This window comes from Stegodyphus dumicola, chromosome 5, assembly GCF_044657685.1.
Source record: "Stegodyphus dumicola isolate Sdum_Otavi_A_Nest chromosome 5, ASM4465768v1".
NCBI lineage: Eukaryota > Metazoa > Arthropoda > Arachnida > Araneae > Eresidae > Stegodyphus > Stegodyphus dumicola.
In genome coordinates this window covers 147,497,824-147,569,912 of record NC_140772.1, presented here as the reverse complement: position 1 = coordinate 147,569,912, position 72,089 = coordinate 147,497,824, and the positions used below count along the sequence as shown (strand labels likewise).

The following is a 72,089-nucleotide window of genomic DNA, read 5'->3' as shown; positions in this document are numbered from 1 at the left end:
TGCTATTCTCAATCTCAGCTTTAAATCTGCCAATCGTTCATCTAAATTGATTTCGAAGCACTTTTAAACAAAGTTTAGAATTAGCCAGACAAATTATGAAGCTGTCATTGATAAGCCACTGTTGTTTGAACAGTTTTACCAAGATTCAGATAAATCAAGTTTTGTGGCGGTGTGAATAGATTGTTCTAACAGGAAAGAAATTAAAATTAGGACAAATAGTTTTGTTATAGTTAAATTAGTTTGCAGTATTTTGTACCAGATTTTGGAGTAAAAGTTAAAATTTCAGATTTTCGATCTGTTTATAGTGCAACTGCAGATACACTGGCAACCCCTTTAATATCAATAATAAAAACTAATAATATAACAACAATATATATAGATTAGATTTTGTGGAGATAACGTAATACTGTTCACTATGGTTGTGGTGCTTCCATCGTAAATAACAGCCTTCAAGGTATCAGGTTCAATGTTTCTTCTAACCTTCTTCGGAAACATACAATGACCTGACTAGAACAGAGAGCTTACTAAAGCTATGTTCACTAATTGTAGTAAGTAGACAGGATACAGACGAAGGGTATACAAAACCCTTTATTTTTTCTTTATATACAATGACTTCCGTACTTCGGAATACAATGACCCTCCACTCGGGGTCTAACTTAAAAGATATCAAAATAAAACTAAACTCTAATTTAACTTTAGAATAAGATTGGCCTTATAATAACAGGAAGCGTATGTAGCACAGAGACTGTGAACACTACAATACGTTTAATTTATCAAGAGGATTAAAACCTCTGGCCTGGAAGGCAAAGTAGCAACTGCGTAACTTCTAAGGTAAGCGGCCTGCTTCGAACTCACGGCTTCCTCTCTTCTGCTTGGCAAAAAGGCCACACTTAAATACTTGGCGTTCGCCAGACAACTTTGCATAAACTCCTTCACGCTTATAATTCTGGCCGGAAGTAGAAAATAAGAAGTGATAGTAAAGATTTAAAATAAAATAAACGTTAGTAAAACTTAAGATCCTTACATACTTCCCGCCAGAGTTAATTAGTTTGAAACTGAGGTCTAAAACGACCTTGTTGAAAACTTTTAGCTCTAGAAACTAACGCGAGGCCAAACTTTTACAAACATAACTTAGCTAGAAACTAGAAAATTTTAAAAGAAAGAAATTTGTTACAATAGCAGCTCCCGGAATATACAACAACCTTTTTTCTTTTTCATCTGTACTGCATCAAAACAGGAGCTTTATTCAATTCTGGTTCCTTCCAGAGATCTGGAAGGAAAACTAGTTTAATGAAATGTTACAGAATGACATTGCAAATAACATATAGAATATACTTTTCTTAACATTCTTATTTCATTCATGACTATTTTAATTATCTCTCCCCGTGCTCTCTGACATGTGTTGTAAAAGAACACCAAACACGAATGTGTTTCTGTCTACGTATTCCACACTTCCGCCTACAATCAAAACACTAACGTGTTAAAATTCAACATAACAAGACCTCTTAACACACCCTAATTTCAACTCTAAACCCTGAGGTACTATTCTAAAAGTGGCTAACTCTAAAGTGTAGCGTCAGAGAGCCTAACTACATCGTTCAACCTTTAAATCATATTCGCCATGCTTTAGTCTTTTTACAGTCACACGAATAAAAAAAAATTTAACATTCACTTTTACAATATCACGGTATTTCTTAACATTTAAAATAACAGTTCACATTGTATATAAGAACATATCAACATGCCGTTAATTTTACACATTTGAAAACATACATTAGTAGTACATTGTTAACTTCTATTCTTTTCAAAGCAAGTGCCAATTCTTTCTACATTGAAATACTACATTTCAAAAAGTCTTTCAGACTAAAACTTCTCTCTTGCTAGAATGTTTTAAATAAAATTTATACAATAACATTTTACAATATTTAAGTCTTTACACAACGCTATTATACATCAACTTTAGTTTTACGCGCGAGTAATTGAAAAACACAATATCAAAATCGGTAACAACTGATTTCTCGCCCTTTTGGCGATAAAGGTAGACCTCGCATGAGGTAAAAACTTCTTGAAATCTGCCACTTGCAGTAAGAATGAAAGATTAACTTAAGTTTGCAAAGTAACATAAAATTTTACTTATCTTTGTGATATTCGGACATCCTTTTCTGGGCCCAGTCTTTAAAGGTATTGCAGATAGTAGTTTGATTTATCCTCCTTCTTGTACGGGCTCGCCCTTCAGTGCTTTCCTCTGGAAGCTTCCGTTTTTCACCACTACGGCCGCCCTTGAACATCTTCCTTCTGTCCTCTGCTTGTGGTCTTGGCCGTTTGAAGGCAGCTGGTCTTGGTGGAACCGGGAAACTTCTGTCGTGATCCTGCTTGGACCTCGTTGTTGGCCGTTCAAATTTTTCTTGTACTTTTTCCTCCGCCGCTGATGGCCCTTCCGCAGTTCGGCGACTTTTGCTGCGGAGAGTTCTGTCGGATGAGTCAATCTTCCGTTTCACAGCCGGGTTATAGTTGCCGTCCTTTCTCCCGGTCTTTTCCACATACGTCGTCCTTCTCCCTTCTTCATTCTGGGGGTGTTCGTGAACTCTGTTTTTTGGACGGTGGAACGGCTTCTTTTTCTTTGTACCTTCAATTTTTCCGCGGGGCAATTTTCTTTTCACTTGCTTCTGTCTCTCATTGGCTTGCCCTTGTACTTGTCGTTTTCCCACCTCTGGAACTTGTACCTGCGGTGTCTGCCGTACCGGATCCTGCAAAAGATCTGAAAAGATTTGCATTTTATTACGGTCATAGAATGGTTTTATCTGGTCAATGTTTGCGGAACAGGTTTCACCATTTCTTGCCTTTAATACTACAACAGCGTGAGTTATTTTTTCTATAACATATGGTCCTTCAAAGCGTGGGAAAAATTTGGCAGTTTTATCTTCTGGTGCTGAAGAAAGTGAATGCTTAATTTTTAGTACTTCATCCCCTACTTTATAAGTTACTCCCCGTCGTTTCAAGTCATAATACAATTTTTGTTTTCTTTGTGCTACTTCTGTATTCTTTTTTGCTTCTTTTATTAGTTTTTCTATATCACCCATTTTAAATTCTGGGGCTCTTTGTTGCACATAAAATAGTTTATCTAACGGTGTTATAATCTTTCTGCCTAGAAATAACTCAGCAGGAGTTTTTCCCGTTGTATCATGTTTTGCGGTCCTAAGGGCGAAAGCAAATTCATTGACATAGTTATCCCAGCTTTTATGAAAATTTTTAACATAACTACGGATAATTTTCACTATATTTCTGTTGACCCGTTCCGCTATATTTGATTGCGGCCGATACGGGACCATTTTTAAATGACGTATGCCCAGTTTTTGGCACATGTCTTCAAATATATTACTTACAAATTGAGGACCATTATCCGATATAACTTTTAGGGGCGCCCCGTATTTTAAAATATATTTATTTAAAATAGAATCGGTAACTAATTTCGCGGAGGCTCGTTTTAAGGGAACAATTTCGGTCCATTTACTAAAATGATCAACTATAACAAGGAGATAGCGACTTTTGTTTAACTGACTTTTTGGGAAAGGGCCCAATAAATCGATACCGATTATTTCATTTGGAAATTCGGATTTAATACTATTTAGAAACCCGGCCGGGCGGAAATTAATATAATTAACGGCTTGACATGTTGGGTAGGACTGGACATACGCCCTTGTTAACTTTTGCAGTTCAGGAAAGTAGACTGCCTCGCGTACGCGTTGAGTAGTTTTTCGAATACCAGCATGAGAAGCTAAAGGGCTGTCATGGAGCTCTTGCAGGATATTTAATCTAAGACTAGCTGGGATAACAGGTCGAAATTCGTTGTTGGAATTCGTAGTTTTTGTATAAAATAATAGACCATCTATTAGTTCGTAATGGGCCGCCCTATTTCTTATCGCCACAATATCTTGGTGGCTAAAATTTTCAGGATCCTTCAAATACTCATAAATACTTCCAAACTCAGGATCCTTACCCAGTTCGGTTATTACAGTTTCTCGGGAATTTATTGTACACGCTGTCAGCATTGCAACTTTTACGGTATTACCCTGTTCATCTAATTTAATTCGTGACAGGGCATCTGCTACGATATTTTCCTTTCCGGGGGTATGCTTGATTACCAGATTATATTCTTGCAGCTTGAGTGCCCATCTTATTAACCTTGGGGATAAATTTTTTCCAGAGTACAATCTAGTTACCGCCGCATGATCAGAATATACTGTTATCGGCGCCTTTCCAAAATAGACTCGGAACTTTTGCACTGCTAACAGAACTGCAAGTGCCTCTCTCTCGGTCGCGGAATAGTTTCTTTGTGTTTGATTTAAAGTTCGGCTAAAAAATGCTACTGGCTGCTGATTTTGCGAAAGTACCGCTCCTACCGCATAATCCGAAGCATCCGCTGAAATTTCTAAATTTTCATCCTTTTCAGGAAATTTCAACACAGGGGCTTGCGTTAATGCTTGTTTTAATTTTTCGAAAGCACTATTGGCTTCGGCCGTCCACGAGAATCTTGCCTTTTTCCTTTTTAATTTTAACAATGGCTCAGCGATAGCCGCAAAATCTTTTATAAAGGACCTATAATATGAACAAAGTCCTAGAAAAGAAGAGAGCTTCTTTGCCGTGTTTGGAGTCGGATACTTTTGTACAGCGATTATTTTTGATTCATCTGTCTCGATCCCTTTTTGCGATATTTTGTAACCTAAATATTTTAATTCAGGGGCTGCAAATTTGCATTTTTCGACATTAACTTTTAGACCGGCCTCATTTAATAAAGAAAACACCTGTCTTAAATCCTGTACATGTTGGTCTAGATTATCACTAGTAATAATGATATCGTCTAAATAGATAAATGTGGACTTTCCGAGAACAGGTCTTAACACAATGTCCATGCATCGCTGAAATGTTGCTGGGGCGCCTGAAAGGCCAAACGGCATTCGCAAAAATGCATAAGTGCCAGACTTGGTTATAAAAGCAGTCTTAGGCACGTCCTCAGGCCTGATCCCTATTTGAAAATAACCATTCGTTAAGTCTAAAGTTGTCATAAATTTGGTTGATTTTATGTTCCTTAAAATTTCTTCTATAATCGGTAACGGATATACCGGATATTTCGTTATGGAATTTAATTTACGGTAATCAATAGCGAATCTCCACCTTTTTGGATGCTCCAAAGGATAATCATTATTTTTCTTACATAAAACCACCGGACTAGCATAACTACTTGAGATAGGCGTTACGATCTTTTTACGTAGCATATCGGTAATATGCCATTCTATAATTTTTTCCTTATTCTTATCATACCGGTATGGTTTTTGACGAACCGGCAATGCATCTCCGGTGTCAATACTATGGTTAGTAACCTGGGTAAATCCTGGAATATCACTAAATAAGGAAGCAAATTCACTTACCACTTGTCGGATTCTATCTTGCTCGTCATTAGGCAGGTGGTCGAGATTTACCCTTGGCGGTTCAACCTTTTCTACACGCACTGGCTTCATCGTCAGCTTAAGAGACGCTTCATTAAAATCCAGTGTAGCTTGTGCGTCTGAAAGAAAGTCTATTCCTAGTATTAAGTGTGCTTGCAAATTCTTTACTATAAAAAACATCACCTTTACTTGTTCGTCCTTGATACGGATGTACAAAGGTACTTTACCTACGCACTTACATTGTTCTCCTTGCGCCGCTAATACTGTTGTATTATCCGCATTATATATGCGGTATTTGCGAAAATACTTTCTAAAAAAGACTTCTGCCACACAGGAACACTGCGCGCCGGTATCCAGGAGTGCGGTGGCCGGGATATTATTTACCAAGACTTCAATCTTCGGAAGAGTTAAATTTTTCACCATTACTGTATTTAACTTGTAGGAAGAGGGGTTTTCGTGGCCTTCGGATTTCCGCACCCTCTCGTCAGCAGAAATCCGTTTTAGTTTAAATTATTTTTTCTTTCGGTGCTTTCCTTCTTTCTCCACTGGCCTTGAGACTTTTTTCCTGGGTTGCTATTGAACTGTCGACGTTCGCCGGCTGTTTTTGAATGCTCGGGTTTCCTTGCCCACTGATTCGCTTTTTCTCCGTAGCCATGTGCTTGAGTTTGCTGTAGTCTTGGCGTACCAAATTGGTTTCGCTGTTGATATTGGCGTCTTCTTTCGACGTCCGCCGTTCTTCTACTTTCAAACTGGATTGCTAGCTCAAATAATTTTTCCAGTGTAGTCGGATTTCTCAATTCAATAAAGTCTTGCACTTGGGGTAGTAACCTCGGCAAAATCACTTGAATTATTTCAGGATCCGGACGGTTTCCATACAAGAGCTTGAAAACGTGAATTTTTCTTAAAATAAAGCTCGAGAGGTTTTCGATTCTTTGTTGATATATACTGAAAAGTTCTGTTTCTAATTTCGCACGATCCCTTACAACAGGGAAGGCTTTTAGTAGGGCAGTCTTGAAATTTTCGTAGGTATAGGTGGGACTTCCTGCTTGACCCAAGAGACTTCTGCCGATACATTTGAACCAGTTAAGCGCTTGGCCCCTCAAAGCGCTGGTAGCTAAGGTAACTTTTTGAAACTCGTGCACGGGGTAGAGCATGAAGTGGTCATCCAATTTTTCCAAAAAACTGGTTACCTGTGAGTTTCCATTAAACGTTGCTTCTGGTTTCATCGAAGCGCGCATGGTCTGGACAATATACCCAAATCCTTCCAGGGCGGCAGCTGGCATTTCTGGATTCTGAGCTGTTTCTGCAGGCAGCACAGGTTCTTCTTGAAACTCGGCCATGGTTATTCTTCGTCGGGCGCCACTATCAGGTTCAATGTTTCTTCTAACCTTCTTCGGAAACATACAATGACCTGACTAGAACAGAGAGCTTACTAAAGCTATGTTCACTAATTGTAGTAAGTAGACAGGATACAGACGAAGGGTATACAAAACCCTTTATTTTTTCTTTATATACAATGACTTCCGTACTTCGGAATACAATGACCCTCCACTCGGGGTCTAACTTAAAAGATATCAAAATAAAACTAAACTCTAATTTAACTTTAGAATAAGATTGGCCTTATAATAACAGGAAGCGTATGTAGCACAGAGACTGTGAACACTACAATACGTTTAATTTATCAAGAGGATTAAAACCTCTGGCCTGGAAGGCAAAGTAGCAACTGCGTAACTTCTAAGGTAAGCGGCCTGCTTCGAACTCACGGCTTCCTCTCTTCTGCTTGGCAAAAAGGCCACACTTAAATACTTGGCGTTCGCCAGACAACTTTGCATAAACTCCTTCACGCTTATAATTCTGGCCGGAAGTAGAAAATAAGAAGTGATAGTAAAGATTTAAAATAAAATAAACGTTAGTAAAACTTAAGATCCTTACAAAGGTATCTACTGAAACAGAAATGTTACTGTAGAAAATTTCAAGAATTCTAATTATTCCCATACTTATACGATTCGAATCACTAAACGAATTCTGCGAATTTGTATTTGTAGAGAATAAAATGTATACTTAACTTGGCAACAGCGGTTTTCTTTCTGAACTTCTAGCTATTGAGAGTAATTGAAATCTGTGAACGACTGAAATCTTATTTCATTTCACAAGAATAGTGTACAGTGATAATAAAAAGGTTTTATTATAATGATAATAATGGAATATATTTGCGGTTTGTGCAAGAACAAAGCTATTTTGTTTATGCAAAGTACAAAAGTGAGTGTAACTGATATCGTTAGTGAAATTGGAAAATTAAAAACAAACCTTCAGGAAAGGCATGATAATACATTTTTACTTCAAGAAGCAAAGAAAAAAAAACTTTAGAATATTAGAAAATAATGGAACTGTAAATATCAGTACAATCCTACAAGAGTATACGGCATTTCACATACACGTTGCGTTTTTACGTTGCTCTATGAAAAAAATAGTTTTGGTGAAGCAAAATCATTTATATGGATAAACAACAACGAATTAACTTGAAAGTGAACTAACAAAATTAACGAAACTGTCTCAAATAATCCAATAAACATGGATTAACTTTTTAGATGAGGTGGTGACTGCAAAAGCTTTTAGGTTAGCTAATTATGAAATCTGGAAAAATAAAAGTTGTGAAGAAAAACAAGCACATCAATCATTTCAAATAGATTTTTTTCAACAATAATCCATCTTTTCATATTTTCATTCATTTCAAAGAACAAAGCATTTCATTGTCCAGTCTTAATTAAATAACGGAATACATTTTCAGCATGCTGGGCAGGTCGGCCCCAGTCGAAAGAGTATCCTGAATAATGAATGCCTTACGTTTTGAAAAGAGAAATAAAAGCTTTACTAAGCTATAGAATTAAGAGTATCGTTGTGAATTAACACCAGTACCAATGTGAATTTTTCGATGCCGTTAAAAATAACTAATGTTTTAAGGAAGTTCACACTAGTGATATATTATAATAACTTCTTTATAATAAAACATGTTCAGTTGAGTTACTGAAATTTTGGTTTAATTGGTTGTTTTTTGTATTAATTTCTTTATTTAGCCTTTTCAATCATAGGAAGTTATGATTGGAAGTTTTATTTCTCAGAATTGTTACGGTAAGTCTAACTGTATAAACAGCCATGCTGAAGTCAGATTTAGTAAAGACAATTAAATATCAATGATGAGAAGTGAGCTGAAAGTTCAATTTCAAATGTGAAATGTAAGGCTGGATCTGTAGAATTTATGCATTAATGTTGATGAAATATTTACAATAACCTGTCATCAAAAAATGCGATAGTGTAATCAATATGTTGAACCCAGAGCGGGAAGGTAGATTTTTTTTAAACAATTTGCCCTTAAAGTAGTGTTTATAATTATTTGAAAAAAAGGACATTAAACAGCTCAGTAATTAAACGAGGTTAATTCTTCAACTTCACTGCGAATGAAACAAAGTTCTTTAGGCAATTTGGCTCTCTTTTAGCTGGGACATTAGTAAAATATGATTTAACGTCAAAAAATATGATAACTAATTTCTCCACAGTAATGTTCTGAAGTTTATTGCTCGATATTTAAATGAGTTTTTTTTTTTCAAACTGGAACGTAATGCAGAAAATTTTGCAATCAAATGATTGCTAAAGGTTATGACACAGTTTTAAAGTGCAGAACTGTAAAGCGAAAAAGAATACCAATTCTTCGAATTTTGCGAAGAGCGTAAAATGTAGCGGAGATAACGCCAATTGAAACTAGCAATATTTTATGTTGGACAAGAGATATGTGCAATGCTTTAACAGCAACTTCAGTTATGGAAAATTCAGAACCTGAAAGATTTTTAAAGAATTAGCAGAGTAGGCTTTCATTTGTAAGTTTATGACTTCATTAGTATAGCGACAAAGATTTGCCTGTCCTTATCTTTCGAAATAATATTATTTGGATTAAAATTAATTTTGCATAAAGCTTCTTTTCTTTTTGTTTGAGATTAGAATCAAATGATTTATTAAAGTTAATGCTGCGAATAATTAAGTGGAAAATTGCTTCTTTCTGTGCTGGATTTAAACACATTCTAGACAGGAGCAATGATTAGGAAAATAGGACTGGAAGTTTTGAAAAATTAAAGTAATATTTTAATAAATTATTTTTTCTCTGAGAGAACAAACATTATAAATATTAACTAAGGGATTAGAATTGAATGTCTAAGAATTTTCAAACTGAGTAGTATGATGACGAAGGAATGAGTTTTTGGAATTTCGGATAATGAATGAATCTTTTTTTTCCGGTGACAAGCAGTTTTATAGACCAAGATTTATAGTCAATAGATGAAAACTTAGCAACTCCTAATGGTATAATTCATACTCATTTTTAAGTAAGTGTCTGCATGTATATCTAATTTTAATGAAAAAATAAAAGTTTGAATTTCATCCTAATTTTGGAAGTATAAACGGAATTTAACACAAATTTGGGAATAGAATTCCGTAGATTGTATTTCAGCAAACATTGATGACAGGTGAAAGATTTCTTGCGTTAAAGATACAAATCTTAAAAGCGGCTGATTTCAGATGGCGTGTTAAACAAAACAGTGGAAAAACTAAAAGCATGAAATAATAGGGAAATTTTAAAGTTTCAGTTAGCCCTCCCCCTATTAAATCTGATATCTAATTTCGAATTTTTATAGTGCTTTAATTATAATACTTTTCTTTTTTATTTATTGCAATGTATTAGAAATCCATATCTGTCTAGATAAAACTATATTATAATTATGTCATTACTATGTAATTATGTTCTTCCTATTTCTAAAATATCATTTCTCTGCTTTTCAGAAACGATCCCAACATGCTTTTCTTAACATATGAACAAATGAAAGAAGATCCATCAGCGGCCATTTTAAAAATGGCATCATTCATTGACGATGATTTGTATGCAGAACCCCTGAGAAATGATCCTGAAAAACTGAGAGACATAGTAAAGTTCAGTAGCTTCGATTATATGAAAGAGGCTACAGCTAAAGTTATTGAAGAGATAAAATCAATGACTGAAGAAGACATCGCGAAATCCGAATTGCCGGGACACGTAAAGAAGTTCTTTTCTAGGGTATCTGAGAAATCGGAAAATGGTTTCTCTAAAAAGAAAAAATTCGATGGTAACCTACGGAAAGGTATCACTGGTGACTGGAAAAACTACTTTTCTGAAGACCAGAGCAAACGCATGGAAGAGAAATTTGCCGAGAAAACGAAGGGTACCGATCTCCAGAATTTATGGAAAGACTACATATAACAGCTCTTATTAATATTAGAAAAAATGCTATAGAAATAATAATAAGTATTATAGAAGCATAAAGTATGAAAATTTGGAGCATATCGAATCATTACATTTCACCTTCATTATTTTTATTGCGAAAGAGAGTGCTGTTGAATATTTCGAGAAATTTTCTCGGGGAATTTATTTCCATTTTTAACAGCTTTAAATGAGAAATGTTTCTTCCCTCACACATTTATTTTGACTCATATATGTTTTAAAATGAATTTTTAAAAATATAACTATTAAAAATTGCAGAAATAGTAAACGCTTTCACACTTTGTCCCAATTCGATAAGATTGAATTTTATATAGTTAACTAAATTTCTTTTATGGGAAAGTTGACTTCTTAAAAATAAAATCTAAAAGCTTTCAGATTTTATATTATGCCCAAAAGAGCGTTTTTTTTCATTTATACACACATACACATACGCAGAGCTACACGCCCACACATACAAACCTACACACACACACAAAAAAAAAAAAAAAAAAAAAATTATTATATCCGTAGAAAAAAAAAATCAATTAGGAGTTAATTTTAAATTACGTTTTATTAACACCTAACATTAACATACAGAGAAAATAGAATTACATAAAAATAACTTTTAAAGTTTAAAGTGTGAGTTCAAACAATAACAGCTCACTTCTGCAGTGTGCGTTGAACTGAGTATTTTCTTTATATCGTCGGTAGAGGGCGTTGCCGACGATATTCATTTGTTACGATATTTAAAAACAGCATAGCTTTAGGATTTCCGATAGACAATCTCGCGCACTGGAGATAAAAATGTTTTATTCCGTACAGTATTGCCACTCCTCGTTTTGAAATCATTGAGTTTGTTAATCAGAAAATCTTTAAAGTTTAAAATATTCAAAAGAAAATTAATTAAAAAAAATTTTGGAAACTTTCGGATTTCGTATTATGTCCAAAGAGGCGTTTTTTTTTTTACTTGTGTGTTACCTTTATTTATTAAATATCATATTCTTCGCACTTAAAACCATAAAATGTCGCCCAATCGGTATAGTGGTTAGGGTCGTTGACTGCCGTGCCGAAGGGCCCGGGCTTGAATCCCGGAGAAGCATGGATGTTTGTAAATGCATAGTGTCGGTGGGGCATGGCGGCACTCCAAATATGCGGCGAGCCAAAAGTCCTCTCGTGTCATTTGGTGGAAGGAAAGACGGGTGTGAGACCCTCGGACCCGTCCCCCCCCGGGGTGCTCTCCATCAAAATTGGGGGAGCAACTGAGCTAAATTGCCCTATCACCTGAATGGTGCTACGCCAGACAAGTGAGCATAAGCAACAACAACAACCACAAACCATAAAATTTAGTTCAACAGCAATATCATAAAATATTTAAAAAGGGCCTATCTTTAGAATTTCTGATACACCATTTCGCGTTTTTTTTTTCGGTACGGTGTTGCCATTTCTTGCTTTGAAATCGTTGAGTTTGTTAATTAAAAATTCGTTCAAGTTTTACGAAATGTGAAACAGATAATACGAGTAGAACAAATTCTGAATTTGGGCTTCCAGATGTCCATATTCGAGTGGAGTTATTCAAAATTTTATGTCTCTAGGTACCGTAGTTTTTTCACAATGCCGGAAACATATATATACATTCATGCAGATTCTTCATTATTTAATTTCTTTAAATACAATGCAGCGTTCTAAAATTTGATGGCAACAATTTTAAAAGTGAAACACCCTTTTAAAGTGGACGACGCAAAATGCAAAACGAAATTAATAGCAATCCTGGGCAAATTGCCCCTTTGGGCGAATAATAAACCAAATTCGAAATTCCGAATTCGGGCTTCCAGGTGCCATATTCGGGTGGTTGACTACGTTATTCAAAACTTGGTGGCTCTAGGTACCGTTGTTTTTTAACAATGAGAGAAATGTGCGTACATTTATGCAGATTGGCATTATTTATTTTTTTTAATATAATACAGGGAATAAAATTTGGCAATAACAATTTGAAAAGTGATTCGACGCTTTTAGTGAGTCGACGCAAAATGCTGCTTCAACTTTTCTGGACTAACAGAGATTATTCACACTTTTTTAACTTTCTCTGCAATAATTTGTATTATTTACGACATAACAGTCCAATTAAAATTCTGTGTCCGACTTAAAACCCTTTATTGACATTGCTGAGTTTTGAAAAGCAAATGGAAATGCATAGAATATCAGTTCAATTTATTATGTTTTAACCGGTCAACTAATAATTTGATTCGGATTTATATTTAAAGAATAGCTTGGGGAAAGCAGACTGCATTTAAGCACATAAGTTTTGAGGAACATGCTAACTCTAATGAATCTAAAACTGTTGATAACAGTGAAGCCTTTAATCGGCAAAACTTTCTTATATCCTTTTTGAGCGAAAAATAAAATGAAATAGATTCCTATTCGGTTTTTATCCATTTTTCACAGGAATCCAACATTTTGTTTATCTAGTAATAAAAATCTGCTTTAATTTTCTTTGATATCTTTATCAACTTTCCCTAGCCAATGAAGGAAGCTTCTTCTTCGCTCTTATTACGTTTGCTCTGACAATTGTTCTGGTAGAAGACAGACAATGTCAGATCCTTTCTATGAAAGACTGCGTTGGAACTCCAGACAAAAAAGCAAAACTATGTAAATTATAAAGATGGTCAGTGATTGTTTCAGAATTCTATTCTTGTTGGCAGAGAAAATTGATTTTCAAAATGAAAATAGGAAATAATAAACAAATGGATATACGCTGAACCTTGATTTGCATGCATTTATTCATGTATACATTCCATTCGTTTATATTTTACTTATTAATTATGATCAACAATATATTTATTTAATGTTTTTTCACCATTTTACAAATGCCCAAGCGGAGCGAATATGCTCTTTTTATTAATACGAATTAACTCAAGAATTCTAAAAAACAATGGGGAAATTTTAAAATTTAATAAAGGCGACCAAAATTTAGTGAGAAAATCGATTGAAATCTTTTTTAAGAAGATGCTTAATATTGTTGTTTCGTGTGTAAATGTTTAGTCATAATCAGTAAATTGAATACCGATTAAATATACGAATGTATACCTTACAGATGAGGTAAAATGAGATTCAAAAGCTGTTTCTAAAAAACTGTAGATCAGTTTGTTCCTACAGTTTGTTCTGTTGCAATCATCTTCAATGAAGGAAAAAAGAGTAGTGAAATATGGGAAATTTCAGTTTCTAGAAAATGCAAGAATGCAGTAGATAAAATCGTTGTTCGTATCATTACACGAACCTATTACCCCACCATTCAAAGACACAACTTTTGTACAAAGTTTCTTCAACAAAAGCATACCATGTATGAAATTCTGTACAAACATATTTTGCAATCATATCGCTGTCAACACATTTCATTTCGCAAATTCTTCCATCACTATGCGTTGCAGAAATACTTTTGATCTAATTTATTCTTTTTCTTCGATTAGTATTTACAATAAAATAAAGAGTAGAGAAAAAAATAATTAAAGAGTCAATAGAGGAAAATAATGACAGAGTAGTTACTTGAGTAAATTATATTCTGATATATATCTAACGACTCTATATGCTGATATAAAGAGAAAAAAACGTTTAAACGAATCGAATGTACATTAACGAATATTAAAATAAGATAATACATTTCTATTGCCTTCTTGTTGATAGTCTTAATTACGCTAAAAAGAAGTCAAACGTAAATAAAAAATACGAACGTTCAAGAGCGAAGCACAAGAAAATACTCAAAAGGAAAGATAAATATTATAGAATCAAAGAACTCACTTCAGCAGTTCTAGGTGATTTCTGTAAACGAAATCCTCACGCGAGGATTAATTCATTTGCTTATATATCCGTACAGCCCTCCAACTCTAAAATTATCATTTACACCATGCTTCAATTCCTCAGTTACATCTTGCATATTCTTTAATTATTTTTTACATGACATTGATATTAATAATAATATCTTTTACAAAACCAAAAGCTAAAATATTGAACAACATCCATATTATTTTAACAATAAGAGCAATTTCCACAAATTGCATATGATTCTTAAATGATAACGACATACAATTTTAGTAATTAGTGCTTTTGTTTCTGATGCAAACAATAGAATTAATCAATTGAGGAGAAAATGTCAAAATTATACGAAACAAAACTTCTTTCTTGATCATAAAAACGAAAAAAAGAACAGAACTTGTATTATTTCTCAGACTGAATATCAGAGATTTGCACAAATTTAAAATTGCAAACTTATGCTCAAGAATGGAAAATTTGAAAGAACAACTGCTTTATTATCAGCTCAAACAGAACGTTGTAGGGAAATTGATGTACTTTTTTAATAAAAAAAATATCAGCTTCCACTTTCTATATGAAAACCAAAAAAAAAGTTTTCTTATTTACACAAACATAAGGAATCGTGAATCACAAGTAGAAGGCTCAATAATGTGATGAAAATTTATCATATATTCTTGAAAGGATAACTATTTTATTTTGATACACAGAAAGTTTAGCAGAAGCCTTTTAACTTTAAATGGAAAAATAAATTGTAATGCATTTAAACACTTATACTGTGGAAAACATAGCAAAGACTTCAATTATTTAAGGCGAATTTTAATTCTCTGTTGAAATAATCCATAGACTGTAATTTAAGTAGCCTGGAACTTAAGATCAGCATTTTCTATGAGAGGAAACAAATTACTTTGTAAGTCATTTATTTTCCCATATTCAAAATGAGAAATGTAACAAAATATTAACTTCTGGAAGGATTGGGAAAAACTTATGCCATAAAAGTATCAATATACGCCTAAAGGCAAATTCATGCTACAGGGATATATAATTTTTTATTCCATACATTTTGAGCTGATAAATTTTTATAGCAATGAAATGAAATAGAACGGTAAATTTCACGACAGTTTGTTAATTCCCATTATCAAAATTTTCCTGTGTTTGTAGCTCCGTATTAATTTAATAATTCTTAAATATGCTTAGAAGAGAATGCGAATTGGGAACTCGAAAGATATTTTCAGCTCATAGTATGCCGAATTATGCTTAGGAAAATAGTATATGTTTATGTAACAACTCTTATGAAAACCAAGAGACGCAATGTTTTTAAGTGTAAGTAGCTTTTGAAGCATTGCGCTAATGTATAAAATAGTTCTTGTATCAATTAAGATTGCTAAGCTGTGAGTTTTTATTTAAACTCAAATCCCAGATTGAATCAGGTAGCAACACTTTTAATATATAAGTCTATCTCTAAAGAATTGAAACTTTTTATTAAGCCAACTAGTGTTTTAGAAAGGCTTGTATAACACATTGCATGGCAGATCTTCCAAATGAGATAAAAGAAAATTTTAAATTTGATTTGCAATACCAAAAAATCTTTCTTTGTTCACAGTCTTGTTTAACACCAGTACCTGTGATATAATTGCATCGTCTGAACAGATTTTGCTTTTTAAAAAAATATTATTACGCCTTCCATTAGAGATCCTACATGACATAAACATTTACAATACATATAGCCTTTTCATTGTGTTTAAGCCCACCAGGGGACGAGCACTAACATCGCTGGATACTGGTAATTTGAACACGCTTGCGTCCCGGCGAAAAGGTTGGTTGCATAGTCATTTTCTGTTTTTTCTCTATGCGTAACGTATGTTTGAGTCAGTTACCCTAAGAAATTCCTCCACGAAGGCATCTCTACACGTAGACAGATAGCCCTGGAGTGCTTTGCTATAATCATATAAACGAAATTAACCGTTGTATTTAATGTAAGTTTATTTGATCTGGTCATATGAATTTAAAATGATAGCTGCACACTCTGATTCTGAATTTGAAACAGAGAGAATTCAAAAGAGATTCTATGCATTATAATACTAGCAAAAATTCTAATATTAAACAGATTTTGTGCATTCAGAACCCTAAGAAAATTATTCCTTTATTCAAGACAATACTGCTAGTCACGTATATTTAAATTGCTAGCAAATTACACAAATCTTTGAACTGTTATGTCATTTGCATACCTTTTAAGTATAAGCTTCCAAGAACTTCCTAATTGCTTCACTTATGCCATCCAAATATTTTCAATTGAAGCTTTTTACAATTTCCTAAAATTATGCTTTCTCACATTGAAGATGAAATTTTTAATCTATTTTGTCAGAAATTTCAATGCATATGTGTGGGTTCTTTGCTGAATTATTAAACTATCTTTTAATGCTTAATCATAATCTCTTATATTACACCAGCCTTTCTTAAAGTGTGGGTTATGACCCCAAAATGAGGTGCCAAACAAAACGCTGGGAAGCAAAAATTAAATTCTGATACATAAATTCGAAGAAACGTTAGTAGTAATTCTTTCATTATCTGTAACTGAATATATTCTATACAACCCAACTATAAAATCGCAAAATCGGCTAGGCTGAGCTGTAGATTATATTTACATATTGCAAAATGCCTCTGACGGCATCATAATAGAGATTGCAGTTTCAGGATTAAGTTATTTTAGAATTAAAATATGCCGCAAATATACAATACCTAACGTCTCGCGTCTTGAATCTAACTCAGGCAAGACGAAAATAAGATCAAAGCTGTTACGATTAAAGTAGTGGTAATGCTTCTTCAGTATAGTCAGTTATTTTTGTTTCATCGTAACAAGTGTATTCTTTGAAATATCACTATACTGTACTATATGCAACAGTACTGTATTTTACTATTTCATTCGGCTAATTTATTCGGATATTTATCTGAAGAGTTATTTTACCTGTGGATATAGTTGAACTTGAGTAACAAAGCTAATAACGCAAATTGCAATGTCGGATTATGTAATCATATAAGGTTAATTGATTAAGACAAAGCAAATCGATAGCTATCTGCCTGGCGAGATGGATGCCTTCGTGGAGGACATTCTAAGGAAAACTGGTTCGCGTCGACGTTAGACATGGGGGAAAAGCACGGATTCTAACCATGCAGCGAGCCTGTTCGCTGAGATCTGAGCCGGTCTTTTAATGTAAAAGAGGTATCTAAGATGCGAAAACGAAAGTTGAGAGATTTTCCCCGTTCGGCTTTACTTTCAATAACTGTGATGGTAATGAAAATCTTTGTTTAATTTTCAATAACATTTTGGCTATGTGGAATAAAAAACTTTCAAAATTTAAAAAGCATCTCGAATTCAAGCATTTTTGTACCTCAATAAACCCAAAGAACCGTTTGAGCAGTATAAAATTTTTCAAATAAAGAAAAACAGTATTTTGAGAAATTTATTACTGTTAGCGAAAAACATTTACTCACGTCATAAACAAAGCGCATATGAAGTTTTTGCAACAGTTTCGGTGTTCGCCGAAAACATCGCGGACGAAACCGTCGCGGTGAAAACAACGCAAGGTGAAAACATCGTGGGAGAGAAGAAAGTAAAGAGAAAACATCGCAATTCCTAAAACATCATGGTACAAAATATTGTCGTTGAAAATAAAGCGGTTCAAAAACTTCGCAGTTTAAAAACATCGGCATCGAAAATATCGAGGTAAAAAATAAAGTACGTACAAATCATCGCATAACAATAACATCGCTCACATGCGTTTTTCAGGTTTTAAAAGTTGTAAATACATATTCACATAATGATTTGGGATCGCAAGAAGGAAAGAGGGACATTACTTTTTCTTTATTTCCTATTAAGGAAATACAGAAGTAGAAATGTTCATCTATTCCTATTAAGGAAATACAGAATGAAATACATTCCTTAATAGGAATGTATTTCCTATTAAGGAAATACATGTTTTGTGTTAATGTTCCTATTAAGGAAATACAGAAGTAGTCTAAACTAATGAATTTTTGCTGAAAAAGTAAGAAAAAAACTTAAGCATTTAAAAATTGGATGAACAGAAAATTAAAATGAGGAGAAAATTAATGCAACTTATGGCACTTAATAGACTTTATTTTAAACCAATTCAGGGCTATCACTCTCAACCGAAAAACTTTTACAAAACGTTAATAGCCGCTACTATTTCACAGGCAACCAGTTTGGGAATTATGTCTACAAGTGTTCAAGGTATCTCACTATATAGACTAAATTTACATAAGCAATTTGTATAGTTTGTTAATTAACTATGTAATTTTAAAATTCTATTAAGTGCTATAAGTTGCATTAATTTTCAGTCATTTTCAATTTTTAAATGCTTAAGTTTCCTTCTTACGTTTTCAGCAAAAATTCATTAGTTCACTCTGAAATATGAAATATAGAAGTAAAAATGTCCCTCTTTCCTTCTTGCGCTCCTAAATCATTATACGATTATGCATTTATAACTTAAAACCGGAAAAGCGCATGTGAGCAATGCAATTGTTACGCGATGATTTGTACATACTTTTTTTTTTTACCGCGATATTTTCGACGCCAATATTTTTAAACTGCGAAGTTTTTGAACCGCTTTATTTTCGACGACGATGTTTTGTACCGTTATGTTTTAGAAACTGCGATGTTTTCTCTTTACTTTCTTTTCTCCCATGATGTTTTGTGTTAATGTTTTAAACTACTAAGCCTGTTGTAATGGTTTAACTCAAACCTTCCAAATGTACAACCGGATTTTTAATACAAAAATCACCGCGACGTTTTCATAGCGACGTTTTTCTGCGATGTTTTAGGCTGACTGCTAAAAATAAAAAGCTAGACATTATTGAAGAAGATTTTAGAAGATCTTGTATTGCCTGCAACTTGCTATTTAAGTGGCATAAATACTTTGCGGAAGTAAATCTGCTGTAGAATTCGGAAAAATTCTTTGTCAGATGACACGGTCAGCCAGGGAATTTATGAAATTACTACGAATTCGAGTAACTTTCTGCTAGTATCAATATGGTGGCTCAAAAGTGGACGAAACAACGGACATCTCAAAAGTAGCTGAGTTGTTAGTATATGTCAGATTCAATTATAAAGAAAACATTCATGAACAACTGTTATTTTATCGTCCTTCGGAAGAACATAGAACAAGGGAATAGTGAAGTTGACGAATTTTTCAAAACAAGGTTTATAATGGAAGAATTGCATCGAGTATGCGGAGATGTTGCAAAAGCTACGACGGGCGAAAATATGGGCTTTAAATTCCTTTTGTTACAGCTGCTAGTGATCATCATGTAATTTTTTTAAACTGATCGATCTAAAGACCCTTGAAAGAAAACCATTAACAACGATGTGCTTAAAGATGCTAACAAAATTATAAATTTTATTAAAAGCCATGCCCTTAACAGCTGGTTTTTGTTTCAAAAAAACAAATCAAATCTCTGAAAAGACATGGCCACTAACAGCAATAATATACTTTTACGTGCACTATTAAGATGCATGCCAAAAGGGCGAAAGTTAAAAGATTTTTATTATTATTAAAAGAAGAAAATGTTATATTTTTAATTGAAAAAAATCTGGTCTTGCTGCTCCTTTTCAAAATAAATTAGGAATTAAATAATCTCACATGTCTCTTCGAAAATAAATAAATACATAAAAATAAAAAAAAAAGTCTGACATCTTTCAGATTTTATAATTATGCCCAAAGGGACTTTATTTAGTGTTTTGTGTGTTACCCATCATGTTCTTCGCACCTAAACCATAATATTGAATTCAACAGCAATATCACAAAATATTTAACAAAGCACATCTTTAGAATTTCCGACCCACAATGTCGCGGACTTGGAGGTAATTTTTTTTTTTTTAAATTTTTTACAGCGTTGCCATTGTTCGCTTTGAAATCGTTGAGTTTCTTAATCAAAAACTCATAAATGCTTTACAAAATATTAAATAGATAATAAAACAAATTCCAAATTTGGGCTTCTAAATTCCTATATTCAGGAGGAGACGTATGCTATTCAAAATTTGATGGGCTCTATGTACCGCTGTTTTATCACAACATATATACATTTATGCAGATTCTTCATCATTTAATTTCTTTAAATATAATACAGAGCTCTCTAATATTTAGTCGCAACAATTTAAAAAATGATTCGCCGTTTATAGTGAATAAACATAAAATGGCAGAACAAAATTAATAGCACATCACGGCTAATTTTTTTTTTTTTTTTTTTTTTTTTTTTTTTTAAATCCGAAAGATATTACATCCGAAGAGACATTTTTAACGTTATGTGTATTAGCTTTATTTATTAAATATCATGTTCTTCGCCCTTAAAGCGCATAAAATTCATTTCAACAGTAATATCATAAAATATTTAAAAACAGCATATCTTTAGAATTTCCGATAGACAATCTCGCCCTCTAGAGATGATTGTTTTTCGTATAGTGCTGCCATTGCTCGCTTTTAAATCGTTGAGTTAGTTAATCAAATATTCGTTAAAGTTTTATAAAATATGAAATGGATAATAAAACAAATTCTAAAATTAAAATTCCGATTTCCATGTGCCCATGTTCGCGTGGAGAATTACGTTATTCAGAGTTTGATGGCTCTAGGTACAGTCGTTGTTTCTCATGCAGATTCGTTATTATTTAATTTCTTGAAATATAATACAAGGGGATAATATTTGGTGCCAAAAGTTTAAAAGTGATTCGCCGTTTACAGTAAAGAGCCACAAAATGCCGTTTTGAGACTAATAGCCCTTCTGGTCTACCTCCCTTTTGGACTAAAAATATATAACGATATATTAACTTCGAATGATAAAAATATTATTATTGACATTTTATAAACCCTTTGAGCGTTATAACTGGGTTTATCCGGTCATCAGAAGTTTTGCTACTTGGTATATATTAGCTTATAATTTAAGATATTTTGCTTTCTTACTTTCTTTAATAATGTAAATATCATCTTAATGAATGTAAGTTTATGAAAATGCAGACTAAACTAAGTAATTATACAAACTAAATTAATAAATGCGGTTTAAATACTGGTCTTCATGACGGATCTAATATCCTGTGTCACTCAGAGGGTTAAAAAATTAGTATCGGGGGAACACGGTAAAAAAGGATTGATTCGAAAAAATTCTACTATCAACAATGTTACACTTCAAAAATAAATGTGAATCTTTAATTATAAAAATTATTATAGGTCACGTAAAGGCCCTGGAAACGCGATTCTGCAAATGCATTTTATCGAATTTTTGATTTCTAAATACTGTCTTTGACATAAAAACCATTTCTGGTTGACAATAATGATATTAATCGCCTGTCCTATAAACAGTTTATATGGCAGAAGGAATGTGTTGCCCAACAGGAATTTGCTGAGCTGTCGAGGGACTCAAAACTTGAGTTTTCACACAAATCTTTGACTCAGATTTCCTGAAAATGTCATGAATATATGGTATTTTCTTGATTATAATTAAAACCCTACTCTCTCGCTTTGTACATCGATTTCTTTTCTTTCAATATAGTACATCCAACCCGAAATAGGATACGTTAAAATCTTGCAGAAATTTCATGTGTAATGAATAAATACCAAAGCCAGCCTTCTATACGGAATTTTCCGTCCATACCGCTTAGAGGGCTAAGGCTCATTAGATCGAAACATAGTTTAACACTGGAGATACTTTATGTCCAGCAGTGTGTCAGATGTTTCAACAAGATTTTAATGTGTTATGCTGGGGAAAAAGTGTAAAGTCATTTCATTAAAATATTACTTTTTTATTATTTTTTTTACATCAAACAAGTCCTAAAGCTACATCGTTTCATATTTATGTTGTTCATTAATAAGTCATTTTAATAAATTTTATATATTTATTTGATATTAAATATCTGGGTCGTGAAAAACACTGTTATAAAAAAGCGATTATAAACTGTGCAGTTTTGCAGACCTTGTATCCGATTAAAACCGGGCAACACACTTTTCAGATTATTTAGTTATTACTTGGTAGCTATTTTCGACAATTAAATGTATAGATGTATGTATATTTTTATACCTTTTTTCTACATATTACAATAGAATACATACCAAAACTAAAAATAATCAATGCAGTTTTTTTAATGGAATTTTTTCAGCCCACATTGTAATGAGAATATATAGTATTAGATTCATCACTTTTTTTTTTTTTTTTGCAATAATATGAGGGATAGCTTTTAACAAATACTGAAGTACAGATATTAGAAAAGATATGCATGTAAGATAAAAAATATGAAAGCAGACTTCTAATTTTAATTGGCTATAACCTCTTTTATTTTTTATTTTATTTAGGGACTTCCTCTCTATCTTAAAAGTAGCGCTATAAGACTAAACTGCGTAAATTCGCATTAATCATGCGATCCTAGGTAACGCTTGATGCAGATATCTCTTGCCCAGTCAAATAATTGTAATCCAAAACTTTTTTAACTCGAACTGAAACTTTTGACTCCCTTCCTCTGACTTCCTTTGACTTTCTTCCTCTGAATTGAAATCTTCTCCCTCCTTCCTCTGACACTTTCGCTTACGCTTTCCTCCTTGCAAGACGCTTTGATGCTAACTTCTTTCTTCATTGAAGATGTTCTGAGCTAACAAAAATGTAGGGCGCATAAGACGCTTTTTCGTATGTGAAGCCAAATATTGAGAATCCAGGATTGCTTTCGTCAGTAATAAAATTAATCTTGAATCTGGCCATGTCTGTCAAGTTTCTTTGCTAGGCATCTATTACACCATCATCAATTTCCAAATCATTCATATCATGTCATGCATACCACAATTATTTGTCATTAATACGTAGATACATCATTAAAAACCAAAATTAAAGCATTAATTATTACTGAAATAGATTCAAAAAGTTATGCGAAAATTGCCATCTCTTCAAGAACAGTTTATATCGCAGGTCGTGGGGTTTTTTCGAATGCTATAGTTTGGATTGTATCTTTTTTTTTCCAAGATGGTCACATACATTCATATGTATTTTAGCGAATTCATATGTATTGTAGCTCTTCGCACCACTACATTCTTTAGCACTGAACCCATATTGATTTTCTTTCTTTGAGCCTTAGATTTGTCAACTTGCTAAACTGAATATATTGCTTTATAAGCATTTCACCAATGACAAGCCAAAGGAACTATATAATCATCGAAAACTGCTCTGTTAGCTTGCTGATTCGGGATTTTACCCATTTCTTCCAGTGGGCTGAATTTACAGTCATTAAAGTAAAGCATAACAGGTCACTAACTCAGGCAAAACATCTAATAACAACAGGCAACTGTTTGAACACGCTCAGATCTTAATGCCTAATTAGAGCGCCTGTTTATTTTGCACCTTAGATTATCTAGGTCTAAGCAAAATTTGGTCTCATTAAACTACCTGTCAACCATCTGCCGATCAACAATCCTTGCTTCTGAGTTTTGAGAAATCTAAAGATGCTTTCTTTAAAGCTAACGCTAACAACACCTGTCTTCATTCTTGCAGCTCTACTTCTTATAACGGCAAGCCTCGGTAGCGCAGTAGGCAGTGCGTCAGTCTCATAATCTCTCCCTGCGAGAAATCTGAAGGTCGTGATCCTCACTCGAGGCAATACTTTTGTACTCGCTTCGATAGTACATATACTAAAATTGGAACGATACAGAGAAGATTATCATGGCCCCTGCGCAAGGATGACACGCAAAAATCTTATAACGGCTTTTTGGAAGTTTCCCTCGTAGAGTTAACAAATGGTCATATAAAGTCTGCTATTAGCAAATTGCTATTTTGAAAGCTTTTTCCTTGTTGATACAAGAAATTCATATAGGATCGTAAATTGTAAATAGCTTCAAGTTTATAATTTTTCCTATTTTCAAACAAACTTGACTTAAATTAGTCTTTATACATATGTAGAACTTTGTTTTAACCCCTGTAGGCTCCAGCACTTTAATTTTGTCGTATGTCTTTAACCAGTCGAAAGGCGTAAGACTTTCGACTTACGTCTAAATTTTCCAGGCATTTAGAACTGACATTCAACTTACTAATTTCTCTTTTCCTAAATTTTTGGCTTCAAATACTCTAATAGAATAAAAGAATATATACTTTTCAAATTTCCGTTTAACTCCAGACTACAGCACATGAAATGCACATGATACTGCAGATGCTCAGTATTTTGTCTGGTTGTCTGTAGTTCCTTTACATCTGTAGTAGTGTAGTTGCATCTACAGTATTGTAATTAAATATATTCTTTTACAACGAATATTGCTAAGAGTTCTTTAAAGCGCATTATTTTTCACCACTCTCATAACTTCAGATTTCAGTTTGATAAATACAGGTTTACTTTCGAGTTAACCAGAATTTTATTGTCGTCAAAATTGTTGCAAAAAGTAAGAAGTTTCAGAGATCGTGTTAAGTTGCATCCAAGCATACTTTTTGTTATTAATTTTTAAAACATTCATGAAAGATAACGAAATTCTGCTATGCAAAAGGAATTTCTTACATAGATCACTTACGGTAAAATATTATTCATTTAAAGAGATTTATCATTTAGAATCTAGCATTTAAAGACACGTAAATGATTAACATTTAAAGACCCTAAGATTTAAAAGAACCCTAAATAATAAATTTTATAATGTTAATCTTACATACTAGATTCTAAGTGGCTTTCTTCTATTAATTTGCAATTTTCAGCTTTATTTTCTCATAGATTTGTAAGAAAACATAGAGATGAAATTTATCGCATATTTATATTTATGAAAACGGGAAACTCACGTATTGCTTTACCTCAACAAGAAGTATACAGGTGCATTTCTGCGTGACATTTGTTTCACTTCCTTTGACATTTCAGAAATTTTCCTTTGTTTCACTAGACTTCCTTTTAGAGAAATGTAGAAAGCAAAAAATATGCAGGCGCGCTTGAAATATACATTGCTGTCGTGACTAAACGTAATTTCAAGCATAATAGTCTATTGAAAAGAAAATGATGTTATTCCTCCAACCAAGAAATAAATCGTAGAAAAAGGATGAAATTTTTCGCAACTACAGCGGTTAAGGAAAATATTTATTTGCAGGCTCATATTCAGATCAAGTAAACAAACATTTTTACGACAATTTGAATCGTAATAAAGTACGCAAAGGTAATGACGAATCCATAAACAGGCAATTGGTTTCAAATCTATCATTTGTGTTAGAAACTATAAAAATATTAATTTTCAATTTTAAATATAACATTCCGATTAACAGAAAATTTGTGAATAGAAAAATTTTTCAATGCTTCATGTTGTATTTTTAATTCATCTTCTATTAGTTTTCATTCATATTCTATCAAGCTGCGGGCCCACCAGCGGCCGAGCGGTAAAGTCGCTGAACACTGGTAGTTCGGTCCGAGGTTCGAATCCCGCGAACGGGCTGGCTGCATGGGTGTTTTCGTGGTTTTCCCCATGTGTAACGTGTATACGAGCCAGTTTCCCTTGGAAAGTCCTCCACGAAAGGCATCCCTCCCCTTAGGCAGATAGCCCTAGTGTGCTTTGCCGTAATTAAATACGCACACACACACACACTATCAAGCTGCGTAAAACTATCCAGTAGATTCTACAGTCTTGCATTGTTTCTCGTTTTTGGAAGTAGAATGTTTGCTGGTCTGTATGACACTTGCGGTTCCTCTGATGCGCTGTAATATATTGTATGCCTGCCAATTCCCTTCTAAATGAATTGAATGTTTTTTCGTGATAAATATCACTTCTCTAAGACATGAAATAATTATCTTACATGAACTTATTTCCATATATAAATCTAATTTAGTCTGAAGATACAAAATTCAGTTTGATACAAAATTTTATACAGTGCCGTAAGTACAAATATATGGAAAAGCAAGAGGAACATTTTTTTAGAAAATCAGCAAACGATATAAAAAAGGAATGAAAAAAAGTACTGAAGAAAGATGAAAGTTTAGTCGTCCCCTTATCATAAAAAGTTAGAAATAATAGTAAGTAAACATCTACCAAAGCAGAGAGACCATATTCTCAAAAAATAATGAAAGCCGAAAGTCACTCTGTACCGATGACCTATAGACTGACCCAAGATGCCCCTCAACCTGTAAATCACTGGTAAAACCTTTTGGTAAAACTTTAAGTCACTCCCGTGATTTTGAGTATATTACGGGATGAAAAGAAATTACTGCTCTTTGATTACATGTCATATGAAACTGCGATGTGCTAAGCGTATCTGATGAATCAATATTAATAAGCCACGTAAAATAATACCGTAGCAACGTTGGCAAAAAAGCGTTAATTATGCTTGACAATTCTGCAGCACGCAAGGCTCAAATTTCCTTTAAAATGGTTTTCAACAATACTGACCTCGATTTCTCTCTTTTCCATCATTCTTACAAAGCCTGGTCCTAGATGAGTTCTTTTTGTCTATAAAATTAATACAGCATGTGCATGTTTCATGTTACAAAAACGATAATTTGAACTGCGCTGTTTAGGATTCCTTTGACTTATTTTGACTTATGTACTTTTGCAATCCAACATTTAGTGAATTGCTGTGCTAAATGCATTGCATTCAGCGGGAATTATGTAGAAATTCAGACCGTAATTTTAGACAATTATCTTGTACAACTGTGCTAGGCGTAAACTGATTAAAAGCCTCCTTCCTAAATGTTTTCCATATATTACACAAATAATAAACAAGATATATTTGGCAATCTGAAAGTTTGCAAATACAGATTTAAAATATTACAAAATATTTCAAAATACTATGATAGTAGCCAGAAATTAATCACTATCTATGATGAGTAATTTTAGACTTTCAGTCGATCAGCTAGAAATCCAAATGCAGAGTTGCAGAAGTAATATAAAAAGCTAGATCCATTTTTGTAGGTATGAATATGCGTGATATCTGCTGTTCTGAGATAACAATGCCTATATTAGGAGAGAAAGATGAAAATAATTTATGTTCCTAATGTCACTACGAGTGCTTCGTTGTCTCAACTAAACTTCGACTTGAACAGGTATCACTCCTTTTTCACAGATTTATATTCTAAATTATACGCAAATCTGAAAGTTGCAAAAATTTTACGTGCTTAATTAGATTGTTCTAGAAAATTTTTATTCCAGATGTTTAAGTTCTTGCCGAAGCAAATTATCGATGGATTATCTAAATACTTTTATTACTGAAAGAAACATATTTCAGCGTTTTAAATACTTTTATTTTTAAGAAGTATGCTTTTATGTTACCGTACACATATCTAGTCCAGTAAATTATATTAAGTCTTTAATTGTAATCAACTATATACATTATGCAAAAAGAAAGCTTTTAAACTTATAAGGTATTTCTTCCGCCTTCTTAGCGAGCCTTCTTGGTGTAGTGGTCTGCACTCTCAGCGCGTAATTGAGATGTCCTCGGTTCGATTCCCGGCGAAGGCGCTGATATTTTTTCATCTTGCCTGCTTCCAAAAAATACCTAATGTCTCTACAGCGGTGCCCGAACTGAAAGGGTGTTGGATGATGATTCTCCTAACCCAGGATTTGGCGATTGGGTCCCTTAAAAACCTCAGTCGCCCTTTAAAAGGTTGAGTATATATGGTATTTCTCCCGCTTTCTTAGCAGCCTTCGTGGTGTAGTGGTCTGCAGGCTCAGCGCGTAATTCAGAGGTTCGCAATAGGATTCCCGGCGAAGGTGTTGCTAATTTTTCATCTTGCCTGCTTCCAAAAAATACCTAATGTATCTACAAACTTTAATTTTAGAAAACGAAATTGGAAGCGAAATGAACTGCTTATAAAAATGGAAAGTATAATTTAATCTATAGCTGAATAGCTAATTTTAAAGCAGATAAGATACATTTATATGCATTATTTATGTCTTCATGACTCATCTCTTATTTATATATTCTCGTGGCATGAAACCTTCTATTAGTGAATAAAACATATGATTCCATAACTTTGAAAGAATCAAGCATTCATTCTTCAACTTTTACAGTAAGGCCTCTCTAAATAATTAGCCATTATTTTCTTTACTCACTATCTGCTTTCATGTTTCATATTATATACTATACTCTTTAAAATTTTCTGTTTATTTAAATACATGGCTAAAATGCTTGTTACAGTAAAAGTGGTTTTATGTCAATTAACCAATGTTATCTGTCAGTTAGCAAGTTAAATTGCCAATTAAAATGTTAATTTAGATGCACATGTGATAGACCGTGATCTGGACGACCGTATGTTCCTTTTGAAATTGTTGCGGAAGTGCATAATACGATTATTGGAGCTTAATTGCATACCTTAAGAAGTGTTGCCCACAGTTTGTATGTACCGAAAACCACAGTTCTCAAACTTCTGCGCTCTGATCTGTGAATATTTCCTTATCGATTTCAGCGCTTTCCAATGCTGCAACCTGAAGACAGGCAACAGCATGTCGAATTTTCGAATTGCTTCCTTATGAGGTAAGATGAAGGTAATAGGTGACTGCTGAGTATATTATGGACGGATGCGGTGCATTTTTCCCTAATGGGGAACGTAAACTCTAAGAACTGCTCATAAAAGTCCTCACGATGGGGCACCTACGCCTTAACAGGAAGCTAAGGAGACTGTGTTGTGCGGCATTGCAAGCACATAGGTTCTCGATCCGTATTTCTTCGAAGAGGTCACTTTCACAGATATAAAAACGTGCGCAAGTGCTCATAAGTCATCATAAGGGGTATATACAACAATGATGCAGACTCACGTAGTTCCAGAATCCTTAGGGCCTTCTCCCGTAAGCCAACCTCATTCCGATGGAGTTCTGGTTCTGTGGTTATCTGAAATATAAGGTAAACACATCAAATCCACGAGATTTGTCAGAACTGAAAAATGCCATAAAACTTGAAATTATACATATTCCTCCCGTGATGTTACGTTCGCCATTGTTATCAACAATCTCCCAATGCATATCGTCTGCCAAGGTGGGCAAAAACGTGTAATACCAATTAAAGTTTTTTTCCTCCCCTCTGTGTTGTCATTCGTCTTTCACAATTCTCTTCTTCGCAAATGTTTCACGCCAGCAGTTTCGTCAAATTTGTATCGTTCCAAGACAGGGTACAGTTTTTTCATTGTGTTGAACAATTTGCGCAGAAAAAGTGGGTGTCGCCATTCGAAAAAATGAAAGTTTTTCACTGACCGCAATCGTGAGAGCTATCTCAACGTCGAGCGTATGCCTTCAAGTTACAATATCTGAAATTTCATTTCGATTAGTTGAGAAGATAGGCGCTAGGGGTTTATGCATCGGCGAAGTTTTATATATCATCCTCCATGTTATATATTTATAAAATAAATATGACTTTATTGATCGTTTTTCTTTCGTAGAAATTTCAATGATAAGCAGTGTATACTTGAATATGCCATGCGTACATGATGTTAAATACATTCATGCGTATATCAAAATATTTTTATTATATTTTCTAATTGCATTAGAGCTTCTTTTAAAAAACTTATTACGTGCTCCGCCCTTAGCCACTACACGGAAAGTGAGGAATGCTCCGTGGATGTCTTTTCAAGGGAAACTGGCTCGTATCCACGTTACACATGAAGGAAACCATGAAAAATGCCCATGCAGCCAGCCCGTTTGCCGGGATTAGAACCCCGAACCGAACTACCTGTGCTCAGCGACTTTTGCCGCTCGGCCGCTGGTGGGCTGCATTAGAGCTTGCAAACATATTTTATGTAAAATTAGATTTTTGCGTATTATCTTCTCTGGATTAATGAGAAGGCAAACATTTTCGTGTACTGGTAAACAAAATATGAAATTAATCTTCGTTTCATTAAACACTGCAAGTACTTTAGCTACCGGAATATTCGTAAATTTTAATAATTTATAGAAAATTGACTTAATGGTCATTTTACTAAGCAGAAAATGTCTGTTTTTTAATTACTATTATTCTACCATATTAAAGTAGCATGGCCCTTTGTCTCATTTCTATTAAATTAGTTGACAAAATATTACATACAGATGAAATTTTAAGTATCGGATGCTGCTGTTTCATCTTAAAGAGAAAATCTGCACATTGACGGCGCAAATTGAGAAAAAAATATCTTTATCGCGATTTAATTAGCACATGTTAAATGAAAATTTCTTTGTTAAATATTTTATTTATTTTTACTTAGAAATATGAAAAACAAAAAGAATGTTGCAAATATTCGATTACTAAACATCTAAACTTTTGCCCATGACTAATCAAACGTTCTTAAGTGAAAAAACTACGTAGTTAAAATTATGTGAACCAAAATAGTATTCATCCCTTTTCTGAATAAAATTTTTATGGCAGCTTTAAGAAATATAAAAATTTGATTTTATATTCCAAACTTTACATGGTAAAATAAAGGTTCCAGAGTAAATGCTGCAAAATAATTTATCTTATATATAACGAAATCATGGAATGTCATTTGATTGAGTTTTACCAACTTATAAAAATTTTAAGGAAATAGACATATTACTTTTTAAATGCGGTTTTATAAATATGGTAAATTCTTATAACTAAATAATTTTCTAATAACAATGTAGCACTGATTCTTAAATTCATCACGAATATTTTTAACAGCTAAAAATTTTAATATAAAGAAGACCATCAAAGACTGGTGTTGTATTTTATAGAGTTCTCCCTCATCCACAATGCAGAACGTTTTACCCTGCACAGTATTCTAGGAATATTCTAATTTTGCATATAAAGTCAATACTTAAAGAAAATTATAATATTATTATTTATTTTAGACTGTAGTTCATGTCAAATTTTATTCGGACGCATTTTACGAAGCAAAACACGCTAAACAGAAATATATTGGGAAAGAAACAATTAGGGGACTCCACGAGTTGCCGCAAGTGTCATTACCGTGGCTATGAGACAAGCCAGTTGAAAGTAAATGATCCTGTAGTTCCTATTTTAAAGTAACAAACCACAATATGCTTGAGTTTTTAAGGGCTCGAACCTTGCCCGTTAAGGTAAATATTAATGAACGGCAATCAATTGGATATTTCATTGATTTATGTCTATGACATCAGGTCACGTTTAGGAGGACTCTGCTTTTGGACCCATAAACAGGGAAGAAATAATATAAAACATTCTAACTTTACATGGAAATTGAATTAATCGTGTAGTAGCTATATTCTGATAACTCCTGCACTTGCCAAAGAGAAATTATACCTTTCAGTAGCATAAATTATGTTTTGTTTCAGTTTTATTAATCATATTTAGATATTTCCTAAATAGGTTAAGATATGAATTTATAAATATGGCACATTTTGGTAATTCTTTAAGAATTTTTTTAACTCTAAAGAAAGAATTGTTAATTATAATATATTTGCATACATTTATTTGAAAGATTCCATATAGTCGAAAGTATCCTCTAAATAAAACTCTGAAACACACTGAAGGCATTTTCGCTTTAAGTTTTAATTCGATTTGCTAGAATGAGATTACTTCGACACAACAATACGATAAAACCTTAATTTAACCTAAAGTGTTTCAGAACTCTTCTGATATTGCCAGGCGACATCAGTGAGAAAAGTTCACTTCATCAGTTCTTCAATCAGAAATTTAAGAACACGGAAGATAAGAAAGTAAAAGATAAGAAACTAAAAACTATCACTCAAAAGAACATTTCAAGTTATAAATATTCTTGAAAATGTGCATTTTTCTTGTTTACCAATGGTACGACACCAGAAGAGGAATGGTGGCGTGGTCGTGTATTTAATTATGGCTAAGCACACTAGGGCTATCTGCCTAAGGGAAGGAGTGCCTTCGTGGAGGACTTTCTAAGGGAAACTGGCTCGTATACACATTACACATGGGGAAAGCCGCGAAAACGCCCATGCAGCCAGCCCGTTCGCGGGATTCGAACCTCGGACCGAACTACCACTGTTCAGCGACTTTACCGCTCGGCCGCTGGTGGGCCCCCAGCAGAGGAAAGATAATTTTTCTTGCAACGCTAAGTAATTTCAAAATTACAGACTTCTTGCCGTTTTACTTGAAACGAGCTTCTTCAAATTATCAAGAGATAAGATCTTTCAATCCGAATTGCTTTCTGGAGTGCGTTAGCTCTTAATCATAGCAAATGGAAGCGTCCAGAGTGTAAAATATTTTAATTACCCAAAGAGAAACCCTAGTTTGGTATCATTTTGAATAAAGCTCTAATGATTTTGAAAGAGGTCCTACACAGATCACTGTCCTTCAGAAGCAAAAGCGTTTTTACTGTACTTTTCTCTCAAAGTTCAGTGAGATTCTTCATTTGAAATTAATGCAATTCAAAGACTGAACTTCACCAGTTATTAATTACTAAATTTCAGTCGTATTGTATTTATTATTTATAACTTCAAATAATTTTATTCAAGTATCTGCAAACCACACAAGACCTTAGTATCCACTTTAGAATAGTAGAATAGTTTATTTGAGCTGTGCAACAATTTAACGATGCTGTTGCTGTGCTATATAATGAATCCAAAATACCATCATATTGGAATTATAATTATAATTATTCATTAGGCATTCAGTATTTTTGTAGTTAACATCTTTGTGATCTTGAACGATGAGTTAGTTGATGCTTGATAAAAGCCCCTGCAATTGTGAGTTAATGCCAAGCTCATTAATCGGGGTGTCTGAGAATGTTAGAGGAAATGAAATATGTTTATTATTAACATAAGAATTCTACTATTCCAGAGCGTGCTTCCTGTAAAGGTTTTTGTTGTGAGGAGTTAGCATCTTTAGGGAAGCTTGTTCTTAATTTTAATTGTATCCTGCGTTCTTTACTGGTTTTTGGTTTGGCTGCAGTAGTTGGCTGGATGGGATAAACAGCATTTGCTCGAAGTAGGTTTTGGTTCGAGGCTCGTGTACAATTTATCGGATTATATGACTGAACATACTTAAAAATTTAGGGTAGTAAGAAATAATTTTTAAAAGAATGCGTTAAGTTCTGGCAGTTATATTACTGAGTAATTATAATTGCTTAAATTCAGACTTTTGAAGGTTAAATATAAAAAACGATTACTGATCAAAAGTTTGTAATTACATCGTTAAGAATAAGTTACAAATGGAACACTGTACTTGGTTTGCTTGTAATTACATCTTTAAGAATAAGTTACAAATGGAACACTGTACTTAGTTTGCTTTAGATAATTTAATGTAGGGCTAACTTTATGGAGATTTTTCTAAGGGAAATGGGCTCGTATTTACGTTACACAAAAGATAAAACGCAGAACTTCACATACTGCCAGCCCATTTTCTGGGTCTGAATCCGAACCGAACTACCAATGTTCAGCGATTTCACCGTTTGGCCGTTAATGGGCCGCTTTCGTACTTGCTATTTACATTCCATGACAACCTGAGTAATTTTCTCCTTAGACTAATTTGAAGGTATGCTGTTTAGTTGTATTTGAAGTTTGTGAATTATTTTAATCAATTTTAAGTTACGATCAGCATTAATGGAATTCTGAAATATTAAAATCGTAGAATAACTTAAAAATAATTCTGGAATCATTTGGGTATAACACAACCTAGTTTCCAAAGAATTAAAAGAGGGAATGCGGAAAATTTCTAATATTTGAATAAGATGAGAAATAATTGATTCAAAAAATTAGGTTACATTTCTTTTAAGGACTTATTTGGCTGGAATTGATTTTGATCCTCCTGTTAAATAGCTTAAGTTCACGCCGGGAAATAATGTTATGAATCTTACTTCACGGCACCAATGTTATATCTTAAATTCATATAAAAATGTTAAATATGAAACTACTTGCCGTTAAAGGGAGTGATCGTATAGTGAAACGTGTACAGCATTTTTTGCGTTGTGAAAAAAAATGCATTCCGGGACCGCGCCGTGAGAGGATCGAAAACATAAAACATATACAAGATATAAAGGAAAAGTTCATATTAAATATATAAAGAAAACATACTGTAAGAGGTTCCAGATTAAATATCAGTTTATTCAATTACAACACAATAAGAAAAATCGGTTGATCTTTACAATATGGTAACTGGTAGTTTGGCGACATTTTGGAGGCGATAAAGGTTACTCTACCTGAGAGTTTGGTAATAATGTGAGCAGACTCAGTTCCGATTACGCATTATTTTGCGTGAGGTAAATGAGAGATCATGGGATATGTCATGTGATATTAATGGACGAATTACGGTTCTTTAATCGGAAAAGGGGGGAAATCGGGAAAAAATGTGGAAAATTTGTATTTAGCTTTATTCTGTGTTGTGTGAAACAGTGTTGTTTAATTTTTGGATCCCATGGCCCTAACTAAAGTGAATTCGAAATGGGTATTTAGGCATTGTGATAAAGAGAAGTTTGCTTTTTATTTAGCGGAGGAAGTATGGAGGAAAAATTCGCAGAAAAAATCTTTCAATAATTTTATTGAATGAATTAGAAAAGTGTATCCGCCGCGTAATCAAGATTCTGAAGAAGATTAAGTAAGTTAGTATTTTTAATTATTTGAGGATATTATTTTTATGCATTGTTCTAAATGTAAGGTGGAAAGGAATTTGGTATTATTGGGAAAATTTTTATTAGCAATGATTTAGTTTAAAGTAATTAGGATTGTAAGGTAATTTTTATTAATTTAATGTATGTGCTCATTTATATTTTAAGTAGTGTTTTTGAATTTAATCATATTTTAATGAAATGATAGTTATTTTGTGAATTTTATGTTTGTAGGAATTTGGTATACGTTTTAGTTGAAGTAAACGTGCATGGAAATAATTTAAATATCTGACACTAAGTATTTGTAATGGTTGCGGTATGAATTCGTTGGTGACGTTTATAATATAATAGATGATTTAGAGGTAAAAGTTTTCGGATATTTTATTTATTTTATATGTGGAAATGTTCATATTTGGAAAGGGTAAATACTTTTTCGCGATCAGGTAATTTCATATATGTTCTTTTTACCGGGTTTAAAGATTGAGAAAATTGTCATGTATTTTCGTGAAATCTTTCTAATTTATGAGAAAAAAGCAGTGTACATGGATATAGTGAAGAGTGTGCGCAATGCCATTTTTGTGCAATTCTGGGATTTTTTTTAAGTAAAAATAAGTCGGCATGTACATGGTTTATGTGTATGTGTTATTTTGAAAAACGCGTAAGGAGTATGGTATTGTGCACTTTTTCCCAATTTTGCAGTGAATATTTGTCATGATTAAGCAGTTTTGTTTGATAAAATTTCTAGCATAAGTGTAATTCGGCTAGTAGATTGTTGGACGAAGTGTTCAGTAGATAAAAAGAAAAGAAACATGTCTTTACTTCGTGAAGACAAAATGGCGGCAGGGGAAAAAAATAGAGGGTTGCTGTAGGAGAGTTGGTTGCCAAATTTTCGCCAAAAAATCGCCAAGTTACCATAATGTAAAGATCAACCGAAAAATCTTAACCTCATCTGAGAGTCTGTTCATTTAAATTCATAAAAAACTTAAGGTTTGTCTGGTGATTTAAAAGAAAGGAAAGGGAAACAATTTATGGCCTGAGAGTTAAATTTTAGATTCGACGTTGTTTTTACTGCTAAGGACGTTTTTGGAAAAACTTGCCTAAAGTTCCAACACACCAAAAAAAATAATACTTATCTTGAGTGGACATCTTGAAGTGGAGGAGAGCTCATATCTTAGCTCTATCCTTACGTCACTTGGCAAATCCGCAAGACAGAGACTCGAACGGCACGACAATAAATTACATCAGCTATACCGTCAAATCTTACGCCTGCTACTGTTTTCCATAGAAGAAAATTATTCCCACTGGAAGCAAGAGAACAGCTTACACCGCACGGCTGTCTGCCCAGACTCTAGGCTCCACCAAAGAAAACGTAGACAATTAAGCTCGGCATTTTAGAGAACGGCTAACGCAGGCTTCCAGTTGACTAAGGTGACATAATTCCTTCTGTTTTCAAGTCGGAGTTCAGAGGACATCGTCCTGACTTTTGCCGATACAGATAGAGACCCAAGTCTCTGTTAATTTTTTTGTTATTCGCTCAACAGTTTTTTTTCTTCGCATTTTTGAGAAAACCCGCGGCCGGGGAGCATAATTGCCGCTCCCCGCCGCAAGCACTGCTCGATGCCGACTAAATCTTTTCCTTTCTCCTTCGCAACACCCACAAGTTTTTTCTCAGTCTCCGTCAACAAGTCCGTCAAGCCCGAAAGTCAGCGAATCCAAGCAGTGAGTGCCTAAGCGAGTCCAGAGTAAGTGTGTAAGAGAGTCTCGCCTCTTAACCAAAACGCGGCCGGGGAGCATATTTGCCGCTCCCCGCCGGAAGACACCTCTCGGAGTCACTTACATTTTTTCCAGCAAGCCCAAAATTCAGCGAGTCAGTCCGAGAGTCAGCCAAAAGTAAGTGTGTCCAACTCAAATTTCCTTCTTCTCCTTCACCAAACGGGCTCCCACTGTGGCTTCACTTATCGCCCCCTTAATTATGGCAAAATCTTCGTTTTCAACTCCAGAATGCGGAAAAAAGGGTGATCGCGCATGCGCGCCCTTCTTCACTTAGCCAACAACCGGACCCTCAATCGCCAAAAACCTGAATGACTTACATTGAAAGACAAGTAGCAACCTTTGACCTTTCCGTCACGTACTTTCCTCTCTTAAGGTCAACTAACAATGAAAATTCTTTCTCGAACATTCTAAAGCGCGCGAAATCATGACTTGGCGAAAATTGCCTCCCTTTCCCTGCTTCTTTCACAATGAATAAAAGTTTGTACAAGATTTACAAATAGAGGAAAATAAATAATACTCTTTTAAACTAAATAATATTTCCAGAAGCATCTGTTTCTCCCCAAAATTAAAGCCTTAAATTAAATAATTCAGAATCAAAATAAAATTTAAATTTCCATAAATCATAAAATCATTCACCTAATTTTTATAACGCTATCCGGTAATTTCTCTACATAACATTCCTTTCCCCTAAGGAATTAAATTTTGGTTTACCAAAATTTAGCAGACAGACACTTCTTGAAATACCATGACTCATACTGTGCAATAAGGCTAAAGGATAACATGATGTAACAATATTTCATACGACTCCTTGGTACAGTGACGTTACTGACACATTAAATGTAAAGTCCAAAATGTGCAAGTAAAACAACAAGATTAATCAAAGCATTTACTAATTAAAATACTCAAGGAAGATCATCAAAAATAATTAATCAAAAACATCAATTAAATCACTTAATTAAACCTAGAAATACTCAGAACACATACAAAAATAAAAATAAAAATAAGGCGCTAATCACAAACAAAATATGTCTAAGATCAATCAATAAGATAATTAACGCGCCGCAGATACATAAAATACATTCCTGAGAAAATAAACACACTAATAATTCAAACAATTCCAAATAAAATATGTCACATGAACGTATTCAAATAAGGAGTAAAGACCCCTAAGTACTACGAAATTGAATAACTTCTAAGATTGAATCCCAAACAGTCACGTCTAAGAACAGAAGCGGCCTGATCAGGGCCAAGCATTAGAAAAGAAAAGAACGTTACAACACAAGGAACCTCGGAACCAGCCGAAAATACCCCACACAAAGATCAGAAAGAAGGAAAACGTGATTGTCCAAAAATTCAATCCAACCAAAATCAATTCCGAGAATGAACATAACGAATACGCTGTGCAAATACCAATTAGAATTTTATCCAAAACACACAAAAATAATAGTAATAATACAACCTAATGAATATACAAAATGACGTTTGGCCAATAATTACAAACAGATACTACCAAGATACACATATAGACATAAAATGAAAATACAATTAAACTGTAAAAATTTCGTACATAATTCAAATGAGCAATGAGATCAGTGATACCTAAACAAAAAAAAAATTTTAAATTGCAATACCTAAACAAATACACAAATAGTCATTACGTTAAACCCTATCAAGTCAAAAATATTTCACTGTAATTCAAATCAAGCCAAAAAAAAATCAACCAGCAAGAGTGAAGTGCCGCTAAAAATTTCAAACCTCAAAGTAAACACTAGTGAGTAACAACACCATATTTAAGTCCCCTTAGTTAGACAACAAAAATTTCAGTAATTCTAAAAATCCCTTAAGTCCACGAGAAAAAAAAAATTCAACCTAGTCAAAGAAATCAATCAAAGCTGGACTGAAGCACGTTACTAGAACACTAAATAAAATATCACAAATCAAATAAAGTGTTCAAAACAAACCCCCCAATTTTAGGCAAAAACTGAGATCTATTCTGCATCAGACTCTTCCAAAACGTCGTTGTATAGTAACCTAAGTAGCAGCCTTCAGCAACACCTCCACCCAAACAATAGAAACAAAGTAACTCTTTACCGCGTCCATGTAAGCTGAGAAAAGCGCTGTATTATGAATGACAGACTCAAACTTTACGTATCAAGCAAACCCCCAGACACGTTGAAAGAGAACATAAGATCTCTTATCTCGGAAAGAAAAGTGCGCTGACTGAAACGTTACAATCCTGAACCAACACAATGAAAAAGATACAACAATAGTTTTCTCAGATAACAAGTTCCTGTTTCTCCCGGTGTAAGAGGTCAAGTGCCACCATGAAGTGCAAGTATTTACAAGAAAACGAGCTTTCAGGACATTACAACTTCACGCAAGACCTAACTGCAAGCAACAAATGCAAAGTTCTCAAAAGTGCTAAACTAAAAAAAATACTCATAACTCGTAACTCAAAATCCCTAAAAATCACACAAATGAAATCCATAACTCAAATTCTACTATTTTCCTATGACCACAGAAATCTCAATTCTTCCACAAAAACTAAACATCAGAGAACTTACATTTTACGGACCTTGCCAGTAACCACCAAAACAAAACAAAAACCCGATACAACTATCTTGATACTACCAATTCAAATACAAAACTTAAGCCAAAACAAGAATTAACCCCAAATTCAGCAACAAGTCCAACCAAGAAAGAAAATTCAATAACTCAAATCAAATCTATTACGATTCACTAGCAAATTCCAGACAAACTACTTGAAATCAACAGAAAATTCCCACACATGAGTACAGAGCAAAAGTAACTAATCTTCTCAAACTTATTTCAAAAATTTTCACAAAACAAATTCCCGTTGTCACAAAATTCTCATTAAAATTCACTTTCTACAATTCACAAGACTAACTCAATTTCTACTGTTTAAACAATTCTCACCTGACAACTTTTCACAAACTTAAAACTCAGAAGATAACTAATCTCAATTACTTTGACTCATTAAACTAATTAGAACTTCACTCAAGCTGATGAATTCAATCCAAAAAAAAATTAAGTATGCAAACATCACTATTGCTGATCTCAGGCAAAAATCCAAATCTAACCCATGTTCACTTTAAAACAGAATTTTGCAATTGAAAAATAACCTTCAATTTTTTAACTCATTCTTTTGTATCATTATGCCTTAAGAACTTATAAAATTCATTGCTCAATACTAAATTAAAGATTTCTAACACATTACAAAATTTACTGGAATCATATCAAAACATTGTAAATCAAAAAGCAATAATATACTACGCTAGATAATCATGAAAACATTACATACATTTCACAAAATATTATTCAATTAAGTCAAAAAAATCAAAATTTCTCTAACGTAACCCCTTACGATTACACATTTCACAAGATTCTGGGTTAAATAATTTGCAAAAACACACACAAAAAAAATTTCTAGCTACGCCTAGCTATGGCTTGTCTCATTCAGTAAAATAATTAGAGTCTTTAATCTCTTTCTCTTAGAAGTGCTCAAAAAATGAGTCCAGTTTTTACCGACAAGCACTCGAAACTTGTTACAAGGATATACAAATAGCATAGGATTATCGTGAAATAATTCATTTTCCATCTTCTACCAGAAATCAGAAATCAAAAATATACATCCAGAAAACACTCAAGGATTTCCAACAGTAAAAATATACAATATCTATTCTCCTACACTAAAAATACATATTTTTCCTAACTTTAAAGTTCAATTCTGTTTGCCTAACGTTAAAGTCCAAAATTCCTGAAATTCACACAAATTCTCAAACTTTATCACTCTCGTATTAACAAATAAGCACACAAATCAAAAACTCTAATTAATCCTAGCACATAAAATTTAACTCCCTCCTTAAAAAGTAAATTACACAAAATAGGTAAATTCAAAATCCAAATTCAATTCTCGATCCGATCCCCCACTAAGCAGAGGTCACGGCACCAAATGTTAAATTGCTTAAGTTCACGCCGGGAAATAATGTTATGAATCTTACTTCACGGCACCAATGTTATATCTTAAATTCATATAAAAATGTTAAATATGAAACTACTTGCCGTTAAAGGGAGTGATCGTATAGTGAAACGTGTACAGCATTTTTTGCGTTGTGAAAGAAAATGCATTCCGGGACCGCGCCGTGAGAGGATCGAAAACATAAAACATATACAAGATATAAAGGAAAAGTTCATATTAAATATATAAAGAAAACATACTGTAAGAGGTTCCAGATTAAATATCAGTTTATTCAATTACAACACAATAAGAAAAATCTTAACCTCATCTGAGATTCTGTTCATTTAAATTCATAAAAAACTTAAGGTTTGTCTGGTGATTTAAAAGAAAGGAAAGGGAAACAATTTATGGCCTGAGAGTTAAATTTTAGATTCGACGTTGTTTTTACTGCTAAGGACGTTTTTGGAAAAACTTGCCTAAAGTTCCAACACACCAAAAAAAATAATACTTATCTTGAGTGGACATCTTGAAGTGGAGGAGAGCTCATATCTTAGCTCTATCCTTACGTCACTTGGCAAATCCGCAAAACAGAGACTCGAACGGCACGACAATAAATTACATCAGCTATACCGTCAAATCTTACGCCTGCTACTGTTTTCCATAGAACAAAATTATTCCCACTGGAAGCAAGAGAACAGCTTACACCGCACGGCTGTCTGCCCAGACTCTAGGCTCCACCAAGGAAAACGTAGACAATTAAGCTCGGCATTTTAGAGAACGGCTAACGCAGGCTTCCAGTTGACTAAGGTGACATAATTCCTTCTGTTTTCAAGTCGGAGTTCAGAGGACATCGTCCTGACTTTTGCCGATACAGATAGAGACGCAAGTCTCTGTTAATTTTTTTGTTATTCGCTCAACAGGTTTTTTTTTCTTCGCATTTTTGAGAAAACCCGCGGCCGGGGAGCATAATTGCCGCTCCCCGCCGGAAGCACTGCTCGATGCCGACTAAATCTTTTCCTTTCTCCTTCGCAACACCCACAAGTTTTTTCTCAGTCTCCGTCAACAAGTCCGTCAAGCCCGAAAGTCAGCGAATCCAAGCAGTGAGTGCCTAAGCGAGTCCAGAGTAAGTGTGTAAGAGAGTCTCGCCTCTTAACCAAAACGCGGCCGGGGAGCATATTTGCCGCTCCCCGCCGGAAAACACCTCTCGGAGTCACTTACATTTTTTCCAGCAAGCCCAAAAATCAGCGAGTCAGTCCGAGAGTCAGCCAAAAGTAAGTGTGTCCAACTCAAATTTCCTTCTTCTCCTTCACCAAACGGGCTCCCACTATGGCTTCACTTACGCCCCCTTAATTATGGCAAAATCTTCGTTTTCAACTCCAGAATGCGGAAAAAAGGGTGATCGCGCATGCGCGCCCTTCTTCACTTAGGCAACAACCGTACCCTCAATCGCCAAAAACCTGAATGACTTACATTGAAAGACAAGTAGCAACCTTTGACCTTTCCGTCACGTACTTTCCTCTCTTAAGGTCAACTAACAATGAAAATTCTTTCTCGAACATTCTAAAGCGCGCGAAATCATGACTTGGCGAAAATTGCCTCTCTTTCCCTGCTTCTTTCACAATGAATAAAAGTTTGTACAAGATTTACAAATAGAGGAAAATAAATAATACTCTTTTAAACTAAATAATATTTCCAGAAGCATCTGTTTCTCCCCAAAATTAAAGCCTTAAATTAAATAATTCAGAATCAAAATAAAATTTAAATTTCCATAAATCATAAAATCATTCACCTAATTTTTATAACGCTATCCGGTAATTTCTCTACATAACATTCCTTTCCCCAAAGGAATTAAATTTTGGTTTACCAAAATTTAGCAGACAGACACTTCTTGAAATACCATGACTCATACTGTGCAATAAGGCTAAAGGATAACATGATGTAACAATATTTCATACGACTCCTTGGTACAGTGACGTTACTGACACATTAAATGTAAAGTCCAAAATGTGCAAGTAAAACAACAAGATTAATCAAAGCATTTACTAATTAAAATACTCAAGGAAGATCATCAAAAATAATTAATCAAAAACATCAATTAAATCACTTAATTAAACCTAGAAATACTCAGAACACATACAAAAATAAAAATAAAAATAAGGCGCTAATCACAAACAAAATATGTCTAAGATCAATCAATAAGATAATTAACGCGCCGCAGATACATAAAATACATTCCTGAGAAAATAAACACACTAATAATTCAAACAATTCCAAATAAAATATGTCACATGAACGTATTCAAATAAGGAGTAAAGACCCCTAAGTACTACGAAATTGAATAACTTCTAAGATTGAATCCCAAACAGTCACGTCTAAGAACAGAAGCGGCCTGATCAGGGCCAAGCATTAGAAAAGAAAAGAACGTTACAACACAAGGAACCTCGGAACCAGCCGAAAATACCCCACACAAAGATCAGAAAGAAGGAAAACGTGATTGTCCAAAAATTCAATCCAACCAAAATCAATTCCGAGAATGAACATAACGAATACGCTGTGCAAATACCAATTAGAATTTTATCCAAAACACACAAAAATAATAGTAATAATACAACCTAATGAATATACAAAATGACGTTTGGCCAATAATTACAAACAGATACTACCAAGATACACATATAGACATAAAATGAAAATACAATTAAACTGTAAAATTTAATGTCCCTTGAGAATGTTAAATAGTACTAGGTTTCACGATTTTCCTTCGAGCGAAGAGGTCTATCTTCGAATTTTCAGCCTGAAAATTAAGGGCATTCCTATTTAAAAACTCGATTTATTGGCCAAAACAGATATTAGACAAAGGTGGAACATTCACTAAGTAAAGTCTGCACATACTTTTGAGCAGCGCATTCCTATTTGTGCTTTCAAACAGGACCTCTTAACACATGGGGCCGCTGGTCACTTGCTTGGAGACTCCATGAGATTAGGCGCCCAATACTAATCCATACGCATTTCATTTACAATGAAGTTCTGTGAATGGCGGTCGTAAGGATCGCAGCACACTGATTTGCCCGGGAAGACCTTAGTGCTGTTAAGAGGACTTTGCTTTCAACCATTATTTCGTTGAGTAGATTCGAGTGTTGGTCTCTGTTTGTGAAAAGGTGATCATTGTTGAGTTTTTCAATTGCTATAAAAAGCAGCCGACCAGCGGCCGAGCGGTAAAGTCGCTGAACACTGGTAGCTCGGTCCGAGGTTGGAATCCCGCGAACGGGCTGGCTGCATGGGCGTTTTCGTGGTTTTCCCCATATGTAACGTGTATACCAGCCAGTTTCCAAAGTCCTCCATGAAGGCACCCCTTCCCTTAGATACATAGCCCTCGTGTGACTTGCTATAATTAAATACACCAACACCAATTGCTATAAAAAGCACCATTTCTAAAATTTACTTGTTAAAATTTACTTGTTCTTAAAGCAAAAGTATCTTTATCTCAGTCATCTACACTGGTGTGCAAAAATTAAGGACGAAATCGAAAAATTAGCATATCAGCTGAACGAAGAGGCAGAGCGGACAGAAAGACCAATCAGGAGATTAAGTAAGGTGATGTACGGTAGCACATGCGCAGATATGCAGGCAGACGTAATGGGGGGGGAGTGTCTGAGTAGTGTAAAGCATGTTGTCGGTGTAAGATCAGTATTTCTGGCAAAGAGATTGCACGCCGTATAGCAGTTAAAATCACACCGAGTTGCTGCCTCAGCGAGAAATGGCGAATAATCAATCTGTTAGACGACATCTGGATGCTTTTACCCGAGGTCGAATCATTGGGAAGTTGGAGGAAGGCCGCAGTGTGACAAGTGTGACTGCAGAGTTCGGAATTGTTCACAGCATCGTTTCACGACTTTGGAGACAATTTCAAACTACAGGAACAGCTATCCGGGGTTCTAGTAGTGGTCGTCTACGAGGAACCACACCAGCAGATTACCGGTATATTGCCTTACAGACCAGAAGAAACAGGCGGCAGACAGCAGGAGAAATCGCTACATACACGACACAGGTGACTGGACGACCGATATCGCGTTTTACCGTGGCCAGAAGACTGCACGGTGGTGGTCTGTTTGCATGACGCCCTGTACGGTGTGTACCTCTAACGCCTGCCCATCGAAGAAGGCGTTCTCTGTGGTGCCGGGAACACCGGAATTGGAGAGACAATGAATGGGGACGAGTACTCTTTACAGATGAGAGCAGATTCAGTCTGAGTAGCGATTCTCATCGCATACTCATCTGGAGAGAGCGGGGAAGCCGCAATCATCACTCGAACATCATTGAAAGGGACAGGTATGGAGGTGGCGGTGTTCTCGTTTGGGGAGGCATCATGCTTGGTAGTCGTACAGACCTTCACATCTTCGAAGCAGGTTCAGTCAACGGGACCCGTTATTGTAACGAGATTCTTCTTCCATATGTGCGTCTTTTTAGAGACGCTATGGGTCCGCAGTTCCTTCTCATGGACGACAATGCACCATGTCATCGCACAGTAGCTGCCGAACAGCTCTTAGAGAGTGAGGATATTGAACGTATGGATTGGCCGGCACGATCTCCGGATCTCAATCCCAACGAGCATGTATAGGATTTTCTAGGCAGACGCTTGGCAGCTCGTACCTTACCACCAGTAACGATTCCGGAGCTTCGATTGGCCCTCACGACGAATGGGCAGCAATGCCTCAACAACTTTGTGACACCCTAATTCTCAGCATGCGCAGACGCTGTGAAACCTGCCTAGCAGTCAGGGGAGATCATATCCCCTATTAAAGACCGGATGTTTCTTGCTGGACACCCATCACAGGGATGTTTCGGCCTTCAGTCGCATTGCGCTCCATGCTACTTTTTCAAGAAAGCTTCTTTTTATCCCTCTGATTTCTCTTTTAGTAAGTATTGCTTACATTACTCATGTCCTTACGTTTTGGGGATCTTACGGTATTTAATGTGTTGATTTGGAAAGCTTTTGTACAAAGTTATATTGAAAAAAAAACGTTGTAAGGATCTCAAGTTTTACTAACGTTTATTTTATTTTAAATCTTTACTATCACTTCTTATTTTCTACTTCCGGCCAGAATTATAAGCGTTAAGGTTTTTATGCAAAGTTTGTCTGGCGAACGCCAAGTATTTAAGTTGTGGCTTTTTGCCAAGCGAGAGAGTGGAAGCAGTGAGTCAAAGCAGGCCGCTTACCTTAGAAGTTACTTAGTTGCTGTTTGCCTTCCATGCCAGATGTTTTAATCCTCTTCATAAATTTAAACGTATTGTAGTGTTCACAGTCTCTGTACTACATACGCTTCCTGTTAATATAAGGCCAATCTTCTGTCTACTTACCACAATTAGTGAACATAGCTTTAGTAAGCTCTCTGTTCCGAGTCAGGTCCTTGTATGTTCCCGAAGAAGGTAAGAAGGAACATTGACCCTGATAGTGGCGCCCAACGAAGAAGAATAACCATGGCCGAGTTTCAAGAAGAACCTGTGCTGCCTGCAGAAACGGCTCAGAATCCAGAAATGCCAGCTGCCGACCTGGAAGGATTTGGTTACATCGTCCAGACCATGCGCGTTTCGATGAAACCAGAAGCAACATTTAATGGAAACTCGCAGGTAACCAGTTTTTTGGAAAAATTGGATGACCACTTCATGCTCTACCCCGTGCACGAGTTTCAAAAAGTTACCTTAGCTACCAGCACTTTGAGGGGCCAAGCGCTTAACTGGTTCAAATGTATAGGCAGAAGTCTCTTGGGTCAAGCAGGAAGTCCCACCTTTACTTACGAAAATTTCAAGACTGCCCTACTAAAAGCCTTCCCTGTTGTAAGGGATCGTGCGAAATTAGAAACGGAACTTTTCAGTATATATCAACAAAGAATCGAAAACCTCTCAAGCTTTATTTTAAAAAAAATTCACTTCTTCAAACTCTTGTACGGAAACCGTCCGGATCCTGAAATAATTCAAGTGATTTTGCCGAGGTTACTGCCCCAAGTGCAAGACTTTATTGAATTAAGAAATCCGACTACACTGGAAAAGTTATTTGAGCTAGCAATCCAGTTTGAAAGTAGAAGAACGGCGGACATTGAAAGAAGACGCCAATATCAACAGCGAAACCAATTTGGTACGCCAAGACTACAGCAAACTCAAGCACACGGCTACGGAGAAAAAGCGGTTCAGTGGGCAAGGAAACCCGAGCATTCAAAAACAGCCAGCGAACGTCGACAGTTCAATAGCAACCCAGGAAAAAATTCTCAAGGTCAGTGGAAAAAGAAGGAAAGCACGGAAAGGAAAAATAATTTAAACTAAAACGGATTTCTGCTGACGAGAGGGTGCGGAAATCCGAAGGCCACGAAAACCCCTCTTCCTACAAGTTAAATACAGTAATGGTGAAAAATTTGACTCTTCCGAAGATTGAAGTCTTGGTGAATAATATCCCAGCCACCGCACTCCTGGATACCGGCGCGCAGTGTTCCTGTGTGGCAGAATATTTTTTTAGGAAGTATTTTCGCAAATACCGCATATATAATGCGGATAATACGACAGTGTTAGCGGCGCAAGGAGAAAAATGTAAGTGCATAGGTAAAGTACCTTTGTATATCCGTATCAAGGACGAACAAGTAAAGGTGATGTTTTTTATAGTAAAGAATCTGCAAGCACATTTAATTTTAGGAATAGATTTTCTTTCAGAAGCACAAGCTACGCTGGATTTCAATGAAGCGTCCCTTAAGCTGACAATGAAACCAGTTCGTACAGAAAACGCTGAACCGTGTTAAAACTTGACCACCTCTCTAATGACGAGCAAGGAAGAATCCGACAAGTGGTAAGTGAATTTGCTTCGTTATTTAGTGATATTTCAGGATTTACTCAGGTTACTAACCATAGTATTGACACCGGAGATGCAATGCCAGTTCGTCAAAAACCATACCGGTATGATAAGAATAAGGAAAAAATTATAGAATGGCATATTAACGATATGCTACGTAAAAAGTTCATAACGCCCATCTCAAGTAGTTATGCTAGTCCGGTGGTTTTAAGTAAGAACAATAATGACTATCCTTTGACGCATCCAAAAAAATGGAGATTCGCTATTGATTACCGTAAATTAAACTCCATAACTAAATATCCGGTATATCCGTTACCGATTATAGAAGAAATTCTAAGGAACATAAAATCAACCAAATTTATGACGACTTTAGACTTAACGACTGGTTATTTTCAAATAGGGGTTAGGCCTGAGGACGTGCCTAAGACTGCTTTTATAACCAAGTCTGGCACTTACGCATTTCTGCGTATGCCGTTTGGCCTTTCAGGGGCCCCGGCAACATTTCAGCGATGCATGGACATTGTGTTAAGACCTGTTCTTGGAAAGTCCACATTTATCTATTTAGACGATATCATTATTACTAGTGATAATCTCGACCAACATGTACAGGATTTAAGACAGGTGTTTTCTTTATTAAATGAGGCCGGTCTAAAAGTTAATGTCGAAAAGTGCAAATTCGCAGCCCCTGAATTAAAATATTTAGGTTACAAAATATCTCAAAAAGGGATCGAGACAGATGAATCAAAAATAATCGCTGTACAAAAGTATCCGACTCCAAACACGGCAAAGAAGCTCTCTTCTTTTCTAGGATTTTGTTCATATTATAGGTCCTTTATAAAAGATTTTGCGGCTATCGCTGAGCCATTGTTAAAATTAAAAAGGGAAAAGGCAAGATTCTCTTGGACGGCCGAAGCCAATAGTGCTTTCGAAAAATTAAAACAAGCATTAACGCAAGCCCCTGTGTTGAAATTTCCTGAAAAGGATGAGAATTTAGAAATTTCAGCGGATGCTTCGGATTATGCGGTAGGAGCGGTACTTTCGCAAAATCAGCAGCCCGTGGCATTTTTTAGCCGAACTTTAAATCAAACACAAAGAAACTATTCCGCGACCGAGAGAGAGGCACTTGCAGTTCTGTTAGCAGTGCAGAAGTTCCGAGTCTATTTTGGAAAGGCGCCGATAACAGTGTACTCTGATCATGCGGCGGTAACTAGATTGTACTCAGGGAAAAATTTATCCCCAAGGTTAATAAGATGGGCACTCAAGCTGCAAGAATATAATCTGGTAATCAAGCATACCCCCGGAAAAGAAAATATCGTAGCAGATGCCCTATCAAGAATTAAAATAGACGAACAAGGTAATACCGTAAAGGTGGCAATGCTTATAGCATGTACAATAAATTCCCGAGAAACTGTAATAATCGAACTGGGTAAGGATCCTGAGTTTCGAAGCATTTATGAGTATTTGAAGGATCCTGAAAATTTTAGCCACCAAGATATTGTGGCGATAAGAAATAGGGCGGCCCATTACGAACTAATAGATGGTCTATTATTCTATACAAAGACTACGAATTCCAACAACGAATTTCGACCTGTTATCCCAGCTAATCTTAGATTAAATATCCTGCAGGAGCTCCGTGACAGCCCTTTAGCTTCTCATGCTGGTTTTCGAAAAACTATCCAACGCGTACGCGAGGCAATCTACTTTCCTGAACTGCAAAAGTTAACAAGGGCGTATGTCCAGTCGTGCCCAACATGTCAAGCAGTTAATTATATTAATTTCCGCCCGGCCGGGTTTCTAAATAGTATTAAATCCAAATTTCCAAATAAAATAATTGGCATCGATTTATTGGGCCCTTTCCCAAAAAGTCAGTTAAATAAATGTCGCTATCTCCTTGTTTTGGTTGATCATTTTAGTAAATGGACCGAAATTGTTCCCTTAAAACGAGCCTCCGCGAAATTAGTTACTGATTCTATTTTAAATAAATATATTTTAAAATACGGGGCGCCCCTAAAAGTTATATCGGATAATGGTCCTCAATTTGTAAGTAATGTATTTGAAGACATGTGCCAAAAACTGAGCATACGTCATTTAAAAATGGTCCCATATCGTCCGCAATCAAATATAGCGGAACGGGTCAATAGAAATATAGTGAAAATTATCCGTAGTTATGTTAAAAATTTTCATAAAAGCTGGGATAACTATGTCAATGAATTTGCTTTCGCCCTTAGGACCGCAAAACATGATACAACGGGCAAAACTCCTGCTGAGTTAATTTTATGCAGAAAGATTATAACGCCGTTAGATAAATTATTTTATGTGCAACAAAGAGCCCCAGAATTTAAAAGGGGTGATATAGAAAAATTAATTAAGGAAGCAAAGAAGAATACGGAAGTAGCACAAAGAAAACAGAAGCTCTATTATGATTTGAAACGACGGGGAGTAACTTATAAAGTAGGGGATGAAGTTTTAAAAATTAAGCATTCACTTTCTTCAGCACCAGAAGATAAGACTGCCAAATTTTTTCCACGATTTGAAGGACCATATGTTATAGAAAAAATAACTCACGCTGTAGTAGTGTTAAAAGCCAGAAATGGTGAAACCTGCTCCGCAAACATTGATCAAATCAAGCCCTACTTCGATCGTAATAAAATGCAAATATTTTCAGATCTTTTGCAGGATCCGGCACGGCAGACACCGCAGGCACAAGCTCCAGAGGTGGAAAAACGGCAAGTACAAGGGCAAGCCAATAAGAGGCAGGAGCAAGTGAAAAGAAAATTGCCCCGCGGAAAAAATTGAAGGTAGCAAGAAAAAGAAGCCGTTCCACCGTCCAGAAAAGAGAGTTCACGAACACCCCCAGAATGAAGAAGGGAGAAGAACGACGTATGTGAAGAGAACCAGGAGAAATGACGGCAACTATAACCCGGCTCCCAAACGAAAGATCTACTCATCAGACAGGACTCTACGCAGCAAAAGTCGCCGAACTGCGGAAGGGCCATCAACGGCGGAGGAAAAAGTACAAGGAAAATTTGAACGGCCAGCAACGAGGTCCAAGCAGGAACACGACAGAAGTTTCCCGGTTCCGCCAAGACCAGCTGCCATCAAACGGCCAAGACCACAAGCAGAGGAGAAAAAGAAGGTATTCAAGGGTGGCCGAACTGGTGAAAAATGAAGCTTCCAGAGGAAAGCACTGAAGGGCGAGCCCGTACAAGAAGGAGGATAAATCAAACTACTATCTGCAATACCTTTAAAGACTGGGCCCAGAAAAGGATGTCCGAATATCACAAAGATAAGTAAAATTTTATGTTACTTTGCAAACTTAAGTTAATCTTTCATTCTTACTGCAAGTGGCAGATTTCAAGAAGTTTTTACCTCATGCGAGGTCTACCTTTATCGCCAAAAGGGCGAGAAATCAGTTGTTACCGATTTTGATATTGTGTTTTTCAATTACTCGCGCGTAAAACTAAAGTTGATGTATAATAGCGTTGTGTAAAGACTTAAATATTGTAAAATGTTATTGTATAAATTTTATTTAAAACATTCTAGCAAGAGAGAAGTTTTAGTCTGAAAGACTTTTTGAAATGTAGTATTTCAATGTAGAAAGAATTGGCACTTGCTTTGAAAAGAATAGAAGTTAACAATGTACTACTAATGTATGTTTTCAAATGTGTAAAATTAACGGCATGTTGATATGTTCTTATATACAATGTGAACTGTTATTTTAAATGTTAAGAAATACCGTGATATTGTAAAAGTGAATGTTAAATTTTTTTTTATTCGTGTGACTGTAAAAAGACTAAAGCATGGCGAATATGAGTTAAAGGTTGAACGATGTAGTTAGGCTCTCTGACGCTACACTTTAGAGTTAGCCACTTTTAGAATAGTACCTCAGGGTTTAGAGTTGAAATTAGGGTGTGTTAAGAGGTCTTGTTATGTTGAATTTTAACACGTTAGTGTTTTGATTGTAGGCGGAAGTGTGGAATACGTAGACAGAAACACATTCGTGTTTGGTGTTCTTTTACAACACATGTCAGAGAGCACGGGGAGAGATAATTAAAATAGTCATGAATGAAATAAGAATGTTAAGAGAAGTATGATTGTATATGTTACTTGCCATTTCATTGTGTAACATTTCATTAAACTAGTTTTCCTTCCAGATCTCTGGAAGGAACCAGAATTGAATAAAAGCTCCTGTTTAGATGCAGTACAGATGAAAAAAAATTGTTGTATATCCTGGGAGCTGCTATTGTAAAAAAAAATTTCTTTCTTTTAAATTTCTAGTTTCTAGCGAAAAATATTTGTAAAAGATTGGCCTCGCGTTAGATTCTAGAGCTAAAAGTTTTCAACAAGGTCGTTTTAGACCTCAGTTTCAAACTAATTAACTCTGGCGGGAAGTATGTAAGGATCTTAAGTTTTACTAACGTTTATTTTATTTTAAATCTTTACTATCACTTCTTATTTTCTACTTCCGGCCAGAATTATAAGCGTTAAGGTTTTTATGCAAAGTTTGTCTGGCGAACGCCAAGTATTTAAGTTGTGGCTTTTTGCCAAGCGAGAGAGAGGAAGCAGTGAGTCAAAGCAGGCCGCTTACCTTAGAAGTTACTTAGTTGCTGTTTGCCTTCCAGGCCAGAGGTTTTAATCCTCTTGATAAATTTAAACGTATTGTAGTGTTCACAGTCTCTGTACTACATACGCTTCCTGTTAATTTAAAGCCAATCTTCCACGTTTATTATTCTAAAGTTAAATTAGAGTTTAGTTTTATTTTTATACTTTTACGTTAGACCCCAAGTAGCGGGTCAGTGTATTCCGAAGTAAGGAAGAGTATATAGAGAAAAATAAAGGGTTTTGTATACCCTTCGTCTGTATCCTGTCTACTTACCACAATTAGTGAACATAGCTTTAGTAAGCTCGCTGTTCCGAGTCAGGTCCTTGTATGTTCCCGAAGAAGGTAAGAAGGAACTTTGACCCTGATACCGTCTCGTCCTTAATTTTTGCACACCAGTGTATTTTTTAGTTAAATGGTTATCGCAATAATTACTATTTTTTTTAAAGTGCTAAACGTTTATAAAATCTCTTGTATTCTTTAAGCTTATCATCAAAAATGGATTTCAGTACTTTATTTGTCAATGTCGTACTCATATTAACAGATTATAACTAAATTTATAAGGGGGATATTGACCTATTTGATACTGTGATAAAACACCGTAGAAAAGGCATAGTGGGGAAGTTAACGGCGGGTGAACAGACCCTCCCCAACTGAAGCTTACTTGGCGGTTTTGTTGTTTTTCCCCATGCGTAACGTAAATACGAGCCAGTTTTCCTTAAAAATTCTCTAAGAGTCATCCCTTCCTTGCCATGTAGTGCTTAACGTAGGGGCATGTAATAAATAAATAAAATAAACGAGTAAATCTCAGTCGATTAATCATGACCTGTCCTCCAGAATGCAGTCGATCTTCAAGATTAAAGTTATTATCAGAAATACCGAGACAGAAATAAAATCTTCCAATGACTTGCCTTCATTTTTAGCAGTAAATTTACTAAATGCAATTAAGTAAAATTTAAATTAAAAAAATCTGATTTGGACACCACACGACTTATTCCTGCAGCTTACAAAATTGTACAGATTGTTTTTGTTGCACTTTATTTAAACTTATTCCCTCGAATTATTCTAACTTTATTAACCGATTTCTCAAGACAAGTTGAAAATAGCATCAAAATTGCAATTTCAAAATTAAACATTTCTATCAAGTTTTATCTTACGGGAGTCAAACTTCTTACATTTTTGTTTTTTCTTAACGGGTATAAAACTCTCCCAAATAATGATACGAGAGATAGCATTAAGAGTTAGATTTCGTTATTTTCGTTATTTGTATTTTTTTATTTGACATTATCGAATGTTTTAGTAATTTTAAACAATTCTTGTAATTGAAATTATACGATTGCGAGCAACGATTGCGAAAGGACGTTTAAGCGTGTGAGAGTGTGTAAAATAGTATATCTATATATCTATATCTATGGCTAGCTATGTCTTTAGATATGTACATTTCGTTCATCCGTTTTTAATAAAAAAAAGGCAGGTGAAAAACTATATGTTATAGCAGTCCCATATACAAGATTTCGTCCTTCTACGGCTAATCGTTTTTGAGGTATTCCATATACATACATACATACGTAAGTAGGCACGTACGTACAGATGTCACAAAAAAATCTCTTTTGAATCCATTTAAATCAATTTTACAATCTGTTTGGATAAAACAGATCTTTATTCTGTCCGGACGTACAGACGTCATGAAAAAAGTCGTCCAAATGAATTCAGGAACTGTCGAAATGGATATTTCTGTTGAAATATATGTGATGCCCAAAATTTTTCGTGATTGTGATATTTACTTTACTTCGTACAAAGAAGTAAACAACCGAACTAGGACTTTAAGCTGCAGATCAGAAACTAGTAAGCAGTGGCTTACTTGGATTAATTAAATTTTAATGCTCTATCATGCTACATTATAATTATTAGAAATTTCGGAGATGTTCGGAAAGAAAATATTAGTTTATTTTTTGGTAAGGAAGAATAGGTTACAAATTTATAAGCAAGTCAATGCATTCTTTATCATCGCAATATCACAAAAATATTTTACTCAAAATACACGAAAATTCTTTGAAATTGTGCACTTTAGGTAAATTGAAAAAGTTTAATTTTTTCATTTATTACAAAGCATAAACTCTTTTTTATATTATTAATAAATTTCAAATTTTTCTTTTGTATAGTTTTAGAAAATCACTATGTCCAAACGCTCATCAACAATGACATTTTCCCAGACTGTGGAAGGGCTTCAGATTCCTGGATTCCTTTCTGATGAAGCTTTCCGATCCGCACTTAGTTATAAACCTCGAGATGACGATGTTTTCATCGTAACTTATCCCAAATGTGGAACGACATGGACACAAAATATACTCATTCTTATCTTCAGCAAAGGACAACCTCCGAAATCGCAAATCGAGTTTCACTCTGCAAGTCCTTATCTTGATGCGACAGGTATTGCTTTTTTGAATATATCCATTAACCACTCGGGCCTCATATAATTACACAATAACTAAGATACATTTTCATACAATGCAAACTGTTTTTCAGAAAATAAGTCAAGCTACATCTTTAATTTATAAAATCTAAGTGTTTTCAATGTCATATTTCCTGTTAAAAGTAATAAATTATGAGATTCGATCACGAGCTTGTACCGTAAGACGTAATATGTAAAAAACATTTACTGTCCTTTGCAAATTTTGTTTGCAAAGATACATGCATCTTACTGTACTGTGTAACCATACATAGTGCCATTAGTGTGTATGCCATTAGAAAACTGAAATGTGTCGAGAACTTTGATCTATTTATCCTTTACCCGATCCGCCCATAAAAGAAACTATACGATCCTAAACAAGTGATGGGAATATCCCACCGTTTCAAGTATTGTTTCTTAAAAGAGATCGAAACGATTAGACTTTCAGCATTTAATTACCTATTGCATTTAAAGTACTAATAACTAAAAGTGATTCAAATGCAACGAAACACAATCCATGCTGTAATGTAATAAAGGAATTTCATTGAAATTTAACACTAAAATACAGTAATCGCTTAGATGAAACCTGTTGCATGACGTAAAATATTGAAACAAGTTCTTAAACCAATTCTTCATACAAAATCTTATTAATTTAATAAAAGTGCTAGATATAAAAAATAATTATAAGGCTTTTAACATATCATCTTCCAAAAACTCCTTTCAAACGCATATAAATCTGAAAAATGGAAATTTCTACAAGCAAACAAAATAATTTATAGAGTTTAGAGTTTTCTTCGATAATAATCACATTTGATACAAAAATTATTTTTTGTGCTGAGTTAATGTTTCGCCGCGTTTTCATATTTCTTATTATTTTAAAATAATTATAGGTGCGAGTGCTGCAGAGGAGATGCCAAGACCTAATGCCATCAAATTCCATCTTCCTTATCATCTGATTCCAAAGTCGGATAAAACGAAGTATATTTATGTAGCCAGAAATCCTAAAGATTGCTGCGTTTCTTATTTCCACCACATGAAAAATTTCCCTTTTTATGGCTTCACTGGAACTTTTAATGATTGTTTCGAACTTTTCATTTCCGGGAACATAGATTACGGTGATTATTTTGATCACGTTCTTGGTTGGTATGCTCACAGGTAATTACAAAGTAATTAACTTTAGTAATGATTTCTCAAAATATTCTTTTCTACGTATTAGTTTGTTACTGATTTCATGTTGTTGTGTCCATATTACTTGGAAGAATAGTTGCCACGCCGCACTCCAAAGAGAGGTTGGACTTCTATTTTCTATCCCAGTTTTGAGGGAGAGCATCCCGAGGGTGGTTCGGGTTACCCACTTGGAATGTTAATTTCCAACCTTTAATGTCCTTGGTACTTCAATACTTGTAATGCTATTTGTAACGTTCATGCCTGCTTGGAATGTTAATTTCCAACCTTTAATGTCCTTGGTACTTCAATACTTGTAATGCTATTTGTAACGTTCATGCCTTCTTGGTGCCGTTCCCCCATGTTAAAACCTTTATGTTATTATAATTCTTCTTGTATTCCATATTTATTTATAATTCCATATTTATTGTATTTAATTATTATCATATAGTTACTTACTATTTCAACCATTTCTTATTATATCTGGCTAACTTAAGCATATTTAATATTATCTCATATAATATTTATGTTTATTATTTCTTTTGTCATTATTAACCCTTGTTTAGACATGTAATTTTTATTTGATTTTTAATAAATTCCCAGTGGCTCTTTGGGTAGTGAACGGCACGGGGGCCTGGATCCGACGTTGGGCTTCGGCGCCGGGGGCCTCTCATGTGTAGATCTCCTCTTTTTGGTATTGTCTCTAGACAGAGGTGGACGCGGTGCTATACCGATTAACCTAATGGTAAAGGGACAGTGCCCGCGTCCTCCGTCACTTGTCACTTGTCTCTCTCCTTTCACCAAATCAGACGAGAGAACTTTCGGCTAGCCGCATATTTAGAGTGCCCCCATGCCGCATGGACACTACGCATTTACAAACATCCAAGTCTTCTCTGGGATTGGAACCCGGGCCATTCGGTACCGCAGTAAGCTCCCCTAATCACTTATACCGTCTCCGTCTGGGCGACACTAATTTCATGCACCAAAATGAAACTGGAATAAGTAGACAAAGTGAAAATCGCATGTCTTATCCATTCCTCAATATGCTGTTAAGCAGATTCTATTATAGCTTCTTCGTAAATACCGAGGAAAAACAAAATGCAGCTTTCTAAAATTTCTCGTTTCTCTAATGGTCTCTTTGTAATAGCACACTTTAGTAGGACTTGTATGTCTCTTGATCTGCTTTGTGAACATGACGTGTCCTGAATGGGAACAGGGAACGTACTCAATCTATGTTCAAATACGTGTGGAATGGACGACACAAAGCGGGAAGGGTTAACTTTACCCTTTATTTTCCACAATATTAGAGGTGCTCCCGCACTTCGGGATACAGAGACCAACCACTTGTGGTCTGAACGTAAAAATATAAAACTACTAACTAAAATTTAAATAAGAACTAACTTTGAATAGTTTACACAAATGCCTAACACTAAGACTGGCCTTTTGAATAATTACGTATGTGGTACGCAAACTGCCGAAAACTGCAATATGTTTTAACATATCAAGAGGATTAAACCTCTGGCCTTAAAGGCGGACAGCAGTTGATTGTAAACTCGCGCGGAATGCAGTGACAAGGCGGCTTACTTTTTCTCTATCTAACTCTGCTCTAGACGAAAAGCCACAACTTAAATACTTATGCGTTAGCAAGTAAAATTTGCATAAATAAGCTAACGCGTTTAATTCTGGAAGTGAAAAATAAGACAGGATAGTAAAGTTTTAAAATAAAATAAACATTAGTAAAACCTAAGATCCTTACAACGTTTCCTACAAAAACAACAGCTGTTTTTAAATTTTTAAGAGTGTATTTTGAATTTGAGATTTTATATCAACATTTTGGGGCAGTAACAATCGTGTAATTAAATGTTTATAAGAACATCTTCAGTTGTTAGGGATGTTTGATTATCAGGATATTTGACTAGTCATTACGAATGTTGAATTACGGTATCTCTCCATTTCGTTACGTAAGAAGTTTCATATTCTTATTTTCAAGCATTAAAATTAGCAATTACCTTAAAAAACGTTTTAGTTTAATTATAAAACTTACTAAGGTTTTTAATTATAAAATAAAACAGAAAACTTTTAGACAAATGGAAAGAATTTAAATATTAAATTTGCTTTGCGTAATCTTATGATTATAGTAATCTTAAAGTAAATAAAACATTTTCAAAATCGAAGACAAGATAGAAGATTGTAGTAGCTATGTACCACAAATCCAGCTTTCGTGAACTGTTGGAATCGCATTCAACTTCCTCAATTCGATTTCATCTTTTTATGTGATAACTAAAAATTATAAATTCCTTCTTTTCACTTCCTACATGAATATTATTCTTATGGTTTTAAATAAATTCGCATTTAAAATCATTGTTTAATGCAAATTCATAAACAATAGAATTATCTTAGAATTTGTTACGCCATGCTTTAATCTAATCAATTAATGGATGTTTCATAATTTTCTGTTTATTTCTGCTAAGGATTTTTAAAATAATAACAAGTTTAATAACAAAGCAAGTATTACTATGTTTCCATATTTATCTTGTTTTATCCTAAACGGTACTAAGGTTTTGAAATTTGCAAGCATATGCATATTGCCATCAATGCAATCTAAATATTTCTATATAAGAACATGCATCAAAATTACTATCATTATCGTTATCAGCTTGTTAACTATCGTTATCAGCTTTATTTTTAAACGCTTTAAATTCTGTGGCGTGGAATTTTGAGCTTCTTCTTTGCGACTTGAATAATGACCTTCATACCTTTTTTTGTGTGTGTGTGGCAATACACAAACAGAAGACTGCCAGTTTGAGGCTTGCTTGGATGAAATCCGATCGCTTTTAAAGATAAGCACATAGCTAAGAAATTGTACCGTTCATAAGCGGAAATGAGATAAATGAATATTTACACTAGCATCTCTTATTCAAGCTTTTTTTAAAGAATTTGCAATAAAAAGGCAAATAATTTTTTTAAAAAGAAATTTCAGTTGCCTTTTGCAGCATACTGGCACACAGGGTAATAAAATAACTGAAGTTACACGCAGCGTCTGATGTACAAACAGAAATACATATTAGAGTGGGACTTCAGTCCAGGAATTTAATTCGTTCTTGAGTGCTGTTTATCAGCCGAAATCTTCGTAAGCCGAAAAAATTTCTTTCATACGAATTAATGTGAAAGGGATTAATTCCTTTCTGAATCTCATATGATTGCTTATTTAAAATTTTACAACAGTATTTTGTAAACATGTTAATAACCCAAATTGCTTAAGCTATAGTTTTATCAGGATGATGTCGATATATGAAAAATTTGCATCTTACCCGATTTTGCACAAATTTTTCCTATCAAAGGGTTAGGATGGATTTCTTCTTTCTTTTTTCTTCTAGAGAAATTTTTTCCCTTGAGGTGTCGTATGATCCCCACAACATGACATACAGGCATCACAGTGTCTTTCCATGGAATAAATCAGAATGGGATTTCAAACCCACCTACAGGACTCAAACCCACTATTTTCGAAGACAGACTCCAAGACCTTGGAAACTCTGGGGAGGGGTTAGGTTAAGTTAGATTAATTGATTAGGGCAAAGCAACTCGAGAGCTGCCTGCCTATGGTTAATGACGTCTTCGTGGAGAAATTTCTTAAAGGAAACCGACTCGTACCCATGTTACACACGGAAAAAAACACAAAAATCAACCCTGCAGACAGCCCGTTCGACAGGATTTGATCCCAGCTAGAACTACCTACTTTATCATTCAGCGGCTGGTGGGCTTCTTGGTACGGGAGTGGAGCGCTGTAGTTTGGTGTTCAGATATTTATCAATAAAACTGAGTTTGGAAGATCTTAGTTAGCTAACCCAGTAGAACGAATTCGCACTTAAAAAAATTCGCTGTAATCAATATGCCGGCATGGATCAAGAATACAAATAAGAATAAATATGCCCTCAACCGCATTAGACACTGTACTAACTTTGCTAACACGCCTGGACTGACTTCTCGATTACTTTCCTCCGACACCGTGCCGTCCGAATCCTCTGTACATATATTAATTTATCTATGTTTTTTCGTTTTATTTTGTTTTGCTTTTAAAAATGTTTACTGCTATGATTAAACAAGCACTCATTTAATGTATTTCATGATTTGTTAAGTATTTGTTTAGATTTTATCTTTTCATCTGTAACCGTGTCTAAGATCTTGGTAATGTAGCATCTACAGCATCATTTAAGTATTTAATATGTATATATTAAACACCTAACCTCGTAACCCTCGTATAACACGGTAGATAGGTTCCTAGAAAATGCCGTGTTGTGTGAAACCGTGTTGTATGAGACCCAGAGCCAGTATAAAAAGAGGGTTTACGTTTCGAAAATTTATTAAAAACAAATATTTTTTAAAATTACACATAAAAAACTTACAACTTAAATTTTATTAAATATATATATATATATATATATGTACAACACAAAACAAAAAATATTACATATTTTAATTTAACGCAACTTTAGCTTAATAACTTTCTTGATTGTCATTGCTCAGTATAATCAACAGAGAACGTTTTTTCGGTGGAATTAGATCGTTTTCACTTTCAGAATTTCTTTCTGCATTTAAAGTTCTGGCATTTTCTTCTCTCTTTAAAAATCTGTAATTTTACTTTGCTTACTAGTTCTTAGTGGGCCATTTTAAATTTCTCGATATAGAGCTAGACAGTTTTTCAGCTCCCTTTTGAATTTCGGCTTATTTCAGCGGAAGGGTCTGCACTCAAGAAAAATAGCTCGAGATTTTCAGCTAAGCGTGGGCCTTCTTTTAATTTTTTTAATGTTAAGTTATTAACTTCGCAGTCTTCATCAATCCTAATGTCCTCAGAATCGATATGATTTACAGCTTCGGATGCCATCTCTATCAAACCTTCATCACTTTCTTCTTCCGTTAATAAATCTTGAACGTCCTCAAGAGCCATGTTCACAAAACATTCGCCTCCGATTGATTTAGCAAGTTCTAATATGCCACCAATTTCATTTTCTGAGTGTTTTCTATTTCAACTGAAGAAGGCCATATCTTCTTCTAACATGCATTTAACATTGATGCTTTCAGTTCTTTCAACGACAAAGATACGATGTGGATTCAGTTTTTGAATGAAAATGTCTTCCAAGCTTCCATTACATTAATCGATTTTGAAATAGTTACGTCTAAAATCTACCGTAATGATCTTTTTATGTAATATGCTTCCAAAGGTATAAATAATACCTTGATCCAATGGTTGGAGAAACTAAGTAGTGTTAGGTGGTAGGAACAGTATTTTGACATTGGGATGATTCAAATCTTGTGGGTGACATGGAACATTATCTAATAGTAATAAGCGTCTTGAAGTTCAAATTTTTCTGCCTTAAATAACGTTCAGCGTCTGGCACAAAACAATTTAAAAACCAATCTTTAAATATATTCCCAGCTATTCAAGCTCTTGGATTTGGTTTCCAATATACAGGTAAAGTGTTTTTATTTATACCTTTAAGAACACGAATATTTAAAGATCTATAAACTAACAAGGGTTTTTATCATTAAGTCCAAAGTCATAATGCACAAAAGTAGCGCTAGACAATTTTTAGACACCTTAAATCAAGTAGGGATTAATTTTGTTTTTTTTTTTCTTTTTTCGATATAAAGGTTCTACTGAGCATTTTTTTCCACCAAAGCCCAGTTTTGTCGGCATCGAAAACTTGAACTTATGTGTACCCTTGTTGTTCTGTAATATTTTGAAATTTTTCAGGAAACGTCCTAGCAGCTTCAATTTTCTTATCTTATTATAGCGAAACCGTGTTATTGGAAAACCGTTTTGTAGGAGGCTTCTCGCAATTTATGAATCGTGTTATAGCGAAACCGTGTTACAGGATGCCGTGTTGTAGGAGGGCTACCTGTATTTAATTTATTAATTGTGTAGCTGTCAATATGTCTGTCAATATGTATTACAACTATGAATACATACTTGGCAATAACAGTACCGCCTTGCAGGCAACAGCAGTTCAAGCCAACTGATCGTCAGCATTTTCCCTTTTTAGTCTCAACAATCCCCATCATGCACTTTCTTTCTATGTTCTAGTCCTTCTTTCAATACTCCTCACTTAGCATACCCACTCCCCGGAGGACACGGCATTAAGCTCTAAATAGGGGGGATAGAGTACTAAGCTCTTTCTTTTTTTTTTTTTTTCTTTTTTTTTTTTTTTAATTTTCATTGACGGAATCCAACAGGCTGAAAGTCACCTAAGTGGGCCAGCTGTTCTGTCGATGGCGAAAAGAAAAGAAAAGCCAAGCCAGTGGATCGACACTTTCACTGTAAGTTATTTATCGACTACAGAAAATCATTCAATGAGAAGTTTTTATCTAGTAGACGAATCCCTGGGGTTATAACACTAAAACGCCTAATTTGAGGACACAGAATTTTATCTAACGGTTACAAAATTTTGTTATAAATGTAGAAACTCGTGCGATCAGTTCCCATAATACCTCAATAAAAAAGCAAATTAATGACATAAAACTTGTGTCTTTTACGAAAAATTAATGAAAGTTGAAAACTTAGGTTCTTATCATTTAAAATTATTTAAAATGATTTAATCAGTGAAGACAATTCAGCCTCTGTAATTTAACCTCTTTGGAATACAAACGGCATCATCTTGAACACATAACATAAAAATCTGATGTATACAACACATGACTAACTTACACGGAATATTAAATTATACGCATTTTTTCTTGCATTTCATTTAAACGTATTGGATTGAATTAAATCTACTTCGTCGATAGCGCATAAACCACAACAGAATAAATGCACTCTTTAAAATTCATTATATTTTTTTTACTACAGCGACACTCTGGCGCTAGGTTCACTTCACAGCGTTACATTTCCTCCATTAACTCAAAATGCATATAAATTTATATCATTTGAAGAATTACCTAATCCTTGCCAAATGTTCTATTCAAATACTATAATAAATCTAAAACAATGTATAAAAGAATTTAAGCAAACAAAATTTTAAAAAATAGAAACAGTTTTTCCCAAACGCAGCATTTTTCATTCAATTAATTCAGTTTTCCCTTCCCGACAAGGCGCAAATACATAAAACTCAAAATATCTATATTAAAAATTACGAAGTAAATCTGAAACACTTATTTCCTCGAATAAATTCCAGAATGGATTAAGCGTGATTTAATTCGCAATAATAAAAGAAGGCGTTATCTTTGTTGTAGCGAAGCTTAGTTTCTCTAGATTGGCAACAAATCCACTATTTTGCCAAGTTTGAAACGTAAACAAACATGTCCTCCATTGCAAAATTCATTAGGCTTACCTGCACTTAATTAACTTTTAAATTGTTGATAACTCCACAAATATTGCATGCAGATTACTAAAGACATAAAAACCTTAACCGGAAGACAAGAACAACATAATTCAATCATTTTTAAAGCAAAAAATGTACAATTTACAGTCATATAAAAATAAAGAAAGTGAGCTCAGTGAGCGAGTTAACAAAGTGGATAATATATATACATATATTTATATACGTTTGGTGCGGCCGATTGCAACCAAAATACGAGGTGCACATCTACATGTTATAGCAGTCCTATATATAAAAACTTTCAACGTTTTGAGGCTACTCGTTTTTGAGTTATGCGAGATACGTACACTGCTCAAAAAAAAAAAAAAAAAAAAAAAAAAAATTGGGACAGTCCTATATCTCCCGATCTACTGGGCCGATTGACAAAATTCAAATTGCTTTCTTCATGTCTCGAAAGCGCGACTTAGGATATATATTAGATTTATATATAGCACTATTCTAAAATAGGTATTTTGACACAAAATCGGACTTTTTCTGAAATAACATACCAATTTTTTTACATATTTCGATTCTACGACTCAAATTACGCCTAAATATGAAATTTTGTAAAATTTGGAGCGAAATTTACGGAGAAATTCACAAATTTATATTGGCACTTTTTTTTCAGTTTGCGCCACTTGGCGAACTTCTTAATATATGGCAAACTAGTTTCCTTTCCCGTGAGAGGGAAAAAAGTCACCATCGTTCCTTTTTTCGAAATAATATTCTTTATACTATATTTTTAATTATAACTTATTATTTTAAGTAATTTTTTCTTTTTCGAATTTCATTTTAATTGTTTAAGTTGCACGTTTTTTTATTTCGAATAACTGTTTTAAAAATTTCTATTTACCTATTCGAACTGCGTAAATAAAGGTGCAGCGTTTATTTTTTTTCAAATAGTTTTATTTATACATATATATTTTTCGTCATAGTTATTATTTTAGGTAATTTTTAAATTTTTATACTTTTATTTTAATTGTTTGTGTTGCATTGTCTCTTCAGATAATTGTTTTAAAATTTTCTATTTATTCCTTCGAACTGAGCATTTTAAATATATTTATTAATATCAATTTTCCAGAATTTGATTTTATTTATTTGAACTGCGTTTCTTTCGGAAGAATACTTTGTAACCCAGACTACGATGAGTTTGAAAACTGCATACTATATTAAAAGACAAAATACAGTAAAGCACAGTTTTACACGCCTTTCAATGTTCCGTTCAGAAAATATATATATAAATAAGAGAGATGTATAACCGACATTTTAACTTAGGATGACTTGCATACACTGCTTTAAACAGTTTTATCATTGTGCCCATTGCTTTACACAATTTTATCCTACATTTGGTTTCTTAAAATGTTATTCATATTTTAGTCAAATATTTTATTTTTGAAATCGCAAGAATCAAATATCATAAGATTGAAAAGTTTTAAATTAAAAAAAATACAAATACTAAATTTTACGAAAAAATTTATTTTTCTTCTCTTTTTCTTTAAGCATTCTGAAAGTATATTAAAAAGTATCCAACTTTTCGAAACATTTTGGTATTTCTGACTATCATTTTAAATAAAGTTATCGCCTTCCATTTCATAAAGGCCCACAAACGGCCGAGCGGTAAAGACGCTGATCACTGGTAGTTCGGTCCGAAGTTCGAATCCCGCGAACGGGCTGGTTGCATGGGTGTTTTCGTGGTTTTCCCGATGTGTAACGTGTATACGAGCCAGGTTCCCTTAGAAAGTCCTCCACGAAGGCATCCCTCCCTTTAGGCAGATAGCCCTCGTGTGCTTTGCCATAATTAAATAATCCAATCCAATCCTTAATTAAATATAATTGATTTGTTACTTCTACTAGAACTGACGGTAAGAATTGAAGTGCAAATAAATAATATCGTGTGCAATCTTGATTAATATAAAATTAAAAATATTTGAACAGAAAAGTATTTGCATTCAGACAGAAAGTTTTTTGAAATATTTGCAATTACTTTATAAGAAGGATTTATTAATAACCGTTATAAATATATATTATATTACTGATGATTAGGATTCAGTTCTTGACAATTACATTCTAAATTAGAATTTTAAGGATATAATGAAAATACGCTACGCACAAAAATACATTTTAGGATAAAAAAAATGAGTTGATTTTTTATGTTTTAAAACTTCTTAAATTCATTTAATAAACATCGTATCGTTGTTAATTGAATCCAGAATGTTGGGTGTCGTTTATATAATTATTCTTACTTGTCCAAAGCATCTGCTGACTTATCCAGCCATTAAGTAGCTGCAGATCATTTCTGCATAGCCATTGAACTTCCATTAATTGAGAGTCTCTAGAGGGTTGCATGTTTATATCATAATTTGACTTTTATAAAAATGATTATTCTAAATCTTATGTTTTTATAAAAGTATACTGTGCTTTAAAAATATGGATGCTAGTATCAGCCTCTCTTTCAGCCACTTCAAAAGCAACAGTTTGTTTAGAAATGAGTTATGCAGTTAATGTCATAAAATTCAAATAAACATCAAACGAAAATTCTCAGTTTTAGACAATTTGATTTAAACGAAGTGAGGTAGCAGACGATAAAACGCCGAAGGTAAAAATTTACTCTTACAAAAATTTACTCTTATTTTTATTTATTTATTTATTTATTTTTTTAAGATAGAGAGAAATTAAAAAAAATAGTTAAAAATTTGAATAATATCATCTATAATTTAAAAAAATAGCTTTTCATATATTATTAATAAATATTTATTACGCATCATTGAGGGAAAAATGTTATATAATTAATTCTCCGTAAAATTTTACTTGAAATTTAAGGTTAAAAATAGCTGTGGCAATTCACTGTAACAAAAATACGTAGACCACATTTGGCATTATTATCGCTCAAAAAAAATATCCCAAATTTCAAAACGCGAAAATATGTAAATTCGTATATATCTTAGAAAATTCTGAATAAAAAAGTCTAATTTTTTGCCAATATGCTTAAAAATACTCCTACTTTAAGATGATGATAAAAATTTTATAGGTTATAATTCAAAAGTTTTTTCGAAAAATTTATAAAAATTATTTAAAAATAGAAATTTAAAAAAGTAAAACACAAAAAATGGGTAAATTTTATTTGGAATGAACCTAAATTTCGAAATGTGAGAGAAAAAATCAAAAAAGTTTAATAAAAAAAGAGATATTAATAAATATTTGCGAAATTCAATTAACATTGAGGAGCTAAAATTTTGAGAGCTTATATTTTAAAAACTATTCGTACGATTTTTACAAAACTTGGTATTCTGGTATAATTTGAGTCGTAGAATCGAAATATGGAAAAAAATTGGCATGATATTTCAGAAAAAGTCCGATTTTGTGTCAAAATACCTATGTTAGAGTAGCGCTATATATATATCTAATATATATCCTAAGTCGCGCATTCGAGACATGAAAAACGCAGTTTGAATTTTGTCAATCGGCCCAGTAGAACGGGAGATATAGCACTGTCCCATTTTTTTTTTTTTTTTTTTTTTTTTTTTTTTTTTTTTTGAGCAGTGTACATACGTACGTACAGACGCCACGAAAAATTCTCTTCAGAATTCATTTTAAAATTTTGTGTGTTTTTTTTTTTTTTTATTTTTATTCTGTCCTTACGTACAGATGTCACGCAAAAACATCGTTAAATTGCATTCGATAGCGGTCAAAATGGAGATTTTCGTTGAAATATGATGCCTGAAAATTTTCGCGATTACAATACTTCCTTTTTACTTCGTACAAGGAAGTACAAAGAGAGGAATATCTTTAAATTTCCTACACTTAAATATGATAATGCCCTGCACAACATAAGAATATCGCTAAGATATTCTTGGGAGGATATGAGAATGTTATAGGAAATTTCATAATGCTCCAATCATATAATGAAATATACGCAGACTATCTCAATATCTGCTTATTTTTAATTGCCAGTACTACTCCCATAAATGTTCAAAGAATAGTCTTGAATATTTCTGGGAATAGCATTGGCAATGTATATTCAAAGAATAATCTTGAATATTCTAATCATGTTTTAGGAATGTTCCAAAAATTTAAACTGAGACATACAGCAAATCTGCTTTTATGCCCGTATCTAAAGAATTTTTGGGGGTTTCTATTCAAGAAACCATCTTAAACTGCTCTTTGTACAGGATTGGTCCACTTTTAGGAATATTTGAGATTGTTTTTATAGTGTTGAGCCTTATAGTCCTATGAAATACAGCTAAAATATTTCAAGTACATTTCTTTCAATAGCTTGGAAGAATATTCAAATCGGATTGTGATTGGAAACCATTTCTAGGAATATTCTTCAAAAATCATAACATATTCCCTGGGGATATCCCTGAAGTATTCCAAATATCATTTGCGAACATTTTGGGATTTTTACGGAATGAAAATTCTGAGTGAGTTGTAGCGCACATTATATAATGTACTGAATATTCAGTACTGTGTGAGGTAAAATATAAAATTTACAAGTAATAGAATTATTTTATTAACTTTACAATTATCGTAAAATATTGTTGAATTATGCTTTTTAAAACATTGTATTAAATTTAATTTGGTGAAAATTTTATTTATGATTCAAAGTGTATTACTAGAAAATTATTTATTTTCTTAGTAATATACTTGCTGATTGACGATTGACTGATTGACTGATTGACAATTTTGCAGTCAAAAAAAAAAAAAAAAAAAAAAAAAAAAAAAAAAAAAAGCGCATTGCTAGGAAGGAGGTAATATCCAATCAACTACGACGTTAGCGTGAAGAATCGTCATCTATCAAATTTTTGCTTTGGCACTAGCGGAAAATCAATAAAAATCGTTAGATTTCTGTTGCAGGAACATTCTAACAAGTAATTATACTCTCGCTAGGAATTTGCCAGCTGGATATGAAAATAACAGCACATTAACAGCACATGAAAAAAAATCTTTACATTTCTTTAACAGAACTAACAGAAAGCAAAAGTATCACTACTTCAGCCATCTGTGTGAGTAATCTATAACTGTAAAACATTAGAATGATTTTCGCCTCTACACACCTTTGGTGTGCAATCACTTATTCAGACATGAGTAATTCTCAATAAAATACCTGAGTCATTTAACAAGTAGGTCTAGGCAATATTTTAGATTCAAGAATTTCGGTTTAAGAGAACTCAGCCTATAGCTAGGAAGAAATAATATATATTTCCTTATTTCCAATTATTAAAATTTTGTGTCATTTCTGTGTCCTAAAATAATCACGATTAAAAATTATATCTCTGCATCTTTTTATAGGAATGATTCCAATGTACTTTTCTTGACTTATGAGGAAATGAAAGAAGATATAACTGGTGCCATTTTAAAAATAGCATCGTTCATCGATGACTCTTCATATGCAGAAACCCTTCGAAATGATCCAGAAATATTGAATAACATTATAAAATTCAGCAGTTTTAATTACATGAAAAACACAGTAAATAAACAGGTGGAGCAATTCATGTCAATGTCTAAAGAAGAAATAATGAATTCTTCTATGACCAGCCATTTGAAGAAGGTGCTCATTTCTTTTGTGCATCCAAGTCTGGAGAAAATTTCTAGGGAGAAAGAAGAGAACAGCTATTTCGTACGAAAGGGAATCATTGGCGACTGGAAAAATTACTTTTCTGAGGATCAGAGCAGACGTATGGATGAGAAATTTGCTGAGAGAATGAAAGGCACCGATTTGGAAAGTCTGTGGAAAAATTACATGTAACTGTTTCTCCGATGATTTGAAACTAATGAAGAGAACTGAGAATGATCTTAAAGCTTTTTGAGTACTTCAGTTATTTAAGCAATAAATTATTATTATTATGCTTGACACTTTAATTTTCTTTCATTCCAAACGTTCTTATAACAGCCCATTCATTACATCGCCACAAAAGAAATATTACTATACAATGCAATATTATTTCATTATCAGCAGTCAATATTAAATATTAAATTTAGTTTTGAAAGTTATTATTCGATACCCAAAGGTTTAAGTTATAGTAACGCAGGCATACTGTGAAGTACAGATAAAAATATTCTTTATTATTCTTTTAAGAACTGATCCTTCTTATAATTATCCTTTTTTAATACAAAAACTGTGTCCTCCACTTTCTCAAATAATTATACTTGGCGAAATTCGAGTTTTCAGCTTTATAACTTGAAATGATGAATTCGAGCAATAGCTAGGTTATTGATTTACATGTAATTCATATATTTCTAGTAACATTATAAAGAATATACTAATTTTATGTACCTTCTGCTAAGCCTTCCTCAAATGATTGTAACATTTTATATTGAACGTTCACGATTGATGTAAAATTACATTTCGTTAATTCTTTTCACAAATTTTTTTGATTAATTTTGAAAAGAGCATATCGTTTCTGAGCGTAAAGAAATCTTAACTTTAATCTTCACTTTAATTTTAATAAAACATATTGATTATGACAAATCACACAACGACCTAATTAAAAGGACGTTTTTATGGAATCTTATGTAAGAAAAAGGGCCTAGTAGTCATACTATGCATGGGAAAAACCTCGAAAACACCTTCTGGATCGAATTACCGGAATTGAGCGGTTTTATCAACTCGCTCACTAGTGGACTTATTGTTTTCAAGATACCATGTCATGTATGGGCTGTTATCAATTCATAACTTAATCACTTATAATTTATATCTACAGGTCCTCTTTTTACTATCTGTAGTATTAACATAATGAATTCTGTTAAACCAAATGTTCAACATATGCGCATATTAAGAACTAATAACGATTCGAACTGCATAAGGCGACATTTCGATATTTAAAAGCAAATTACTAGTAAAAGAAAATCATACACCTTTTTAGCTAACATAAATCAAAACTGAATAGCACTCGTTCGCCCTGTGTATATGCATAGTACAAACATAAGTAGTTTCCAAGAAGCTTATTAAATCTGTTGAAAATATAAGAGGTACTAGCAAACTAAAACTATTAAATGTGATTAAATCTATAACAAAACTATTTTCCACTGCATTTAAACTCATACATTACGCAAGATGTTGAAATAATTATGATTCAACAATTTTTTAAGAACGGATTTTATTTCTAAAATTTGCATGTAGTATTCAAGAATCATTAACTGAAATTTTAACTCCTTAACTACTTTTAACTCATTCACATCCTGTGACAGCTAGGATAGTATAATTCCTAATTATAAACAAATAGATTAATTAACATAAAATATACTCTACAGTTGCCCTTACCAGTATACAAACTAATCGAAAACAAAGGTCTTAATTATCTTATCCAGAAAGTTTAATTTCAAAACTAACTTTTGAACTACTGCCTTTATAAAGATATACATTAAGCTACTTCCTAATATATAAATGACTCACAACATGGTTTAATTTCTTCATACAACATTTTTGTTCAGTAGTTTTCTTACAGATTCCCAGAATGAAAAATACTTTAGCACGATACACTTTGAATCATATGAGTATGTGAACATGTAAATAACCTATTACATTCACAATTCACCTCTGCTAACAACTTGTCAATCCTTTAATAACGGTACCACCGGCCTCCTCATATTTTAACTGGCGATATCAGTGATCTATTTTCATATTTGTATTAATGCATAATCATATTCGATGACAATAAGCCCATTTTCACTCTTTTTTTATTTCTTTGTACGAAGTACAGGCAGTACTGTAATCCTGAGGAATTTCGAGTATTATATTTCAAAGGAATATCCATTTTCACTGTTCCCGAATCCATTTGGACAATTTTTTTGAGTGACGTTGTAAGCATCTTAAGTTTTACTAACGTTTATTTTATTTTAAATCTTTACTATCACTTCTTATTTTCTACTTCCGGCCAGAATTATAAGCGTTAACGTATTTATGCAAAATTTATCTGGCGAACACCAAGTATTTAAGTTGTGGCTTTTTGCCAAGCGAGAGAGAGGAAGCAGTTAGTCGAAGCAGGCCGCTTACCTTAGAAGTTTTACTCAGTTGCTGGTTGCCTTCCAGGCCAGAGGTTTAATCCTCTTGATAACTTTAAACGTATTGTAGTGTTCACAGTTCTCTGTACTACATACGGCTTCCTGTTAATATAAGGCCAATCTTCCACGTTTATTATTTTAAAGTTAAATTAGAGTTTAGTTTTATTTTTATATTTTTACGTTTAGACCACAAGCAGTGAGTCTTTGTATTCCGAAGTACGGAAGTTATTGTAAATAGAGAAAAATAAAGGGTTTTGTATACCCTTCTTGTGTATCCTGTCTACTTCCCACAGTTTTGAACATAGCTTTAGTAAGCTCTCTGTTCCGAGTCAGGTCCTTGCATGTTCCCGAAGAAGGTTAGAATGGAAACTGAACCTGATAGTGGCGCCCAACGAAGAAGAATAACCATGGCCGAGTTTCAAGAAGAACCTGTGCTGCCTGCAGAAACGGCTCAGAATCCAGAAATGCCAGCTACCGGCTGGAAGGATTTGGTTACATCGTCCAGACCATGCGCGCTTCGATGAAACCAGAAGCAACATTTAATGGAAACTCACCGGTAACCAGTTTTTTGGAAAAATTGGATGACCACTTCATGCTCTACCCCGTGCACGAGTTTCAAAAAGTTACCTTAGCTACCAGCGCTTTGAGGGGCCAAGCGCTTAACTGGTTCAAATGTATAGGCAGAAGTCTCTTGGGTCAAGCAGGAAGTCCCACCTATACTTACGAAAATTTCAAGACTGCCCTACTAAAAGCCTTCCCTGATGTAAGGGATCGTGCGAAATTAGAAACGGAACTTTTTAGTATATATCAACAAAGAATCGAAAACCTCTCAAGCTTTATTTTAAGAAAAATTCACGTCTTCAAACTCTTGTATGGAAACCGTCCGGATCCTGAAATAATTCAAGTGATTTTGCCGAGGTTACTACCCCAAGTGCAA

General features: G+C 34.1%; 2 protein-coding genes and 1 non-coding gene across 4 annotated transcripts in view; all 3 read left to right on the top strand.

The window, feature by feature from the left end:
• LOC118205921 (amine sulfotransferase-like) overlaps nucleotides 1-13,482 on the top strand; it is a 21,512-nt gene extending 8,030 nt beyond the window's left edge. For both annotated transcript variants that reach the window (XM_035378203.2, XM_035378202.2), the window contains exon 4: nucleotides 10,272-13,482. In XM_035378203.2, the coding sequence (XP_035234094.1) occupies nucleotides 10,272-10,725 (454 nt within the window). In that variant the 3' untranslated portion in view covers nucleotides 10,726-13,482. The remainder of the gene's footprint in view (nucleotides 1-10,271) is intronic.
• Nucleotides 13,483-24,176: 10,694 nt separating this feature from the next.
• Nucleotides 24,177-24,279, top strand: LOC118205923 (U6 spliceosomal RNA). Its single transcript, XR_004761080.1, has one exon. It is a non-coding gene; the product is annotated as a U6 spliceosomal RNA (small nuclear RNA).
• Nucleotides 24,280-27,419: 3,140 nt separating this feature from the next.
• Nucleotides 27,420-69,004, top strand: LOC118195024 (amine sulfotransferase-like). Its single transcript, XM_085817179.1, has 4 exons — nucleotides 27,420-27,565; nucleotides 54,349-54,616; nucleotides 55,526-55,790; nucleotides 68,441-69,004. The coding sequence occupies exons 2-4, from the start codon at nucleotides 54,364-54,366 to the stop codon at nucleotides 68,895-68,897; spliced, it is 975 nt and encodes a 324-aa protein (XP_085673305.1). The 5' UTR covers nucleotides 27,420-27,565; nucleotides 54,349-54,363; the 3' UTR covers nucleotides 68,898-69,004.
• The last annotated feature ends 3,085 nt before the right edge of the window (nucleotides 69,005-72,089 follow it).

Excerpts from the sequence above, each read along its gene's own strand:
- LOC118195024 (XM_085817179.1), top strand. The coding sequence starts at position 54,364 with ATGTCCAAACGCTCATCAACAATGACATTTTCCCAGACTGTGGAAGGG. Across the intron at positions 54,617-55,525 it reads TCCTTATCTTGATGCGACAG|GTGCGAGTGCTGCAGAGGAG; the intron begins GTATTGCTTTTT and ends AAATAATTATAG. Across the intron at positions 55,791-68,440 it reads CTTGGTTGGTATGCTCACAG|GAATGATTCCAATGTACTTT; the intron begins GTAATTACAAAG and ends ATCTTTTTATAG.